Genomic DNA, 69,282 nt, shown 5'->3' with positions numbered 1-69,282 from the left:
ACCGAGATCAAATTGAAAAGACATCGAAAGGAATGGGACTCAAGCCCATTAAATTTAAGACATTATGTGAAGGAAGGCCCTACCTTGTTGACTAAGGTCCCAAGATCTAGGTTCAAAGGGACAACCTAATTGTATGAACCTTGTGTGATCACTATGGGGGTTAAACCCAAGCCCATTCCTACATGTAAACAATGGTATAAAAATGGAAAAATGTAGCAATATGCTTTTAGTGATACATTATGCGTCAGAAATGTTGAGCAATTAAATCACATATGAAGAGTGAAGTGAGGTTGCTTCAAAGAAGACTAGTGGGGCTTAGTTCTTTAAAACTCTCACAGAACAGACAATGTTCATGACCATAACGAACATAACCATGAGAACTAGTACCGTATTATGTTGGTATCTATGTGGAGTATATCATCAATTACACAAATGGTAGAATAGTTCGTGGTTACTAGATGTAACCTTCCATTCATATCTCTCTTGAATTGCATGTCTCCAAAGTGCATCTTGCAATTCTCGTTTGTTTATGAATATATCATGCACCTTTAAAGCGATCACCCCTCTAGAAACTTTAGACACAATAGGAACCACAGGTGCATCATGTACTTCCGGAAGCCACCAAAATGGATCAGTCCTCCTTCATTTTTTGTCTTCGTCATCTGCCTCATAGACACTTGATCGGACATGATCAACTCGTGCACTTGTTTCGATACCAACCTTATCAATTAGTTGTGTTTCAGGTACAAATGTATCACCAGCATCATCATACGGAGCTCGTGCACTTGCTTCGATACCAACCTTATCAATTGGTTATGTTTCAAGTACAAATGTATCTCCAACATCGTCATATACTGCGTTATAAGTACCCCACCCATTATCAACATCGTCGTTATCAACATTATAAGTACCCCACCCATTATCAACATCTGCATATGGCATTTGATCAACAATTGGAATATTACTCGTCTCGCCATTCTCTTCTTTACAACCTCTAAGAATTGGTGCATCTATTATGCGGCGTACCATTTCCACATACAATGGCATCACATTACTCAGATTCATCGAGCAATAGTCTATGAAGCATCGTAGATCATTACGATCTACAATAGATACTTTGATTGGACTGTCTTTTGCTTGCATAGACATTCGTAAATCATATAAGATTAAATTAACACCTACACATGTGTAAATTCTCTCTTTTATTTTAAGTTCTCAAATATTATTTTATTTTTTTGCAAACCGGAGCAACTTTGATTCACCACCAATGTATGTCATGGTATTTGCTACCTTTCTTCATTGGTCATTCCAAGATATCGTACAAATAATAATATCTATGGACATATCTATAAAAATGTAGTTTGAAAATGAGTGAAAATAGGTGAAAGTTCTTTAAATTGAGTGATCGCATTTCCTCATTGCGATCGCATTTGACCAATTGCGAACCATATTTTATTAAATGTGATCTCATTTGATAATTTGCGAGTCGCAATGAAATAACTTCAATCACATTTAATCATTTGCGAATCGCAATGAGATAACTGCGATCGCATTTGATCAATTGCGATTTAAAAATTTCTTATGCGATTGATCGTATTTTTTCAATCGGATCGCATTTTGTGATTTGCGATGCACGAACCCTAAATCGTGTAACTGTTATATACATAAAAAAAATTGAATGAGATAAATCTAACATATGTTTTCTTCAATAAAAAATAACTTACCTTATGTTTGGAGACAAATGTTGCACCGATTTGGAGCAAATGTTGCAAGTGATTTGAAGACAAATGCTTAAGAGTGATTTGGAGAGAGTGATTGAGAGATGAAATAGAATTGATGCTTGCAAATGTTTGTTATATATATATACTAAGGGTATTTTTGAAAAGTATATAATAGAAGAGTCTATTTAGGTAGCATGTGATAGAATGGTCTAAATATTAAATGGGCTTCTCCAACTGTCTATCTTTGTAATTTTCCCGTTATTTAATACTAATTTTTGGTGTTAATGTTCCAACTGTTTGATGGACAAAAGGATATAATCAATAACAACAAAAAAATCATATGCTAGCAGTGTAGAACGAATTATAAAATGTATTTTATGTTTTGCCATGAGATTTATTTTAATTCAATTGTCTCTATAATATTTGTGCAGATCTTAAGACTGTGGTCCTATTCTAGAAGATTCATAATATAGTTTCTAATTTGTTTGTTGTTTTTACATTAAATGTTGTGTGCACAAGTTATGAGTAGTGAAGAGGTCATGCACATTGAAATTGTTAGGGTATGCTTGCAGTCTTTTTTATTATACATTTATAACAACTCTTCTTTATTCGTTGTTAATATGGAAAAAAAAAAGCTTTCTCTTTCTATCAACCGCAAGTGCAACACATAATAATGTTACTCTTACACTTGATGATAGTTGTTATGAAATAAGTGAAAAGCTAATGATGATTAGAGCTATGGTAACCAAGCATTTCAACCCATTTAGATATTCTTAAGGGTACTTCTCCCAAATAAAAACTAAATTCTTGCATATCAATTTTTGGTTTTACAAGATCTTGGCTACAACCAATGTGCTTTAGCTCAATTGCTATATGGCTAATTAAAGCATGTTGTTATTATAAAAGGAAAATATATTCACTTTCCTTTAAAAAAAAAAAAAAAAGGAAGACATTCATATGAATACATGAGATGCACGGAGACTCCAATTATTTTTAATTTAAATATATGAGTATTTTATTATTTTATTTTTTGATGTTTGTAATTTTTGGATTTTTATATATTTTATCAAAAATGTGTTAGAGAATGAATAATAACGTTTCTTTACAAATTTGTATGATTTGAAATTATCTACTTTTTTTTTTTTACGAATTTGGAATTATCTATATTCTTACGCTTTATAGTATATGAGTTAAAAGCTCACTTCCTTCTTTGTGCTCATGTTGGTTCTTCTAAAATGAAGCGTCCATGTATTTTTAAAGTTAACTATACACATAGTTTAAACAATCATATGGATATAAGGCTAACTAATTATTTAAATATGCTTATGTAATTATAATACAGATTTCATAAAAAAAAAATTGTAATGTACTTAGCACAAATAAATTTTTGGCATCTGTTATGATGGAATGCATTATTTCATGTTTAAATTAATACGAATTTTCTATATTTTAAGACAGACAAAATATCACAATTAAAAGACTTGCATGATTTTTTGCATAAAAAATACTTTTAAAAATAATTGATAAAAAAATTGTAGCATATTCTAGTTATATTAATTTTTGTTTGTTTGTTTTATTACAGTGGTTCGATATTTTTAGATTGTGTTTATTTTGTTTTAAATAAAAGATTAACATATTCAAAATAAAATAGAAAAAATAATAATTTCTTATATTTATACATCTAAATTATTAAAAAATCCGCGCATCTTACACGGGTTGAAAGCTAGTAAAATATTGATTACAATAGTTCGGTATAGAGAAATGAAATTAACCAGCAATCACAAGAATATAATATAACATAATATAATATAAACTTTATTAGTTTGTAGTTATGTTAAGAACAATACGTAATTATATAAGTTGAAAGAATTCTAATACATAAAGGAAAAGTTTATTCACCAATGGACTCGTTTAACAAATATATTAAGGATAAAAAATTTATTAATCTCTGTATTTTTATCTAACACACTATTTAGTTTTTATATTTTTATAATATACTATTTAGTCCTTATCTTTTATTCCATTCAACGGTTTAATCCTTCAAATATTTGAATTATTAACAATTTAATCTCTTCATAAAGGACCAAACCGTTGAATATAACAAAAATGATAAGCAATGAACAATGTATTATTAAAATACGAGGAATAAACAATATGTTAAGTAAAAATATAGAGACTTATAAATTATTTATCCATATTGATTATCAGTAACTTGGTATGTAGAAATGAAATAAACTAACAATCACAAGAATATAATAATGTAACCGATTCGACTGTCCAAAGGAGAAGAGAAAGTGATTTATTTCTAAGAGCATCCACAATAGTTGGTTACAAGCATTGTGGTTTTTTGAAAGTGTAGTGACAAAGTGTAATAACATCCCATTAGAAGGGTTGTTACTTTTAAAATTGTATAGGTTAAAAAAAATTAATTAATAATAGGTATCGAAATTATAATTATTCAAGATCAATATCGTAATTTATAAAGCTAAACTCGTAATTTTATAATTAAAAAAGTCAATAGAGAGCAAGAAAGTTACTGTTTGTAACTTAATGAGTAACAAGTCTTTTGTAGTTATAACCACCTAATGGTTAGTTGTTACTCCACATCAACCAAATGAGTAAGAAGAAGAATTATGAGATTATGAAACTACTCAAGTGTGAATGCCTAAGATTTATGTTGTTGTTTTCACACTCTTGAAGGATGGATTTATAAGCTCCTAGAGAGAGAAGCTCTGCCTTCTCTGCCTTCTCTCTAGGATTTACATATCCTTCCGCCTCCCTCTGCTTTCTTCCTTCTTCTTTTTTTTTCTTCTTTACCATATCCTTCCGCCTCCCTCTGCTTTCTTCCTTCTTTTTTTTTTCTTCTTTACCATATCCTTCCGCCTCCCTCTGCTTTCTTCCTTCTTCTTTTCTTCTTTGCCCCAGCTCAACCAGCCAATCTTCTGTTAGCTCTCTTCCTCTTTGCCTCAGTCTAGTTGAGGAGGAAGAAGGAAGCTTGTCTTCCTTCTTCCTCCTCCCACCGTTTTTATTTTTTTGTTTTCGTCTTTGTAGTTGTCCTTCCTTTTGTTTGTGTTGGTTTTGTTAGTTGGATCCTATATCTTATCAGATCTCTAGATCCGTTGTTATTGCATCTGGTGGCTACAATTTTTATTTTTGTAACTTTTTCTGTTTTAGCAAGGGCAGAAACGGTAGATCTTATCCGTAGATCACTGGATCTACGTGGTTGCATAAGAAAGGACTTAGATCCGAAGGTTCAGAATGGTTCAAAGGTTGAAGATTGGTCTACACTTGCTTTACGGCGCATTTGGAGCTATGATAAATATATGTTTCAAGTGTTGTTTATGTTCGATGTGCCTTTGATGGCCTTTTTTGCTTTTAATAGTCATTTTCTTGCCCTAGTGGACTATGTATTAGGCTTAGCCTATATGTATGTGAGGTTTTATGCCTTACTGGTCTCATCTTGTACTTGTGATTTTACTACTTAATGAAATATTAGCATTATTATAAAAAAAAGGATGGATTTATATAAACTTTAAATCTAGTACAAGTCTTAATACAAATTAAACTAGGAAATGCAACCTATATTGACATTCTAGTTCAAATAGGAAGCATAAAAAAAATATATCCATATGGAAGTTGACCTTAGCAGCTCATGCTCATCATCACATCACAACTTGCCGAAGAATTGGTGAGTTGGCAAAACTAGAATTTTATGAGCTTTTTTTTTTATCTCATCCCATATTGGAAGTTTGAGACCTTTTTCTCAAATTTATATTCGCCCTTTGAATTGTCTTAAGAGTGGTTTTGGCACATGTATATTTGTCTCTTTGTGCGTGGTGGATGTGAATGAATTTCCATCATCACCATCAAGTTAAACTTGGATTATGAATCCCTCATTTACTACCAAACAATAAAATCTTCAACATGTGGTTTATCGGTATTTTTCATTTGTCGACCAACAAGTTCTAGTTGCAACACCAATTCTTAATCTCTTCAATATTTATTTCCTCACTTTCATACAACATAGTTTCTCCAAAGTGTTTATATAAACTCAACGAAAAACACAACAAAATAATTATTAAATCCTCATCATCCATCTCAACTTCAATATTCTCTAAATCCATGATAATTCCAAAGAATTCCCCGAGCTGGGGTGTAACAAAATTGTCTTCCTGAAGATGAAGTTCCATGACTTTTCTAGTTAATAACAGTCTATTTGTAAAAAGTCTTTAATGGTGGGTTCTTAACAACTTTCTGAACACTTCCTTTGGTAGACAAAGTAACCTTAGCATGTAATAGTATACACCGACCTTTTTTGTTGTTGTTTTACGTCCCTTAACTCTTCTCCAATCAAACTTGGAAGAATGAAAGAGCAACTATAAGTAACAGTAGCATATCAAATAATGTCAGGTTCCTTCTATTTAGATTAGATTCTTTATTCAAACTTAATTGTTCTTCATCTTTAAATTAATATATTTGCTTATGGTAATTGTGGCTTCTCAAGAGAACTAATGATTGCATCTTTGATGCATTTACTAGTACATCTAAAAATTCTTAATTGGCTAGTTATAAATATCCTAGACTATGGAACAAAGGGTTACACTGAACTTACCTTCACCAAGGTATTGATGATGATTCTCCAATATCACAAAATAGAATGTGATATGGTGAGATAAACGCAATAAAAAAAGACACATGGAACAAGATATCTATCCTTAATAGTCAGAAGTGAACCTTTTCATTCTGACATTCCAAATTAAATAATTCAGAATCAAAACTTCCTAACTACCATATAGTTAACAGTCGACCACTCTACCATTGAGGCACTAAGGAACTACTAGAGATTAGATCTCAATGAGTTCAATTTTTCTTCTCAACCTATGACCAATATGAGTTCGAAGTTTTCATTTGTAACTCCCAAAACTTATTCATAATGTTTTCGTGACATGCTTTATTTCATAAGAAACCTCAAGGTGGCTCTATTTCATTATATTTTTAACATACATGGATAGTGCCATTAGGATTCGCATACGAGGCTTTTTAATGTGCAATATCTTGATTTTGGATGTGGAGGTGATGGGTAGCCTTCACTTAAAGGAAAGCACTTTCAAAGAAGAAATGGATCAATAAGAGGTAAGTGTTGGTCCCGTGTGATTAGTTCCAAGGGGGGGTGTTAGGAACTAATGTAACTTTTCACTTAATTATGCTGACTTAATCAATTCTTTAAGTTACTTAACTTAGTTTAGGTCAGCACGGCCAAGAGATGTAAGACAGCTTTAGTCAGATGCTGACTAGAACTGTTTTACTTGTGAGTTGGGAATTAACACTTGAGGTCAGCTTCCAACTCAGCACCAAGATTACTCAGTGTCAGCTTTTACAATTTATATTCTGAGCAATTTAATCAAGCAACACATGTATAGATATATTGAGAGAGAGTTAGAAATTACTCAGCACGACTTATCCTGGTTCGGCCTCTCCGCCTACGTCCAGTCCCCAGAGTCCCTCCGGGCTTTTTCAATCCAATGCTGAGCTCTTTAAAGGTAGAGCACAAACCGTTTACAAGGCAGTTGAATATGCAAGAGTACCTTCCTCTATTCGTCTACTCAACTCCTACTAAGTGCTATAATCGAACACCTAGATTTTTCTACCGCTGAGTACTTAAAACCGAGTACTCAGCACAACTCTCTCAATTTTACAATTGATACAACCTTGTTCTTTCTAGATGAAGAACACTTTAGATGATTACAAAATCAATCTAGCTTTTACACAGAAATGGAAATTTGGTGTAAGATCTTTTTCTTGTTTGAATGTGCTTTGTATATATATGCTCTTTTTCTCTTTTGTATTTCGGCAATCGGCTTAGGATCCAAGAATGAACTTGTCCTTTTATAGTTGAGGTCTGAAGCTCTAATGATTTGAATCTGGAATTATCCGTTGGATTCAAATGGATCTATTGCGTCATTGTTCTGGTCAGCTTCAGATTTGTAGGCCAATCCTATCGTCTGAGATTAGCAGACGTCAGGCTTGTCTTCTTCCCGCAGGTGCGTCTTCTAGTGCCAGTTCATCTTTTAGCTAACGGACAGTTGACCCATGCATCTCGAAATTGACTCTGTGCGTAATTCCAAGGTTTCTATTATTGGTGCAGACAGTTGTTGGATCTTGTCTTCTAGCAAACGGATCATTCGTGCTGTCCTGACGAACACTCAGCTTGACTGTATTGACGTTGCTTTTGTTCTTTGTTTCTGAGTCATATTCTTACTCAGCTTCTGTGGTCAGCTTCGTCTGCAAGCATTAGTTTAGAGGAAGACTTCTCTTCTTTGATACTGAGTTGCGTTCCACTCAGCTTCTTTGGTCAGTTTCATCTTTAAGTATTTGTTCTGAAGATGACTTTTCTTCTATCGTGCTGAGTTCACTTCAGTCAGCTTGTGATGTGTTCTCATGCTGACTTCGTCCTGTCTTACCTTTTATTTCTGTTTTCATTTATACTTATACTCAACATTGAACAAACATATTAGTACAATTAAATCAAAGCACTTAAATTTAATTGCCCCTTAATCATGGATTAACTTAAATAATTTTGTCAAATCAAAATCATGTGGAAAGGTGTTTCAACAAATCCCCCATTTTGATGTTGGCAAAATATTTAATTAATGGAACTCAGTATTGAGATTCCCCATGATTGAAATTTCTTTTATACTTCTGAAATTACTCCCCCGTAAGGGTTGCATCTATTGACTTAACTTAACTCTAAACCTTCTAAGATTTAGTCGAGTAAAATTAAGACATGCCTATACTGACTTAGTTCAATTCTAGACCTTCCAAGATCTAATTCAGATGAGCCTAGGTCAGCTTTCAGAAGAGTTCAATGCTTGACACGTATGTTTACTCAGTTTGATACATAGTCAGTTTAGGTACTAGAGTTATGAAAGGATGTATCAGAGCTAATGTGTACTGAGTATGTTTCTTTTTAATTTTGTTTGTTTGTTCATTTAAGACAGATCAGCAGAAAGCACAATAAGTAAGTAAGCATCACATAAGATTTATCAGTTTGAATGAAAGATGCATAAATATATAGATGGTCAGCTTAAAACAGGATGGAACACGCCAGATAAAATTACAAGTCAAGAAACAAAACTAGTCAATCTATTTCTTCCTATTGACTTGAGATTGGTGAGCAGGATTAACTTTGCCTTTTCCTTTGGCGGTTCCTTGTTGGTGACCCTGATTTCCTGAACCAGATGCTTCTCCCATTTTCTGCTGAGTTCCAGCAGCTTGCATTTCTTTCTCCCCCGTTTTGCCAGCATCAGATGAAGGGGGAATAAATGTCTCGCGAAGAACAGCACGAGTCAGTTTTGCGGAGTATGCTTGGAGTTGACTCGTACGCTCCCGAAGACCGTCAAAGACAGCCATGCCATCATCCAGAGTGGCAGCAGGGATCCTAATATTAACACTTAGCATGCTCAAGAGATACTCCTGTGATTTCCCGATCCAAGTTATAGATTCTGACAGCTTGGCATAAGATTGATGGTACATTTTGAGGAATGCCGCATCATAGAACTGACGTTGAGCATTGGTATGCCGGACATGTTTGAGTGTGGCTTGAGAGTACTGCAGAATCTCATTTGTCTTTACTTGGTCAGTATCCATTTCTTCTTTACTCAAGTTGAGTAGGCGAACAACTTTACTAATTTGCTCAGTGGAACACTGGGAGGAGGAGGAGATTAATTCACGAGCTCCGGTCAGCTCAGAACTTAGCTGGGTAAAGAGTTAATGAACCTCAGCAGAGGTTGCATAGATCGAGTTCACAGCTGACAAGGTATTAAGTTGACCTTGAATGGAGTTCATATGATTTACCATAGTCAGCTGGAGTTTAGCCAGCTTTAAAATAGATTCTTGCTTGGGTTGTTGAGATTGAAAGGATGTCATGACACTCAGTAAGTCCTTGAGACCCTTGATTTCAGTCAAAAGCAGAGTGACAGAAGAGAGTTGAGTTGGCTCAATATTGACAGACCCAGCAGCATCGGCATTGGATTGATGAATATCTTGAATTAAGACTTGAGCTGAGTCAATGATTCTCCGTCCAGACTCAGTAGCATGCAGGTAAGCATAAGGTTCATCATGTTGTGGGTCAGAGGCCGGAAATGGAATAGGACCGGATGGAGGAAGAGTATTATGCTGTCCAGACTTGGATGTGCCAGCTTGGTCAGCAGCTGGGCTTTTGTTTAGGTCAGCAGCAGGAACTGACTGGTTTTCATTCTGCGTTGAAGAATTTGGAAGAGGTGGATCAGCAGAGATATTGACCTGTGCAGAGTCAGCCTGAAGCTGAGTAGTTTTAGAAGATTGAGGTAATGTAGTGCTGACCTTAGCAGGATTTTCCTTTGCTAACTCATTGTTTTGAGTAGCAGGAACTTCGAGCACTTGCTCGGCAGAACCATGACCTTGTGGAGCTTTGGGGTCGGCTTGTTTCTTAGCTTGAGAAACAGAGGCTTGCTTTTCCTTAAGTTGATCTGGAGTTGGTTCAGAGAAGAATTGAAACTGGAGTTTTATGAGGGCAGTAATCGGTTCTCTTAGTGGAGAATCATCCAGAATGTCAATGACTGGAGACTTTTGAGCCTGGCGTTTGAGTTGCTTGCCTGTACGGTTCTTATGAGTTGGAGGAGAGGGATCAGCAGGAATGGAGTCAAGAGACTCAGAGGAGGAGTTCAGTCCAAGGTCAGCATTGAGACCTTCCACAACCTTGTCCTGCACAAGCAGCTCAGTTTGATTCTCAGTCTGCTCAGCATCAACTGTTTGATTTTGCTCAGCATCAACATCCTTACTTGGCTCAACATCATCTGTCCTTTCGACATCAAACTTGTTGAAACACTTTTCCACATGATTTTGATTTGACAAAATTATTTAAGTAAAATTAAATATATTCTAAACACACTAAGTTTAAATGCTTTGATTTATTACACTAATGTGTTTGTTCAATGTTGAGTTAAATTGTTTATAAGACATAAAGACTAAAAGGCTTAAAGCCCAATACGGAAGTCAAAGCCCAAGTCAAACAGATCAAGACCACTCGGCCCGTGTGTGCAAAACGCTGTCGTTGTGTACAAAACGCAGCTCAGCCAAAGAAGGATCGAGAAGACCTTCGTTGAACAACTTCGAAACGAAGCTGCTGAGTTGTATCGACAAAGAGTACAAGACAGCAGCTGAGCAAGAACAACTTCCAGACAAAGTATTTCTACTTTGGGTAAAGTTCAGAAGATACAGAAAGCTGTCTAGTTGACCTTACCATAAATGGAGAGACATTATGCCGGACTGACTAAAAGCTGCTCAGTACTGACCGAAGACAGAAGATACTTGAATCTGATTGGCCAAGAGCACTGAGCAGGACTGAGTGACAACGACAGGAAGTCGTTTCCCTCCAACGGTTATTTCAAAATTCGAAATGACTAATACCTCAGACGTCTCTATAAATAGGGCCTTTCAGTTGCTTCATCCTATGCAGATCTTCATCAAGCCATTACGCTGACCAAAATTCTACTCGAAGTTCTGTGAGAAAAAGCAAAGCAAATACTTACACCAAATTCTATATCTTTCGTGCAAAAGTCTAGAGTGATTATTCAATCATCTAAGGTGTCTTAGCAATTGTTGTTTAGGACAAATTTTTATCATTTCTAGAGATTACAAAGGAGAGGCTGAGTACTCGGTTATAGTACTCAGCGAGAGATTAGGAGTGAGTAGAGGTATAGAGGAAGGTACTCTTGTTATACTCAGCTTCTAAGTTGTAAAAGGTTTGATGCTCTACCGTTAAAGAGCTCAGTAGAGAATTCGAAAGCTCAGAGCGTGTTCCGGGGACACGACGTAGGCTTAGAGGTCGAACCTGGATAAATCTGCTGAGTAACATCTTTCTAACCTTAAACTCCTTAATATATATATTGCTTGCTTAAACAAAACTGACCAAATAAAGAGGTCACGCTGAGTTGTGTGTATTGAGTATCTGAGTTCAGGAATAGACTCAAGTGTTATCTCCTGACTCAAAGAAATAAGCTGACTTAGTCACCAGTTGACTAAGCTAGTGTCTTAATTTACTCAGCGCGCTGTGTAATCCTTTTTCAAAGAAAAAGAAGACAGCCTTAACGTACTAAAATTTTAAATAGTTCCTATCCCCCCCCCTTGGAACTAACTTGTTACGTTATAAGGGACCAACAAAACTGACCTTCATCATTACCTAGTTCTTCTTCTTGGTCAGCAGGAGTTTTCTCAAGATCAATTTCTTGACTTCTCACAAAGTGTGAGTCTTCAGAGACTAAAAAATCTAGAGGAGGTGCATTAATTGCCTGTAACCCAGAAGGTTGAGTTTCCTCACTTTCTTCTTCAGTCTATGCTGGCCTTTTCTATTTTTCTGCTGACTTAGGTTCCTCCTGACCTTGCTCAGCATCAGCTTTTTTCGCACTGGATATTATTCTTAGCCTTTTCGGAGCAGTGTTCACATCCTTTGCTGACGGGTCAGCTTTCCACTTTTTATCCTGCCGAGTGCGGTCAGTTGGGTTCACCAACACTTTCTTCCCCTTCTTGATCGGCACATCCTGTGCTTCTTCAACCGCGGCCCCCTTTCCTTTCTTAGGTACGATGGGTTGGTCGTAGGCCAAACCGAATAGTATGCCAGCATAAATTTCCGTACCCCAGACGTTAATTTTCTCTACCAAGCCCACTTTGTAGTCTTTGAGAATTTTGGTGATAAGGGATCCCAACCTGAGTGTTCCGGTACTACGTTGAAATGTGCCGATAAGAAAAACGGGCATGTTGAGTGGCTGGTAGGTCAGTATGTGCCAGATAAAGCACTGTTCAAAGTTAGATGCGGAGGATTGGGAGTTGACCTTAGGGAGTATAAAGTTGGTCAGTATGTAATGAGCCATTTTCTGATTCTGACCCATACATGTGCTGGCGATTTCTCCTTTGTGACCAGAAGGTTTACAGAACTCAACAGGGTATTTGATTTTTCCAGAGTCGTTTGTGCACCTGAGTTCGGTTCCTTCATTCTTCAGTTTAAGCAGTTTGGCGAGATAAGGGGGATTGATGAAGATTTTCTTTCCCTTGACCTTGGTGATCATGTAGTCACTGTCATCATTAGCAGCTCTTAAATTGGCGTAGAATTCCCTTACCAATTCTGGATAGGTGGCTTCACGGATAGAAAATAGCTCGGTCCAGCCATTTTTCGAAATCCATTCGCAAAAGGGTTTTTCAGCTTCTACAAATCCCTTAGAGAACCAGTGGGAATGGTCGATCTTGTATCCCCTAACACTGTTGTAAACCGGAGAATAATTTCTTTCCAGTGGTTTCTTGCCATTCTCCTTCTTCTGTTTCTTAGATGGAGTTGCTTAGTCAGCTTGAGGGTCTTTACCGAAGGTGCTGACCTTAGATTGGTCATGCTGACCATGACCTTGAGACTCACTTAAAGTCTCTACGTATTCCTTCTGAGCGGGAGACGGAGGATTTTCATCAGAGCGATTTTGGTCGTAATCGCCACCGGAGATGTTTTGAGAATCAGACATGATTTTCTCAAGGATTTTAGAGAGATTTTGGGATTCAAGAGAGAGAGAGAGAGATTAATGCCAGAATTTGCAAGTGTAAAGAGGTATGAGTGGGAATTCGTCCACTATTTATAGAGGTGTCGAGTTGATCTGATACGTTGAAGTGGCGGTTTGACCTCGAGATAATCAATCGACTATTATTCTGGCATTTATGACACAATCGGCGCATGTATTTTCTAATTATTGCGCTTACGTCATCCTAAGTGGCTATTTAATATGCGTGCTAGCATTAATTGTGCAAGTGGATTTACTCAGTATCTGGAGTTCTAAACGTTTGATATTCTGAGTAGTCAGTTTTACGTAGAAGAATTTCGTTATGCTTAGTAACTCAGCTTATGTTAATCACTCAGTATGTATGTCTACTCAGCATAGGGTGATATACTTCATATTTAGCACAGCATGCAATGGTTACTAATTTAGCACAAATCACTCAGCATGGTAATCACTCAACATTCAATTTAAACATAGAATTTTAGTGAAGAGGATTAGACATACCGATAGCTTCCCTTAGTATGCTAAATTGCTCACGAGCCAGAGGCTTTGTGAAGATATCTGCAAGCTATTCGTCTGTAGGAACGTAGGTCAGCTTGATCTCACCCTTGAGTACATGATCCCTTATGAAGTGACGCCTTATGCTGACATGCTTCATCATGTTGTGTTGGATTGTATTTTTGGATAAGTCAATGGCACTCTTGTTGTCACATTTGACTTCTATTGTTTATGTTTTTACACCATAATCCTCAAGCTGTTGCTTTATCCACAGGACTTGAACCACACAGCTTCCAGCAGCAATGTACTCAGCTTCAGTTGTTGACATGGCCACTGATGATTGCTTCTTGCTGAACCAAGATACTAGACAGCTTCCAAGGAAGTGACACCCTCCTGAAGTACTCTTACACTCTAGCTTATCTCGTCCATAGTCAGCATCAGTGTATCCAATGAGTGTGAAGTTATTTGTATTTGGATACCATAAACCTGTATTAACTGAGCTCTGCAAATATCTAAAAATTCTTTTCACAACTATAAGATGAGATTCCCTGGGGTCAGCTTGATATCTTGTGCAATAACATACCGAGTACTGAATGTTAGGTCTACTAGTAGTAAGATAAAGTAGAGAGCCAATGATACCTCGATATAATTTGCTATCTACTGACTTACCTTTCTCGTCAGCACAAAGGACAGTGTCAGTACCCATTGGGGTAGATATAGGCTTACATTCTTCCATATCAAATTTCTTTAGCATTTCTTTGGCATACTTAGACTGACTAATGAAGATGCTGTTCTTTCCTTGCTTGATTTGAAGTCCAAGGAAGAAGTTGAGTTCTCCCATCATCGACATCTCAAACTCAGTTTGCATCTGTTTACTAAATTCTTTGCACATAGATTCGTCAGTAGCACCAAAGATTATATCATCTACGTAAATTTGTGCCAGCAGGGTATTTTTACCCTTTTTCTTAATGAATAAGGTTGTGTCAGCTTTGCCTCTAACATAGTTCCTGGTCAGCAGGAAACTGGTCAACCTCTCGTACCAAGCACGTGGTGCTTGTTTCAGGCCGTATAGGGCCTTCTTGAGTTTATAAACGTGGTTTGGAAATTTTGGATCTTCAAACCCTGGAGGCTGACTAACATATACCTCTCCGTTTATAAATCCATTAAGAAAAGCACTTTTGACATCCATTTGATATAGTTTGAAGTTCATGAAACTAGCATATGCACACAATATACATATAGCCTCTGACCTATCAACGGGAGCAAAGGTCTCACCATAGTCAATACCCTCTTGCTGACTATAGCCTTGGGCTACAAGTCGGGCTTTGTTTCTGACTACATTGCCTTGCTCATCTAATTTGTTTCTAAAAACCCACTTAGTTCCTATGGTCTTTTGATTCCTAGGTTTTGGTACTAAATCCCATACCTCATTTCTTTTGAATTGATCAAGCTCAGTTAAAATCAAATTGTTTGTTTTTCCCTCGAGTATCCGACACTCAGTGGAATCAAATACAACCTTTCTACCGCTGTCACACAGCTGAGCTACGCTCAATAGGTTATATTTGAGACCCCTGACTAAGGAGACTGACTCAATAGTAGGGTTACCTCCGATAGTACCTGAACCGACTATCTTACCCTTTTTATTATCTCCGAAGCTTACACTTCCATCTCATTTACGCTCAAGTGTGATGAATTGAGCTTCATCACCAGTCACGTACCTCGAGCATGCGCTGTCAATATACCAAAGTTTTGACTTCTCCACGCACCTCAGGCTCACCTGCATTTTGAATCATTCATCTTTAGGTACCCAATTCTTTTTGGGTCCTCGTTGGTTAGCATAGATAGGTGCTACATCATGTTTTAATTTGTGACGACATATATTTATGGTGAGGCCGTTTTTACCACAGAAGTCATAATAAGTTACCCTTTGAGGGTGATGTTGAGTTTGGTCAGCACGATTGTGCTGAGCATGCCAGCATACCTTAGTGGTATGACCTTTCTTTCCACAGAAGTCACATTGGACATTCCGCCAAGTATACCAACACACATATATGGTGTGTCCTCTTTTCCCACAACAGTCACACTGACTGCCCTGCTGAGTGTACTGTCTATGCTAACCAGTACCTTGAAACTCAGCATTGGGATAGAACCCTTTCTTTGCCGATTTACTCAGCTGGTTCTGTATGGTTGTGATGTCCTTTCTAAGCTTCTTTGACTCAGTTTGGACTTCCGAGACAAAACCATGCATGACTTTTAAATTTTCATCTTGCCTGGTGTTGTCTTGGAGAAGATATCGGAGGTCACTCAGTTTGACCTCTTCAATCTCATCACATCGCCTGCTGAGTGCCTTTATTTTCTTGTTACACTTTTTAGTCAGTGTATATAGATCACTCAGGGCGTTAACCATTTCATTTCTAAGCAAGAGCAGAGATGTTACCTCATTGGAGTGTTCCTCTTGGTCAGTATCATCTGAGAGGTCAGCTTGCTCAGATTGGCATTGGTCAGCAGTGTCATCGGCCATGAAGCATATATTTGCTGTCTCATTTGCATCAGCTTCTGATGAGGTTGACTCATCGCTGTCACTCCATGTGGCCACCATTGCCTTTTTGCTTCCCTTATTTTCTTTCTTTAAGTTGGGGCAGCTTGACTTAATGTGCCCAGTCTGATGGCACTCGAAGCATGTGACAGTTTTTGAGCTGTCCTTTTTGTATCTGTTGTCGGTGGACTCATCTCTGTATTTTTCGCTTCTTCTGAATGGCCTCTTGCTGGTCTTGTCACTCTTTCTAAACAGCTTCTTCATCTTTCTCATGAACATGGCCATTTCCTCATCATCTGATGAGTCAGCTTCGGTCGAGTCAGCTTTCATGACAAGAGATTTTTGCTTCTTGTCTTCTGACTTTTCTTTTGCTTCGAAGTTTTTCATAGATATCTCATGAGTCAGCAGAGATCCGATCAGCTCGTCGTATTTGTACATGGTCAAGTCCTGAGCTTCTTCCACAGCTGTCTTCTTAGCTTGCCAGCTTTTGGGGAGACTCCTCAATATTTTCTTCACTTGTTCCTCCTCGGTGAAATTTTTTCCGAGTCTCTTGAGCTCATTTATGATATTTGTGAACCTAGAGTTCATCTCCGAGATGTCTTTGTTTTCATTCATCTCGAACAGCTCATATAATCTCATATACTGGTTTACTTTAGACTCATTGACCTTGCTTATGCCTTCATAGGTCACCTCCAGCTTTTTCCAAATCTCATGTGCTGGCTCGCAACCTGAAATTTTATTGTACTCTGCAGCATCTAGAGCACAATGAAGCATATTGATAGCCGAAGCATTGTTTTGTAGTTTTCTAAGGTCATCCTCTGACCACTCAGTTTCGCTCTTAGCGACTTTCTCGTTATTTACCATTTTGAAAGGCACAAATGGGCCTTGAACAATTGCAAGCCATGCACTCATATTAGTGGTTTGAATAAAGTTTTTCATCCTGTTCTTCCAGAATGTATAATTTGATCCGAAGAACAAGGGAGGACGACTAATTGATAATCCCTCAGGGAGTATCTATGTTGTTTGGTTTCCAGGAAGGAAACGAGTGCTGTTCTCAGCCATTTATCGGGATCAGCTCAAGATAGTTATATCTTTGAGTAGTGAGCTTCTTAGCTCTGATACCACTTGTTGGTCCCGTGTGATTAGTTCCAAGGGGGGGGGGGTTAGGAACTAATGTAATTTTTTCGCTTAATTATGCTGACTTAATCAATTCTTTAAGTTACTTAACTTAGTTTAGGTCAGCACGGCTGAGAGATGTAAGACAGCTTTAGTCAGATGCTGACTAGAACTGTTTTACTTGTGAGTTGGGAATTAACACTTGAGGCCGGCTTCCAACTCAGCACCAAGATTACTCAGTGTCAGCTTTTACAATTTATATTCTGAGCAATTTAATCAAGCAACACATATATAGATATATTGAGAGAGAGTTAGAAATTACTCAGCACGACTTATCCTGGTTCGGCCTCTCCGCCTACGTCTAGTCCCCAGAGTCCCTCCAGGCTTTTTCAATCCAATGTTGAGCTCTTTAAAGGTAGAGCACAAACCGTTTACAAGGCAATTGAATATGCAAGAGTACCTTCCTCTATTCGTCTACTCAACTCCTACTAAGTGCTATAACCGAACACCTAGATTTCTCTACCGCTGAGTACTTAAAACCGAGTACTCAGTACAACTCTCTCAATTTTACAATTGATACAGCCTTGTTCTTTCTAGATGAAGAACACTTTAGATGATTACAAAATCAATCTAGCTTTTACACAGAAATGGAAATTTGGTGTAAGATCTTTTTCTTGTTTGAATGTGCTTTGTATATATATGCTCTTTTTCTCTTTTGTATTTCGGCAATCGGCTTAGGATCCAAGAATGAACTTGTCCTTTTATAGTTAAGGTCTGAAGCTCTAATGATTTGAATCTGGAATTATCCGTTGGATTCAAACGGATCTATTGCGTCATTGTTCTGGTCAGCTTCAGATTTGCAGGCCAATCCTGTCGTCTGAGATTAGTAGGCGTCAGGCTTGTCTTCTTCCCGTAGGTGCGTCTTCTAGTGCCAGTTCGTCTTTTAGCTAACGAACAGTTGACCCATGCATCTCGAAATTGACTCTATGCATAATTCCAAGGTTTCTATTATTGGTGCAGACAGTTGTCGGATCTTGTCTTCTAGCAAACGGATCATCCGTGCTGTTCCGACGAACACTCAGCTTGACTGTATTGACGTTGCTTTTGTTCTTTGTTTCTGAGTCATATTCTTACTCAGCTTCCGTGGTCAGCTTCGTCTGCAAGCATTAGTTTAGAGGAATACTTCTCTTCTTTGATACTGAGTTGCGTTCCACTCAGCTTCTTTGGTCAGCTTCATCTTTAAGTATTTGTTCTGAAGATGACTTTTCTTCTATCGTGCTGAGTTCACTTCACTCAGCTTGTGATGTGTTCTCATACTGACTTCGTCCTGTCTTACCTTTTATTTCTGTTTTCATTTATACTTATACTCAACATTGAACAAACATATTAGTACAATTAAATCAAAGCACTTAAATTTAATTGCCCCTTAATCATGGATTAACTTAAATAATTTTGTCAAATCAAAATCATGTGGAAAGGTGTTTCAACAGTAAGCATATCTTAAAGTCGGGTTACAAATCTTGCCCAGCTCTTGAACTACTTGAACTAGAGGAACGATATGTATTGCTTACTACAAAAGAAAGGCTATTTGATATCCTTTTTCCAGGCCAAGTACTCTAACCCATGAATCGATACCCATGAATCGATTAAGGAAGGACAAAAGACCCCACCACAAAATCACCCCGTTCTCCTCTCGACTTTTATCCATTGCTCTTTCGTTATGGTGGCAAACTTTTATCTCTTCCCCAATAGTGTCTTACTCCATCTATTAAAAGAGAATGACATGCATTTTAAGTCTCCATAGACTAAAATTGGTTCATTTATCAAATTGCTCAAAATCAAACTCTATTATATTTCAATCTTAGAATAATTAATACACCAAACTAAAGGGAAAATTATAAAACTGGATCAGATGGGAGGCCCATTTACATATTTAACCCATTTACTCAACCTACTATATATCTAGACTGATTTTGTGTGACTTTCCCATAATACCCATAACCTTCCCACTTCCCACCACAACGCGAACGACCGCTCCCCCTATCTCCTTTGTTACGCAAAAAGTTGGCTCCTCCATTAATGATTTCAAGACTTTTGATCTTCCTTTCTTCCTTTAAATTGCACAAAATCTGCACCATTTCGCCAAATCACAATGAATTTCTCTTTTTCCTCTCTTCATCTCTTGATTCTGCAACTTCCTAACCCTAGAAAACGAAGCCATGGTTCTTCATCTTCTTGTTCGTTACTTGGTTTCTTTCTTCTTGTTACCATCAAAGAAATGGTTATTCTACGTTATTTCCTTCGTTTTTTCCAGTTTATCATATTGTTATTGTCGCTTTTAAGCGTGAAAGGCGCGAAAAATGTAAGTATATGTTGTTTTTCTGCATTTTTTCATGAATACTCTTCGTGAATCAATGGTTTCGCGAAGATTTGTGAAGAGAAAGAGCCTGAAACGTGACGATCTACTTCGTGAATCGATGATTTCATGAAGATCTGCGAAGAGAACGAGCCTGAAACGTGTGGATCTACTTCGCGAATCGATTAGTTCGCGAAGTCTACGAATAGATCGTCACGTTTCAAACCTCGCAGACTTCACGAAAGCATCGATATACGACGTAGATCGTCACGTTTCAGACCTCGCATACCTCGCGAAAACATCGATTAGCGAAGTAAAATCACCTCTTTCCCTGCATATTTACAATCGCATGCTTCGCTAATCCTCATTTCGCGAAGCCAAAATCGTCTTTTTCGCTGCCTAACACGATTAATTTTTTCTGAAAGTGGTTGAATACGTAACATCCCTTTCTGGAAGACGGCGTCCTCGAATGCAGGGGATATAACTTTCCTTCCTGTATAGGGATGAACTTCCCTCAAGATTGACACATTCACTCCTGAAATGGTTAGTTAGGAGAGATTGTGCCAATAATCCGGTACCAATTTTGAAGCGGATGAGTAATCTTGGTGTGCACATCCCAAAAGGTCTGGACTTCCATTTCTCATCCAAAAAAAAATGGAAGTCCAGACCTTTTGGGATGAGAAATGGAAGTCCAAACCTTTTGGGATGGATGTGTCTCACGGTGCACACCAAGATTACTCATCCGCTTCAAAATTGGTACCAGATTATTGATACAATCTCTAATAACCAACCATTTTAGGAGTGAATGTGCTTTGTTAGGAGTTTATTGTGGCACTCTTGTTGTAAATTTTGATGTTGTTGTGATTTTAATGTTGTTATTGTGGCAATCTTGTTGTAAATTTTGATCATGTTATGATTTTAATGTTAGAATTCGTTGTTGTTTGCCATTTTTTGTTATATACCACTTCGCGAATTAGCTTCAAAACATATCCAGGCTTCGCATATGGGAACTAAATTCATCAAGTAAACCAAACTTTAACTTCACATGCTTTACATATGCTAATGAAATTCATCAAGTAAAACAAACATTAGACTCGCAGGCTTCGCATATAAACCAAACATTAGCTTCGCAGGCTTCGCATAATATGGAATCTGCGAAGTCAGATGGGAGGGGGCGAGACGCGCGTAAATATTGAGGGTATTATGGAAAAGTCACACAAAATCAGTCTAGATATGTAGTTGGTTGAGTAAATGGGTTAAATATGTAAATGAGCCTCCCATTTGACTCATTTTTGTAATTAACCCCAAACTAAAAGCGATAATACCACTTGTTAGAAATTAGATTAGATACTAATTATAATAGCTTGATATATGAAAAGTAAAGTGGATTACTAAACCCAGCCATGAATTCCCACCTCTAGCCCCATGAAAAGACCAAACTACCCTTTACCCAAAATTTGAAAAAACACAAAACCTTTCAAATACCCTACACACTCTTTGATCAAATCTGGACTAATTTATGAACCAAAACATGGAGTGTAACAACAACCGTAAAGGGAAAGCGAAAATAATAAGATTTACCGTTTTTGTTTTTTGATTTAAGCTTAAAAATTGAATCTGTGGGTGATTTTTTAAAAACGCCGGAATCGCAGTCGGGCGTATGAACATCACGCCCGATCTACGGTTCCGGCGTATGAATATCACGCCCGACCTGTGGTTCGGGCGTGAGGCTATCATGCCCGACCTATGGTTCGGGCGTGATGTTCATACGCCCGAGGGGTTTTAATTAATTTAATTAATTTTTTGTAATTTTTAGTTTGTTTAATTTAGTTTAACTAAATTTTTATGTTGTAAATTTTAGTTGTTGTAAATTTTATTTTGTTTAATTTAGTTTAACTAAATCTTTATTTTGTTAATTTTAGTTAAATTTTTATTTTGTTAATTCGGGTATTTACGGGTTAAATTCAATAGCGGACTAATTTTTTTACGGGTTTAATTCAACAGCGGACTAATTTTTTTTACGTAACAGGTATTTACGGATTTAATTCAATAGCGGACTAGCTATTTTTTTGCTCTCCCGACACGCGGGCGTGTGCCTATCACGCCTCACCTTGTGGTCGGGCGTGATAGCCCCACGTCTCACCGTGTGGTCGGGCGTGTAGCGATCACGTCCGACCACACGGTGAGGCGTGGGGCTATCACGCCCGACCACAAGGTGAGGCGTGATAGGCACACGCCCGCGTGTCGGGAGAGCAAAAAAATAGCTTTTTCCTCCCCAAAACCCATGAAAGGGTATTTTCGTCCTTTCACGAGGCTAGAGGTGGGAATTTGGGACTGGGTTTAACAACACCCAAAATAAATTGATTAATACTAACAAGATGGTTCGACTATTTTCCACCCCCCTAAAGGAGAGAAAAAACAATATACTTCTCTGACCAAGCATTACACGATTATACTTCTACTCACGTAAAAAAACCTTATTATACCCAAGATTTATCACAAGATATCTCTAGTTGTGTTTTTTCTGGTAATCTCATATTACAAGGATTTTATATGGGTATGAAAACCTAATACATGTCCCAATTCGAAATAAACTTGAAAATACAACTCTAGGTGCGCGTTTGACATTATTTTCTCAAACCCTAAAAACAATTTTCCTAACTAATAGCAGCTTGTGAAATACAAAACTGTTTTCTTTAAAAACTAAAAAAGTTGTTTCCAAGAGTTACAATTTGCAACTTTAGGGAAAAAATATTTGATATTAATTATTTTTATAGTTTAACTTTCAATATAACCTAATATATATTTTTTATTTCTTAAATTTTTTTTTTATCATGTGTCAAATATTAATATGAAATGGATCTTTAATTATCAGCTTAAACTTTTAGATCACTTAATTTCATGACATGGTATCAACCAAGTAGTTCATTTCATGATATGATATCAACGCCTCATTGACCAAGTGGTCAAGGATTCGATTCTAATAGTTCCATAACATTTTTCTTGTTTTCAAACAACTCTCAAATCAATTTTCAATACCAATTTGAGTTCTTTCACGACAACTCAACTAAGATCACTTTATTAGCTTTTAACTTCATTTTCTTAACTTTCTATCAGTCAAGAAACCAATTGAATTAAAAGTTTAAAATAATAGTTAAAACCTAACAATAGCTTTTATTATTATCTCTAACCTGCCCTCATGTGAATGCCCATTTGGACCATATCAATGAATCAATTGAACTAAATACTTAAGATCCAAAAATAGCTTTTATTATTATCTTTAACATTGTCTTCAAGAATTTAGAGTCATCAATTCATTACAAGTGCATAAATTTCAGATCGAGAAACAACTTTTTGCTTGACAAAATGCGAAAAAATTGATTACTTTCAGATTGAGATCGCACTATATATTCCTACTGAAAATAAAGATATTATTAAATCGAATACATAAAGATAGTTTATAAGATGATCAACTAAAATATAAAAATGCAAATTTCTTTTAAATGAACAATAATAATGTTGGATCCTCGGGAACCCAAGAATTATAATAGAATTCTAACACTAACTTTTGAGATTTTGACAAGAGTTGCTCTTTCAGCATGATAAAAGTCATAACATGTGCTTCAGAAGTTAGATCGTGGACAGATTGAATCACTTAGCCCCATTCATCTTCGTTGCATGTTTAAATTATTAATCAGATATCTTCTTTAGAGCTGCATGGCTAATGTTCTGCAGATGCTCCCCAAACCAAAGGTTGCTATACAACCTTCACTAATTTCTTAAACATTTCAGGTTATATATTTCTTAAATGATCAAGCAGCAACTATTTGTAAAACAAGTGATAATATTAGTACCTAACTGGAGAACGGAAATTTCTAATATCATGAACCCTTTCACACATGATATTAACCCACTGAAAATGCTTACATGAGTTTCCTTTCCTTCCACATGCACATTTATAACTGGCATGTAGAAAGAGAACTTAACTAATGCAATATTTTAATTATTATCTATTCTCGAGCATTAACTGAAGTAGTTGCAATGAAAGTAGTGTACACGTTCCGAAATGAATGGACGAACAACAACAGACATGACATGGGGATCAAAGATCAATTACGTATTAAGTTACATGATGTAGATATAAAAAAAATAAAATTACCTTTACACGTTTAAATTGCTTTTAAGCTACAAACTTACAGGGAGAGGGAGATTTTCTTCTTAGCTGAAAATTCCTGAAAATAAAATAATCACTTGCCATTATGTTATGGAGGAAAGCTAGATATTACACCTATGCCTATGAATAATTCAAAAAGGTAAGCCAGCTTAGCTTCTCTACAGCATATGATAAATCAAAGCAAACATATCAAATTCAGGGGTTTAATTTAATACAATAACGGTCACTCAACTTTGCCTATTGTTTTACTATGTTCACTAAACTGTAATTTGTGTCATAAAAATTACTTAACTTTGAATTTTGTCCCACTAAAGTCACTGATATGAATTTCCAGCCAGAAAACTGACATGACATTATTTTGATCATGGATCAAACCACGTTAGATTCTGAATCACGTCATTTCAGTTCCAATAACATCATGTCAACAACAGATATTCCAAGAGCGGGTTTACAAATAACAACAAATTTGATAGAGATAATGATAAACTCCTCTCAACAGGTTAGTAATTTGTGAAATGAATCAATATAAATGGATAGTAAAATGGATATTCATTGATAGAAGATAGAATGCAATAATACTGAAAACAAGAACAAGAAATGAAGATAATGAATTGAGCTGCACTCAATTCCCTCACTGCTACAAAGCAGAGGCTCTGCCAATGGCAGCCTAACAACTTGTTAATAACAGAATTCTCGATACCCTAGAAGGATCTGTACCTCCTCTATATATCCCCTCTTGACAGCTCAGCCATAACAAACTCCTGCCACCTAATTATTCTTTTTGTCCCATAGTACCCTTGCTCTTCCTAGAATAGACCTTCCAGACTTTGGGCCTCTCATCCCCCTATTGTGGGTCCAATACGTTGGCCCTAGTAACCCGTTCCTTATCAATACCTCCGTCCTCAGAAAGAGTCTTGTCCTCAAGACTGGTGGTAGGGAATTCGGCCTGGATAGTGAACTCGTCTTCCCAGGTAGCACTGTCAATTGGTTTGTCTCGCCATTGAATAAGCCATTGAGAAATGACGTCGCCGTGTTTCTGAACCACCCGTTTGGCCAAGATAGCAGCTGGTAAAAACACGTCTGAATTGTCTAATTCCAGCTCGGGGGGAAGAGCAGATGTAACCGCTTGTTGGTGACCCAGCGCGCGTTTAAGCAGAGAAACATGGAAAACCGGGTGAATGCGGCTAGAAGGCGGTAACTGTAATTTGTATGCGACGCTGCCAATTCGGGCCACCACCTGATACGGGCCATAAAAACGAGGGGCAAGCTTGGGACAAATACGACGGACCACTGATTGTTGACGATGGGGGCGAAGTTTTAGAAAAACCCAATCTCCCACCGCAAACTCAACCAGGCGACGTTTCTGATCGGCGGTAGCTTTCATCTGCTGCTGGGAATGCCACAGGTGGCGTTTTAACTGACGTAAGGCTTCATCCCTATCCTGCAGTTCTCGTACCACCGCTTCCACCTTTATCTCACCCGGTATAAACTGAGTGATATGCGGGGGCTTCCTGCCGTACACAACTTCAAAGGGAGTGGTGCCCGTCGAACTGTGGTGACTTGTATTATACCAATATTCCGCCCATGACAACCAATGGGACCAAGACTTCGGCTGTTCCGCAGCGAAACAACGGAGATAAGATTCCAGACAACGGTTAATTACCTCAGTTTGGCCGTCTGATTCCGGATGATAGGCGGAACTGAAGTGCAGATGAGTGCCCTGAAATTTAAAAATTTCCTGCCAAAATTTACTGATGAAAAGAGGGTCACGATCGCTCACAATGGACTGAGGAATACCATGAAGGCGGACCACTTCCTTGACGAACAGTTCGGCGATAGTACGAGCAGTATACGGGTGTTTAAGGGCGACGAAATGACTGTATTTAGACAGGCGGTCGACCACTACCATAATCGCTTCGAAGCCCCTAGACTTTGGCAGCCCGGTGACAAAGTCCATTGAGATGTCATCCCAAACCAGATCCGGAATAGGCAGCGGTTGCAATAAACCTCCGGGAGACAAAGAAGAGGACTTGTAGCGTTGGCAAGTGTCACAGTTCTGGACAAATTCTTTCACTGATTTAACCATGCCCACCCAATAAATGCTAGCCGCTAGCCGTCTGTAAGTACGATAATAGCCGGAGTGACCCCCTGTCGGAGTACTGTGAAATTCTGTGAGGAGGACCGGGATCCATTTGGAAGTTGGTGGAATTACTAAGCGCCCTTTGTGGTACAAGATATCATTCTTAATGGAATATCCCGGTTTACAGTGAGGGTCCCGTTGAAGGGCAGCCCGAATGGACTGAAGATGGGCATCATTCGCACTGTCAGCCAATAACTGGGTGCCATCAGGCCATAGGGGCGTAGAGAGCAGTGCCATACATTCCAGACCTTCCTGTTGGCGGGACAAAGCATCCGCAGCTCCGTTGCTTTTACCGGGTTTGTAATGGATATCGAACTGATACCCCATCAATTTCGCAAGCCAATTCTGCTGGTCAGCCGTGGTGACACGTTGCTGTAACAAATGGCGAAGGCTTTTGTGATCAGTGAATACCTCGAAATGCTGACCCAAAAGATACGGACGCCAATGCTGAATGGCGAGAACTAGTGCCATCAATTCCTTCTCGTAGGTGGATTTGGCCAAGGTGCGCTCGGACAGAGCCTTACTAAAGTAAGCGATGGGCTGCTTACGTTGCATTAAAACAGCGCCAATTCTCGTGCCGGAAGCATCACATTCAATGGAGAAGGTTTGGGAAAAATCCGGTAAAGCAAGTACAGGGGCGACACTCAACTTGTGCTTCAAGGACGTAAAAGCTAATTGAGTTTGCGGTGTCCAACGGAAATTGTTCTTCTTGGTTAGCTCCGTAAGGGGCCGGGCGAGTTTCCCATAATCACGAATGAATTTCCGATAATAACCGGTTAAACCCAAGAAGCCTCGAACACCTTTCACATTTTGAGGAACTGGCCACTTTTGTACAGCACTGACTTTGTTGGGATCCATGGCAACCCCACTCGCGGATACGATGTGCCCCAAGTATTCCACTTCTATTTTCCCAAACGAACATTTTTTTCGGTTAGCCTTGAAAGAGTGATTGGCCAATGTCTGTAATACCTGTGTAACATGCTCCAGGTGAGACTCCCAAGTAGGGCTGAAAATTAAGATGTCATCAAAAAAAAACCAATACAAATCGCCGCAACCAAGGTCGAAAGATCTCATTCATCACACTTTGGAACGTTGAGGGGGCGTTGGTGAGCCCGAAGGGCATAACCAAAAATTCATAGTGACCATCGTGCGTGCGGAAAGCAGTTTTCTCCTCGTCCCCTTCTCTCATCCGCATCTGATGATACCCTGCCTTTAGGTCGATTTTAGTGAAATATTTAGACCCGTGCAATTCGTCAAGCAATTCTTCAACCATTGGAATCGGATACTTATCAGGGACAGTGACTTTGTTAAGCTCCCGATAATCGATACACAACCGCCACGTAGTGTCCTTCTTTTTGACCAACAAGACGGGGCTGGAGTAAGCACTGAAGCTAGGGCGGATGACACCTTGTTGTAACATTTCTGCAACTTGGCGTTGAATTTCCTCCTTTTGAGTATGAGGATAGCGATATGGGCGAACGCTGACTGGTCCAACGCCTGGTTGAAGATTAATGGCATGGTCATGAGGGCGGTGTGGAGGCAACCCTTGTGGATCACAAAAAACTTCCTCAAATTGTTTAAGTAATGCTGCTAAATCTGCTTCCTGTTGCATTGTTAACCCAGAGGTGGCCACTGCTTCTGTTCTACAAAATCTCCCCTTAGTCCCCTGTAACCAATTGTGTAATGAAGTGGAAAGATGCTCATGGTCCTGCAGACCCTGCAATTCGACTGTACTCCCCTGGTAGGTAAACTGCATCCGTTGTAATTTCCAATCATGAACCACAACGCCCAAAGAACGCAACCAAGTCATGCCCAAAATCATATCCAAACAGCCCAAATCCAACACCAAAGCTTCTACTGTGCAACCCATGGTGCCCAGAGTAAGGTCTAGAGTGGGGCAGCACTGGGTAATCATCAAACGGTGACCATCACCCAATTGAATGCTAATCGGTGTGATAGTAACGCATTGTAAACCCAGAGAGTGAACCAAATGAGTAGAAATGAAATTATGCGATGCCCCTGAATCCACCATGAGGAGCAACGGAATGCCTTGTAGCGCCCCCTGCAATTTGATTGTGGAGGAAGAAAGCACGGATTGATCTGTTAGAACATTCAATTCTATCATTCTGCACTCTCCTTCCGCAACCGTTGGTTCTATCGCATCCACAAACTGTTTGGAATCATCTTCCTCTGCTTCCTCCTCAAGTACTATCAACCGAAGGCTGCCCTCCGTACATCGGTGTTGAGGACTGTACTTTAATCCACACTTGAAACAGAGCCCCCGGCGTCGTCGTTCCTCCATCTCTCTCATACCGATCTGCTTATCAGTTGGTGGGCGGTCGGTGGGTTTTGGAGGAATCGCAAGAATTTTGCGATCTACTGATCGTTCAGGGTATTTGTAATTCGTGGATCCTCCATGGGTTTTTGGATCCCACCCGTACCCGGACCCGCTCCCTCTGTCCTGTTTGTCGCGATGCCCATAATTGGAATTAGGCTGCCATGTAGTGGTGGTCACGTGACTACCACTCCCACGTGTTTCAGTGCGATACGGAATCGTGGATCCCCTGTTTGTCGTCATCACCGCGGGAACTAAATTTGATGACTCTACATCTCTGGCCATACGCATCGCGTCGACTCTGGTGGCCGGCCTCATAATACGAACCCAACCTTTCACTTCCGATCGTAATCCGTTAATGAAAATACCCAGATAGTCTTCCGTGGGGGGAGTGTTCAATTGAGAGGCAATAAGTTCAAAAGCGTCAATATAATCAGAAATAGAACCTGTCTGGTGTAACGCTGCCAACTCCTCTTGTGCGTTATACATAGTGATGGTGCTGAATCTCCCCATCAGTTCGCTTTTGAATTGATCCCAATGAAGGCGTGGGTAGGAATTTTGAAGGATCGAAAACCAATGAATCGCTGGTCCCTCCATGCACATCTGAGCATGTGCTAAGCGACGGTGAGGATGGGTCTCATTGACACTGAAATAGAGTTCGGCTTTAGTAATCCACCCTCGTGGATCGGCACCGGAAAACGCAGGCAACTTCACCTTCTGTAATGAAAAATTTGAGTCAGGAAAATGATTAGGCCGCATGGTGAATCGCATCTCCGGTGACCCATTTAATGGTGGTGGTCCGTGGACGGTACCCTGCGGAAAGAACCTGCCCTGAGAATCACCAACTTGTGTGTGAGCCCTAACAGGACCACTGGGTCCAGTATTTGGGATTTCAGTCTCCTTCTCCACCACTGGCCGTTTGCCCATTTGTTTCACCAAGCCTGTGAGCATAATACGCAACTCCCCCATATCTTGTTGCATCGTGCTCAAAGTCTCGTCTCTCTCAGTATTGCGCTGGTGTTCCGACATGACCGTTTGCTGAATGGATGATACAGAAGATTGAACGGTTTCCATCTGGTTTTCCAAGGTTGCTAAGAGTTCTTCATGAGTCTCTATCTTTGACTGAAGCGCTCCTTCATTCGGCTTCCCCATTGTAGGATCCGGCAGGTCGGACCAATTTGATAGAGATAATGATAAACTCCTCTCAACAGGTTAGTAATTTGTGAAATGAATCAATATAAATGGATAGTAAAATGGATATTCATTGATAGAAGATAGAATGCAATAATACTGAAAACAAGAACAAGAAATGAAGATAATGAATTGAGCTGCACTCAATTCCCTCACTGCTACAAAGCAGAGGCTCTGCCAATGGCAGCCTAACAACTTGTTAATAACAGAATTCTCGATACCCTAGAAGGATCTGTACCTCCTCTATATATCCCCTCTTGACAGCTCAGCCATAACAAACTCCTGCCACCTAATTATTCTTTTTGTCCCATAGTACCCTTGCTCTTCCTAGAATAGACCTTCCAGACTTTGGGCCTCTCATCCCCCTATTGTGGGTCCAATACGTTGGCCCTAGTAACCCGTTCCTTATCAAAATTGAAGTTTGGAGTGTTTCTTCTGATACTAACATGTTATTAATGGAGCTGACATGGCATCTCTTAGACTTTGATGCAACCTCAGTGGTTAAATCATGCCACGTCAATTTCATAAAAAAAATTATAATTGTGACTTTAGTGGGACACAAAATCAAAGGCAAGTTATTTTTATGACACAAATTGAAGTTAACAACTGTAGTAAAACAACACACAAAGTTAAGTGAACATCGTTGCATTTGACCTTGAATCCAGGGATAGCAGAGGAGCTTTTTTTTATCAACTTTGCAAGAAGCAAACTGAGAATTTTTGAGGTATTTTCTCCAAGAGATTGGAACTAAAACCAGTGTTTTTCAACCACAAAAAAAAAAAAAAAAAAAAGAGTAAAAATAATTTAAGCAAAAAGGAAAAAGTATACTGTTATGCTGATTAAATTAAATGTGTATACTATGCATACCTGTCAACCGTCGTATTACAATGAATACTTCGACCCCGTCTTGAAAAAAGAAGGGCATATTCAAATAGATTTCATCAAGCTTTTAAGTTGCTGCATAGTTAGACTGAAGCTTCATCTTCACTTCATCGAGACAAGCCTGCAGATCCCTGAATTCCTCTGTGTTCGAAAAGTTCTCAGCCTAAGATTTCAGAAAGGCAGTATTTAGTTTCATCTTTCAAGTACATGAGAATATAGATGTCTAGAATCAGCATTTTTACATAAAAAAGACCATAGAGAAGAAGAATATGCACTGTAATGTTTCAGCAAAAACCAAATTTTAGCACCTGTATTTGCATAAATTTCTTAGCCCCTGATTTGGCCTTAGGTAGCCCTTGTACTTGTAATTTTCGGATAACCTAGCCCTAACTAACAAATCTGTTAGACATATCTCCACTCTCCGTTAATTAGCTAGACAAAAACTAAGAGAATTATATCTGATGTGGATAATGACGCACCACTGAACAGATATGGTATGGGAGATACTTTTGACAGATTTGTTAGTCATGCACTAGATTATCCAAAAATTACAAGGGTCGAGCTAACTAAGGCCAAATCAAAGTATAGGCGTTTACCAAGGCAAGTACAGAGCTAAAAGAATGTCATTTGCCCTAATGTTTGCAACTGAAACTTGTGATAGATATCCAACATAAATCACTCGATTTAATCTCTATACCTGTTTGACTATGTTTCTTAGATGCATCTCTGCGGCAAAGAGTTCTCTTTTGCTACCAGTGGAGGAAGATATATCCATATACACCTTGCATAGTTCCAACGAGGCATGAGCAAACTTTTTAAATCGATCTTTATCTTTCCATAAATCAGATCCCTACAAAAAAAAAAAAAAAAAAAAAAAAAAAACCCATAATCACATCATTATACTAACAAATTCTAGTGACAGCCATCTAAATCAATTCCAAAACCGGCACCTTAAATTTTGTCAAATTATAGAAGTATTGAAGAATTAGCTTTTGATAACATAGGATAAAATTGCAGTGCAACTTGAACAAACATAGGTATATACCATCATACTGTGGGGAACTGTCAATGCAGAAGCTATACTGTTGCATTAGGAACATGGTAAATCAGACAAAAAATCATTTCCCTGGTGTGGAGGCATTATTTTCATTTTCTATTGATTCATGAACAGTTAATTATGTCCAAAAGAATGGCATAATGGTTTGATGACATAAACAGCCAGCTAAACTCTACTCGAGAAAAAACAGTACAACTTAAGTAACAATGCATAAAAGGATCTTCAGGTTCCGCCACAAATACCTGATATGATCTAACTTGCTTCAAGAGCGCTTCAGAGCACATTGTGAGATCTCCTTTAATCTTGTGCCATCTTGCATATAAACCCCACACATCTGCTCTACTATCACTTTTAATTATCTGTATCACAGAAAAACTGTTCAACTTCATCTGTAAGACAGGATATATAAATCCAACAACATATGTATCAAACTAGGAACCACCGAACTCCTAGGAGGTTAATGTACGAGTATCCGGCACTCTGGACACACACCCTTCATGCCAAAATAAGTGTCCCCTCTTTTTATTTTTAATATAGGGACACTTTGGGGACACGGCTTCTGAGTTAATTAGGTAGAATATAGTTTTTTTTTTAATAACTTTACAAAAAGGAGGGGTTGATATACATATATATTAAAAAAAATCTAAATCTAAACAAAAGAATGTACCCCTTTTTATGTACAGAAAAGAAATTAAAATCTAAAACTTCAAAAAACCCAAAACAAAAAATAAAATAAAATAAAATAAAAAATTAGAAGTTAAAAAAGCCTAACCTAACACATCTGATCTGTGATTGAGAATTGCAAGTCGCAAGATAGAGAAACCAAAAACAGCCTTAACTTGATGATGGTTTTTCATGTGGGTTATAATGACTTGTGAATGTTATTTATGATATATATATTGTCAGAGCTTGATATAAGATATATGATTGGGTCTTAACTATAAGCTTGAGCTTTTAGTTCAATTGGTTGGTCAAGTGGTCCAAGGTTCAATTCCTGGCAGCCCCATTTGTTGATTTAATGGCAGGACATAGTAATATGGGCGTACTTTGTGCGCACTTCAAACCATAAGATACATGATTCGGCCTTAACTATAATAAGCTTGAGCTATTAGTTCAATTGGTTCCATGACATATATATATATATGTCCCAACCATACCCATGTCTCATAACTTTTTAAAAATGCCATTTTATGTGCCCGCACCCGTACTGGAACGAGTACCCGTGTTGGTGCTTCCTAGGTATCAAATAATCAAATACACTTGCCAAATCTGAAATTTGACAAACATTTCCTGTAGCATAAACTGCACCCTGACCTTACTAATCAAACCATGGAAACATAATTTATACTGCTTGTTAGATATTAATATAAAAGCTATTATTGGACCTTAACTATCAACTTAAACTTTTAGTTCAAATTGTCCATTGACATGGTATCAGAGCCGCTTAGACCAAACGATTGAGGGTTCGAATCCTGGCAACCCGATTAATTGGTGAAACTAAAAACATATGGCAAGATGGGTATGTGTTATATATGCTTCAAGTCCAGGGCATTCATGTGAGGAGAGTGTCAGTTTTTAATATAAAAACTATTATTGGGCCTTAACTATTAACTTAAGCCTTTAGTTCAAATGGTTCCACAAGTTGTAGCAAATGCCAACAGGAGAGACTAAGACCCTGTTAAGTGCTTATTGGGTTTAAGATTGTTTGATAACACAACTTAAATATTCCAGTTAAGTCACAAAATCACTTATTCTGGTGTAAAAATATTTAACTTAAAATTTTAAGCTGAACATTATTAACTAATATTTTTAAATTCCGTACTTATTCTTAATATTTATCAAACACTTATATCATTTACTACTTTCAGCATTTATAATATTCAGCACTTAAAATTCAGTACTTATTTTTTCAACACTTAATTTTAAGTTTTATCAAACGCCACCTAAGTCAGGTTCCTATATATCCATTCTGTAACTGAACTTACTGGGAAAATTGTATTCTATGTTTTATTCAATGAAATATATAACATATATATACACATTCAGAGTCCTATATAGGATAGGAGATAAAACCTAAATACTAATTGTAACAGTTATAGAATGACTCCTAATCACAGCTAGTTTATTACAACTGTTACGGAATGACTCCTAATTACAGCTAGTTAATTTCCTATTGGATGATATTCAGTAACACTCCACTCAAGCTGGAGCATAGATATTGATCATGCCCAACTTGGTACAAATGGAATCAACTCGAGTTCCTAGTAAGGCTTTGTAAACATATCTGCTAGTTGACTTCCAGTTCAAATGGAATCAACTCGAGTTCCTAGTAAGGCCATTGTATGTTTGACCATAGCCTTTAGCAACTAATCGAGCTTTCAACCGAGCAACGGTACCATGAGGATGAATCTTAACAGTGAACACCCATCTGCTTCCAATAGCTTTCTTCTGATTTGGAAGAGCAACAAGATCTCATGTATGGTTATGTTCCAGAGCCTTTGTTTCTTCTTTCATAGCTTCTAGCCTTTGTTTCTTCTTTCATAGCTTCAGAAATGGACGAGGGAACAACAATAGAGTCTAAAGAGGCTACAAAAGATTTTGAAGAGGGTGATAAGGCATTATATGGAACAAATGAAGAAACTGGATGAGTGCAAGTACGATTACCTCTCCGGAGACCTATAAGGAGATCAAGACTAGGTTAAGAGGAAGAAGCAGGATCTGGAACCCAAACAGATGAAGAAATCCTGATGTCCGTACTTGAAACAGGTGCCTTAATCGCAGGCTGCACACGACGAGAATAAACCAGACGAACAACAGGCCAAGAAGGAGAAGAAACAACATGTTAACTTATAATATATATCAAAAAGTCATTATTAGTGTTAGTAGAGGAAAAAGACGGGGGAAGATGGTGATTGTAACAGACCATGGAAATATAGAGGAATTCATGAGATACCATGTAGACTAAGATGCTATATTGATATCTTTTACTTAAGGGCATTACACACATATATATACAAGGTTCTCCTTCAATCAAGGAGACATTGTAGGCCCACAACAGCCTACACGAGTCCTATAGCAGCCTAAGCATGCTTACATTTATGACATTCACTTATTATGCAACACTCCCCCTCAAGTTGAAGCATGTACTTTAGTCATGCTCAGCTTGCTATAGATACAAATAACATAATTTTAAAAACAACGACACCCTTTCTTAAACCGAGAGTATCCCAAGAAAATACACTTGAGAGATCTAAGATCAAGTTTTGATATTTGAAGGAGCACAGCTTGAACAACACAAGTACATCCAAAAATTTGAGGGGTTAGAGAAAACAAAGATTGAGAAGGAAACATAATAGACTATGGGATTTGCCCCTTAAGAACAGCTGAGGGCATACGATTGATAAGATAGCAAGCAGTGGAAACAACATCTGCCTAAAAGACCTTAGGAACCAGCATTTGAAACATTATGGCTCGGGTGACTTCTAACAAATATCGATTCTTTCCTTCAGCTACGCCATTTTGTTGAGGAGTAACAACAAAGGATGTCTGATGAATAATGCATACTGTGAGAGAAACGGCTGGAAGGTGCTACATAAATACTCTTTGGCATTGTTACTTCGCAAAATGCAAATATTCTTGTTAAATTGAGTATGAAAGCACTAAAATACAGTAAATAAATTTGAACGATACTTCAAAGGATAAAGCCATGTTACTCGAGAAAAAAGTCACAAAATAACAATCACCAAGTTGGGACACAACAACACACTGACCCCACATATCTTTGTGAACTAAATAAAAAACAAACTCAACACGATTATTTATTTTGGTGCTACCGATCAAATGACCAGTAACACAAGTGTTCTCTCTTCTCTTCATGCTTCTGCCAATCTACCATATGTTACTTTAGCCGATGGGGCTAAAGCTCCTGTAAATGGATATTGAACAGCTCATCCAACTCCTAGAATCTTATTATCATCTGTTTTATGTCCGTCTCAATTTCCTTTTAATATGTTATCTGTTAGCCAACTCACCAAAACCCTTAACTGTTGTGTTGCTACTGAATAGCATTAACCATTTCTTTTCAGTCTCAACACTATCTTTAGGTTGGGGATCGTTAGTCAAATGATCCTGCAAATCAGCACTTTTAACAAACCTCTCAATGGTTTGTTTCCACTGTGGATAATCCTTAATCCCAATTAACTTTCTATCAGTTATTTTGGAATTACCGAACAGAATTTCTGTGGTAATTTTCTTCTCTACACCATGGTTCACTTTAGTCTTATCAGTCATCTTATCAAACTAGCACAATTCAGAAGTTAAACAACCAATAGTACAAATAAATAGCCAACACAGGAAATCAACCCAAACTTTCTCCAAAAGAACACTATATGCCATAGTTGTTAAAGGCGTGGCTCGAGCAAGGCTCAAGGTCTTGCGCCTTAAACCTTGAAATTGAGGTGCTGTTCAAAAGGCTCTCGCCTTGTGCGCCTACTTGCGCCTTGGAGCCTGGGGCCTGATGCGTCTGGCAGTTTTACTTAGGTTTCTTTTACAATTTTTTATTTTTATAGTTTTTTCTAAACTAACTGCTTTATTTTTTTGAAATACTGCTTTATTAACTGCCACTAATCTAACTCAAATAAAGATTAACCTTAACTTTTAATTTAAATAAGAATATGAAAAATCCTAGTCATAATTAAATATATACAGAATAGAGAAAGGTTAGAAGAAGAGTCACGTACAGAAGTCTCCTCCACTCAGTGAAAAACAAATTTCCACAGACACCGTGAAGAAGAATGAACTTCATTGGCTCTTTAGGTTAAGTATATGTCAGTGTCTTTATGAAGCATATGTTAGTTAGGTACTTTAGGTTAAGACGTTAAGTATATGTTAGCACTTTATAGTTAGGTACGTTAGGTTAAGACGTTAAGTATATGTTAGTATCTTTATGAAGTATGAACTTAAGTTGGTGTTTCTGACATTTATGATAGTATTATTTTTTGGGAAAAGTACAAAAATAAACCTTGTGGTTACACCCATTTTTGAACAACACCCATGTGGTTTAAAAGTTTGCAAAGTGGTACCTTGAGGTTCATTCCGTTAGCAAACACATACCAAATTGACTAACGGTGTTAAAAGTCAAAGGGAAAAGAGTTAATTTAGTCCTTATATTTATTTATTTTATAAATTAACCCCCATTTATTATCTAATTATCACAAACAAACCCCAAAATAAAAAATAAAAATCAAATACACCATCTTCTCCATCTCTCTTTAATTTCTTATTTTTGTTTTTCTTTCTCTCTCTAAAATCTATAATAAGTTAAGAATGGCCAGTTTGGAAGCCAGTAGAGGGTGTATTTGATCACATTGGTTCTCCCATAGCTCTTTCCTAATCTGCCATTAATGGCGTTTTGCTCTCCTATACTCTCCAAGAGAGAGAGTCTCTTTGTTTTTGTGATCAGAATCTTTGAAAATCCGTGTTCTCAAAGATTCAATCCACATTTCAAACATAACCAATGCTCTATTCTTTGCGCTTTCTTCTTGTTTACCCAGAATCCGAGTTTTAGCGAGATGGTAATTGTAATTCCAAGAGTCTCTTTCCTGATCTGCCATTAATGGTGTTTCAACACAGCTCTTATTCCAGCACTTGTGGATATTCAAACTCTTCTTTTGTGGATATTCAAACTCTTCTTGATTGGGCTCTTATTCCAGCACTTGTGGATATTCAAACTCTTCCTGTGCATAAACATGGATTCTCTAAAGCTTGCTGATCATAAACTCCACACATACCACAATAACAATAAAAGTCACATTCTCTGTTGGTAATGAAAATAATTGAGCCCAATCAAGATAATCTAGGCGCCAAATTAAAACATTGGTCTGCACCATAATCTAATTGCCCATGTCTTTCCTACTGAATGATCATATCCCAATTTCATTCCTACGAAATGAATTAGCCGGAGAAGAGAAAGAAAGCACCGAGAAGAACCGTGACTAGCGAACTTCCGGCGATGTAATTCGGAGCTAGAGAACTCAAGAAGAGAAGGAACGAATTCGCCATTAAAACGACAATCCAAATGACTAAAACGAAGTAAGAAAAAGCTTGCCAGGTTGATTTCAGTGAAACCGCAATTGATTTCAGTGATTCCATCAGATTAAGCGCCGATTTGCTATCGAGGCCGGAGGTAGGTTCATCGAGAAGTAAAACAGCCGGGTCATGGAGCAGGATTAACCCGATCGAAACTCCACCAGAGAGTCCGCGAGCGATCCGCACATTTGCCAAGTGTGTCAAACTGAGCTCGTCGAGAATTGATTCAACGACGGCGGAAATTTCCGACGAGTTTGGGTGGAGAAGACGAGCTGTAAACATAAACGTCTCTGAAAGAGTAAGCAAAGGAAGAGAAGCGTCATGTTGAGGGACATAAGCGGAAAGCTTACGAAACGAAGAAGGGTTGATCGGAGAAGAGTTGAGTAAAACGGCACCGTTTGAAGGGGAAGTTCTTGCAAAATATAGAAATTTTGAAAGTGTTGATGGTGGTAGCTTTATTTTAGAGAGAGAAATTAAGAGAGAGAGGAGAGAGAAAGAAGAAAAAAAATAAGAAATTCAAGAGAGATGGAGAAGATGGTATATTTGATTTTTATTTTTTTATTTTGGGGTATGTTTGTGATAATTAGATAATAGAGGGGTCAATTTATAAAAATAAATAAATATAAGGACCAAATTAACTCTTTTTCCTTTGACTTTTAACGCCGTTAGTCAATTTGGTATGCGTTTAATAACGGAATGAAGTACATGGTACCACTTTGCAAACTTTTAAACCACATGGGTTTTGTTCGAAAATGGGTGTAACCACAAGGTTTACTTTTGTACTTTTCCCTTATTTTTTTTATGTGGTTTTATTTTGTTTGCGTGGTCATAAGTTTTTTTTTTTTGTCTACACTTAACTAGTAAAAGAGTATATATTTTTATTTTATTTTATCCGCCTCGTGTTTCTAAGGCGCGCACCTCGCCTTGCGCCTAGAGCCTAGGCTCCAGGACCCTTTAGCGCCTTAGTGCGCCTTGCGCCTTAAACAACTATGCTATCTGCCAAACCAAGGTTCTTTACGGAAAAGTTTGAATCTGAGAAAACTAACTGTACAAATGGAACCAACAGGAGAAGACGAAGCCGAAACTGGAAACACGGCCGAATTCTGGTGAGCCACGCGTCGGCGCATGGTCGAAGCGTCAGAGAAGTGGCGACATGGGAAGCCGATCGGAGGCAGACAGAGGGACTGAGGGGGTGGTGAGAATATTAGGGAACTTTGAGTAGAAGGTCTGAGAATCGCAACTCAAAAAAAAAAAAGAATTTAGAAAGCCAATACATACCCATAAATTCTGCTCACATGGTAGAAACAAATTCTGGATCTCAATCTAGAAACCTAAAACAGAGGCCAAAATAAAGCTTTGATTCCATGTAACTGAACTTACTGGGAAAATTCTATTCTATGTCTTATTCAATGAAATATATATAACATGTATATACACATTAAGAGTCTTACATAGGAGAGATAAAACCTAAATACTAATTGTAACAGTTATAGAATGACTCCTAATTACAGCTAATTAGGCTAGTTAATTTTCTATTGAATGATATTCAGTAACACATACTAAGCGAAAAGGGCAACAGCAACACAGCACCGGGAAAATCGAAAATGGAAATGACAGTCAAAATTATGAAAATTTTATTGACAAACCTGCTGAAGTATTTTACCCAGCAACTCCACCAAATGCTCAGTTTCCCGTGACCATCCAACTTGTGTTTCTGAATGTTGTCCAGAAACATCATGAGATCCACCACGTATAATTTGTTTTGTAGAACTATCGTCACTCTTAGCTGAATTGCCACTTGAAGCTCTGCCTTCCATTTCAAGCATGACTCTCTCCAATAATTCAACATCAACTTGTTTACACTTGGTAATTTGCAAAACCATCCGTATAGCTTCCAGAGCCTAGCCATAAACAAAGAAATTAAATTTGTGCAATTAGCGTGCTTGGTCGTGCATTTTGTTCAAACCATGGAAAACAATTAGGACTTGAGTGCACCACAATATAATAACAAGTAAAATATAAGCAAACCACAAATTGAAATATTAATTTCAGTATCCATTATTTACTTGAATTCAAACATCCTGAGATATTAGCTAGGCAATCAATAAATTAAAATTGTTCATTCTTTAATAGTTTTATAAATGGCTTGCTAAATTGCTTCAGCAAGCTTCAGGGTATCAGCACTGCATGATAAACTGAAGCCAAATGCACTCCATAAATTCAGATCTAACAAACCATGATGTCTTAAAGAAAAAATTGTTTGTCAGATCATAGACTCATACAGACACAGATACTGGGAAACGTTATTTCTAAGAAACATAGGGAATGGAAACGTGAGAGAAACATTTTTAAAATTACAAGGATATATTTATAAATATCAAAAGTATAATAATAAAAAAATGGTATGTATACTCTATAGATGATTACAATAATGAGCAAAAAATAGAAATAGTTAGAAATTGTGGAATAGGAAGTATCATCAATTAAGAAGTTCTAGCTAAGGAGGAAGTTTCAATTAGTTATAGTCGGAATTGGAATTGGAAATGGATTGTGTTTGCCGACGGGAACGGTTTGGTTTCCTAAACCAGAAACGTGTTTCGTATTTTCAATATTTACGGAAACGTGTCATACTGGTTTCCAAGAGTTTCCGAAACGGGCACGAAACGCGGAAATGCTACTGAAGATGAGTTTCCATGCAACATAGATGTTGGATATAGGATTCAGCCAAGGTTAAAAAGAAAGGAAAAGAGAGTGATCAACAAGATATGTGCTGCTATTAATGTGAATGCTGAATATCAGCTGAAATTTTCAAACAAACAATTTCTTATTTTACAATGTTCAACTCTTTCTATCTATAGAGTGCCTTGAATGTTAAAAAATTGCTATAAGAGAGTTTCTCTTATTCGTATTAACTCTGGCAGGCCATTTTGCAAAGATAAAACCGAAGAGTACATGCAAGAGTACCTGACGAACATTGCCCACATCCATGGCAACATGACTGTAATTTTCCCACAACTGCCAGCTGTCCCGCCTGGAATGAATTCACATCAATAATTGTAGAAAAAGGACAATTTGAGAACGTCAGATGGCACAAATGATATTCTATCAAGGAAAACGCACTTGAATTTAAGAGCTTCCTTGAACGAAATGAAAGCTTCATTGCTCCTCTTCTTGACCATATGCCTGCATTGTTGATATAGTGTATTGTACTCAAAATTTCCCATAAAAGAAGAAAGCAAATGTATATTAGCATTTACCACCTTGATAATAATATTAAGTAAAAGCGATACATCAAATAAGAAAATTAGGGGCGTTTCGCTTCCAGCATACTATATTTTGACAATGATTTTAAGATCATACCATGACAAAAGAGGTTTGAATCATGCACTCAGTCTTGATTTCCAACTTTCAAAGGATAAAAACAAAGGCAAGAATCGGACAGAGTACGTAACCCAGTTATGGTCACACTGATCTTGAGTCTTATGAGAAAAAAAACAGTAAAACAGTAAACCTGAACCCTTTTGTTGTAGACTTTACGTCTTGTTTTCAATAGTAATTCTAGTGGTCAATTAAAATGCATTTCAATGCTATTTTATATCTTCTTTTTTCATAACTTAGTCTACTATGAAAATTAAAAAGGGGAAGAGTAACCACGTTTTGATTTTTTTTCTTTTTCTACATCTAAGCATTGTTCTTCTGCATGTAGAAAGGGAATATACAAATCAATCAAAACCCAGAGGCTTCATGAAAATGCTTCTAAGACGTTAGGCTTCTGGTTTTTCACTTTGTCCACAATCTCATGAAATTGGTCGAGATAATCTTTTTTAGCTTATAGAATTATTTGATAGTTCAAGATCCCTCTTGCTAACCACTGAGACAAAGTTGTTCTGTTCAAAATGGGAATGGGTTAAAGTTATGGAAGCATTATCTACAATTTGATAATTAATTCATATGCTTTAAGGCCTTTTCAAAAGGAAGTGCTAGTAAGGAGACCTTGGCATGGCAAGAAATAAAACTGCTCAGTAGCTATAGGATTTTGGCAATCATAAATGAGCAGCTAACAGCTTCAAAGAGATCTGGCTAATATGATTTTAGCAATCATACATGAGCAGGTAGCAGCTTCAAGAAGCTCTAGCTAATAACACTGTCAAATTAGGCACATTTAAGATTGATGCCCCTTGTAGCCCAGGCTCAAGGTACAAAGTGACAGCTTGAGCCTAAGCAAAGCTAGGTATTATACCTTCAAATAAGATAGATAATCATCTGTCTTAAAAAATAAAAAAAATAAAAAATAAAAACTCTATAAAGGAAATTTTTACATCTTTATCTGGCCTATAAGCTATTGTACAAAGTTTAAAATTGTTCATAATTCTTATCTGGCAGTATAAAAAGTGATTAAGTAAAACAATTATAACAGTAATGAGCCAATAATTTGGTTAGCAATCAGTTGCTAGTAAAGAGTCTAGAACAGCATGATATCCGTCATGTGCAATCAGTCAATCGCGGTAACGAGTTCCATACCAATAGTTTTTCACAACGTGTTTACTTATTTTGAATGCTGTCCTTGAGAAATTTGACAGGGGAGCAAAGATACAAAAAGGCTTTGGCATGATGATATGTTTTTGGTATACAAAAAAACTGAAATGATCCTTAACAATCAATACTAGCTTTTACAGAGTGTTATTTTATCCACACCTCCAACATTAGAGATCTGGGGCTCTTAAGTAATGGTTGTAGAGAAGTTCTTCCATAATTTTTATCTAATGTTTCTTTCATATTGAAAATCACATCCCTGGTGTATGTTAAGCTTCTTACTCCTGCTATTAAGTTCTTATAGTGGAGTAAAAAGAAAAGACAAGGATATAAACACACACCAAAAAAAAATCAGGAAAGAAAGAAAGATGACATACAAACAAGCTATGTTATTCCAAGCTTCCCCATTGTCAGGATCAAGTTGAACAGCTCGAGTAAACCCATCCAAAGCCTTGTCGACATCCCTAGCCTACCAGCATTTCATTATTAAGTTCCAAAAACAGTGTGAATATAACAGAAATATCAGCTAATACCACTTCTAAAAAGTTACCTTCAAGGCAGCAGCACCAAGAGCAAACCAACCATCTGGATATAATGAATTCAAGGTCATAGCAGACTCCCTGTGTAGCAACCAAAATCATTCTTTGTTCGCCAAATCAATTACCAAGCATAAGGATGATGGATACACTTCATAGTAGAATAAGTAAAAATACCAAAGGATTTTAGATGTCTCATAATCTCCTCTGTTATATGCACTACGGGCAAGAGATCTCTGGCATAAAAAAAATTGAGAACCTTAAATTACGAGTATGCTAGGGCTGTTTGATTGACAGAACTAACAATCACCTTTGCTCGTGCAGATTTATTATTTGAAACTTCAAGGGCTTTCTCAAAGCAGCTATCATTATTTGTAACATCCCCCAACGAGCACCTAAAACGTTAAGTTTTCAACATATCAAAAAGAGATCAACTTGACATGTCAAAATGTTGAGTTTTTCAAACACGAAATATGAAAAATAAGAGAGATGTAGAAAATAGAGAAGATCAATGTACCATAAACTAGGATCATTGGGCATTTCAGATAATCGTGTCTTGATGAGTTCAACAGCTGCTGCTTTTTTCCCCAATAAGCTGTTGGGTTTTTTACATTTAACATCTCACATGAGACTTTTATGAGATGAGAAGAAGATAAAAAATGAAACAGTGCATGTAGAAAATGGCTATTGAAATCCATCTTACCGATTGCAGTATATTAAATTGTCCCACAACTCTAAACCCTCAAAGACTTTAAGTGCCTCCCCTATCAAACCACAGCTCACTAGAAGTTCACCATATTCCCTGAACCACAAAATGGGAAAAGGAGGAAAAGAATCAGCAAAGCAATGTCAAAAAGTACATATTTGATTACAGTAAACAAGTACCTTAAGTTCACAATAGCAGAAGCGTATAAACAAGGATTTTAAAGAAGAAATAGACTTACTTCCGCAAGATTGGAATAGCAGGAACATGTGTTGCATACGAAAAAAATATCCTGTTTGCAACTCCAGGTAATGGATTATTAATGACCTCAACCTGAAATAACAAGAAGAAACATCTGTGAAGAATGTTGTCAAACAATTACCATCCCCTGAAACAAAGAACAAAGGAAGTAGAAGAAGCACACATTTAAAAATACTTTTAACTTACACATAAGTACCTTAGTCAAAATTTGGCCAAAATCTCTCAAAAACGTGTTGGTGTTGCACACTTTAACTGCATTTTTTTTGTTACCCTCATAGTGTCCATCAGAATCCAGCTAAACTATTTTTTAATTTCTTTTTAAATTGTTAGTATATGAGAACATATTAATAATTAATATTATGAAAATTAAAAAAGGCCAAAACCCCTATTAAAAGTATGCATAATATGTCAAATTCTAATCGAAGTTTGACCAAAAGTAGTTTTTTAATGTTAAATTTATGCAAGTTCAAATATTTATGCGGTATATTTATACATGGTTTAATTATTTATATGTTGTATTTATATAACTAGTTTTTTTATATTACTTTTATATAGTTCAAATATTTTTTAAGTGTACTTGAAATTTAGACGCCAACGCGGGATATAGTTCTGAGTTCAGGGACCATGAATAATATTTACACTTAGGAAACTACATTAAAAACTTTGATGGAAAGGTGTTCAGCATTGAACTTAAGTAATTCAAAGGATCATAACATCCTGAAGCTATCCATGAATAATGGCAAAACTGTAATTCTTAACCGTAACAACAATGTATAAGGACTAGATATTGAAAAGACAGATGAAACAAAATACCAATTTTTCCATCATTCCCAACGAGCGTTCTTTTGTACGGCTACGAGTGCACTCCCAACGGACACGCAAGTAGTTGCAAAAAAATTGTATCTAAAAGAACAAAAGATCACATAGCAATTAAAATATTACTGAAAATAGAAGAAATGCTTAATATCGTATGCTAAAAGAACAAAAAAAAGCAGCACTACTCGATAGTTGGAAAACAAACCATTGTATACAATAACCATGACCGGCAATCAAACAAAAGATTCAAATATTGCCATACCCAACGTCCGTAAAAAAAATTTACGACATGCACTTTTTTTTCCTATTTATCAAGTTTTTAAGCAAGTGGCTAAAAGTGGTTGAGAAGTGCTAATAGAACATATTTATTGGCAATAGATAGAGACTATGTTCAATATCATTCAAACTTTGGAGGTCCCGGGAGTCCACAAAGGTAACAAAGAAATACAAACAGAATTAAGAGACAGTCTAACTATAACCAGTAACCTAAAGAACTAAAAAGTTAGCATTAACTCAAAAAGTTCTTCCATCATCAGATCCAAAATCCCTTTTTTAACAGCCTGAAATAGGTATTAGATTTCAAGGAAACTAAATGCTCGAGATGCTTAGACTCTTCACCCTCTCCGCATACAATAGGGTTGAGATCAAATCGCCTCCGCAACTCTTAAAACTGCTTCTAAAGAAGTTTTAGTTCTATTGTTAAAAAAAAAATTGAGCATGTTTCGGAAAGAAAAAGAATTTATACTTAAGAAGGACCAGAGAATATTACAACTTGGAAATCAAGTCATTCAATCTAATCTAGGAAAGCACAAAAGTTTCATTAATCACGTAAACATCTTCTAAGGTTTTGAATTTCATGGTTTTTGGACTTCGGAAGTGCAGCTCGGTATCAACAAAATACTCTTAAAGTAAATCCAGTAAGAGTCCCCAAACTAGAAATGCCATGGCACCACTTTGGCCCATAATACTTATATTACTATATCATTTAATAATTCCTATATCATCTTAATTTCTATGTTATTATATCATTTAATGATCCCAATATCATAGTATTACACTATATTACTATATTATTAATCTACGAATAAAAAAAGGCAGAAAAGCATATCCTGAAAAAAGAATGACTAGATTCAAAACCAGAAGGGTACATATCTAGACATAGTATTATCCTAATATATTTTCTCACCCCTGTCGATCCTTCGTACCAAACCCACTCTGCAGGACACACTCAGTCCTTAAAATACAATCATTTTATGCAAATACTCCACATTATAAATAAAAAAATACAAAGGATTTTATGAGAAAGAAAACATGAATCCATAGGATTTTATCACCCTTTTTAACCACCAAATCAACCCCGTTTTAACTTGAAAAGTTCTCCAGATTAACTAGATATTTCCATTTATCGTTAAAATATCCAGGAGAAACGCCCAGCCAATTAACAATTTTAAAGCACGAGAAAAACAAGGGTTGATGCCATCACAAATGTAACAAAAAGAAAGCCCAGTTAAGACTCTTCACGATCTCCTTTCCTGGAGAATCTCTATTCCAGAATCATATGTGAAATTTTTTTCATCACCTTTTGAAAATTACAGTCTACAGCAACACCGTTACCTTTAGGGAAGGGCCTTTCCAAGTCTTCTCATCTTCTACAGTTGATCTTCCACAGTAATTTCTAAGTCTTTTATACATATTGATCATTTATATCAAAATCTTAAATATTTCCTTTTACACTTCGACTGCCAAAATTATCCACCAAAATACAAATTTCAAGATAATAGTAGACATTGAAAAATTCATGCATGCATCACCAAGAAAAAATGAAATAACATGAAATGAAAATACCAATAGGAGAAGCACGCAGGGCACAAGATAAGTCATCATGATATAAGAAAAGGACATCTTTACCTTTATTAATCTAAAAAACACAGGAAGAAGTGTTTGGATTTTCCAATAAATAAACCCTCATATTAAGTTTCAATGTTGAAGAACATGAGAATCTAAATTTGTCTAAAAATTTAAAATTCAAGAGTCATTTGTAAGTAACAGGAATCTCTGCTGATAATACTATTTTAGGAAGACTCATAAAATAATGGCTTTATACTTACAATAAATAATGGCGATGATTGTGAATCGATTGTTTCTATGAATGGAGCCATATCCCATCCTGGAAAAAGAAATTAATTAGAAGGAAAAGAAAAAGACAAAAGAATAGGTATGCCCACCTACAGTGACCAAATATACATGTCTTAAAGAGCAGTGAAACAAAATTAAATGCCGCAGCACTTAATTAAATCTTAAGCTCGTAGATGAAGGGCTCTTGCCATATGACACCATATCCCCACAGACCCACCTACAGTGTTGCAGCCATATGTGGAGTAGAAAGGAAAATCCCATCAAAATGTCCATTGAATAGAATTTTTAGCTGCAATTCAATTTTTTTTCCTTTTTGAACAGAAGTCTTGATTTATGTTAGCCAAACAAAACAGCTTGCTTGCCAAGTTAGAAAGAAAATGGGATGAAGCCAAACTCATAGTGCTAGATGGTTTAGTTCAAAGATCTGAGATCTGACACAAATGAAAGAAACTTACTTTGCAACTCATCATGTCGACTGCTCTTTTCAATCAAGAGGCACTGTGCCAAAATCACTGCCTGCTGCATTTCTGTTAAAGGGGTGGCACCACCAGGACTATTATTCAGATTCTGATTGCTTTGAGCACCAATTTCATCCTCAAACATCTTAGGTGTTATAAGTATGTCAGAGGATTCTTGTTGTTGCAGCACTGAGGTGCTTTGAATAATAGTAGAATCATGATTCTGGATGCCAGGGGTTACTGATGAGCAGGTAATATTAGCACCACTTTTTGATGAGCTTCTGTTAACAAGAAGCACTCTTTGTGCCTTTGGCTCTGCCTGCACCCAGTAGCGATCCATAAAAATAAGAATGATTATTTCTTACAGAAGTATTCTTAATGGTCATAAATCATTAACCTGATGAACAGTACGGTAGCCGAGTGCCCCAGTGACAGAAAGTTGAATCCCAGCTGATGCTTCGGCTGATTCAAAATGCAGTCTGACACACAAAAATGCTTCAGATAAAATTTTAAAAAGCTAAATAAGACATGCAGTTATGCACGACCATAAGTCTGGGAACCCCATAAGGTATCTTGGACATATGAACACAGAATTCAGGCCATTTGGTGCCTATTAAATGCAATTTGCATATAAAAAAAAAATAAATAAATAAATAAATAAAAAAAAAAAACTGTGTGCTCAACAGCAAAAATTGATCTCATGGGTGACCCTTCTTAATTTCTCTGAAAAGCTTCCTTACAAGTGGCAAATATTTAGAAGTTTAAGAAAAGAGACAAGGAAGAAGAATTCAAAAAGTCATCAGTCATGATAGTCAGAAATAAAAGAAAACTAATAAAGCATGTACGAAGCAAGAAGATAGCATCCACTGACCATATCCAAAGGTGTTCAACAGAAACACAACAACCAAAAGAGGATAATAGGCAATTTGATTAATGGTCGTACTCAAACTGAGCATGCATGGAAATATGATGCAATAAAGTAGAGAATATAACAAAAACTAACAGAAATGAATAATATCAGAGTGGTCTCATTTTTACAGGTCCAAGTCCCTCGCTTCTGCCAAAAAGAAGAGGCAAACAGCCACAACAAATATTAAAAATTCCAGAATCCCTCTATACAGCAACAATAGACTTAAAGACTCTTCTCTATTCCTCTCTAACCATAACACATACCTAACTGCTGTCCTTGCTGCCAGCTCACTAACTTCTGTTATCCTCCATAATTCACTTCACCCCCGTGCCACATACTGCCTTCTGCCTTCTAAAATAAATCTACAGGTTGTAGGCCCAATATCAACAGTCCAAATATGCCAGCATCATTTTCCTTTTTTTTTTATCAGTGTTCAAATTTTAGGCACAAAATGATATTCACAGTTCGAACTAGCCTTGTTAGTCTAGCATCTTCATCATGAGTTATGACTAGCTGAGCAGCCTCAAAGACAGGATATTTCTGTCATAGGAAATGCAGGTTAATTCTCAGAAGCCTCTGAGATAGCAACTAAGGTTCTCAACCAAAATTAAGGAAAAATACAAGTTCTTATCTCAGACAACGCAAGGACTATTTGATAAAATCTGTATATTAAAATGCTGCATAAATAATGATTTAGCTACTTCTATCATGTCATATCTTATCTTCAACATCAATAAGTAGGCACAGCATCATGACATGTAAACAGAAAAACATAGCATCAAGAAATACATTGAAAAAACACTCAGAAAATTGCATGCATTGAAAAAAAATGTACCTGCAGGAATCAACTCGTCCATAGATGTGCTCCATTAATCCTGCCTCTAAATGGGCCATTGAGACAATGCAAGAAGCTTCTTCATCATGCAAGTTTGCACCCCAGTAACTCATTACTTGCTCCAAAGTGCTGAAATGATGAAGAGTTTCACCCACATACACATGAAGCAGATCGAACAAAGAGGATGATAGCTCATCCAAAGTTCTCTGCTGAACAAGTAAGACCCTGGCAAGCCACCATGAAATGCTTCGAATCCCATATGTTTTCGATACGCTTCCTTCAAATAGCAAGTCTTTTATCCTCGTGACCAACAATTTTGCAAGAACTATAAACTAACAATACAGAAATTAGTATTAAACCAATCAAGGGGGAAAGAACACGGTGAGAAGGTTATATGAACATATAAGCTAGCAAAAAGAAAAACAATTTCCTTTAATCAGAAGGACAAGGTAATGAAGTGTTATTTATTTGAAAGTGGTACCTGAAGATTACAGAACTTTCCAAGCAAGTGGCATCCACTGGACATAAGCTGATTCCTGGCCCAATTTTCCCATTCAGCAAATTCTCCACCTTCTAGCACTTTGATTGTCAGAGGAGAACTAGGAGATTCCTCCTTTGGTCTAAATATTGATATTAAATACATTAATGCAAAAGCCATTGATCCCCAAGTCAATAAGATGAAATGAAGAGAAAACACAAATTTGGAAAGCTAAAAAGAAGCACAAACCCGGTGATGTTATTCTGAGTGAAGAAGAAAAAAGCAGCAATTGCAACGCACAACACCAGAATCAACCGGCATGCGGCTTCGTCATCATCAAAGTTCATTATAAACCGCCCCACATGCTCCAGCAACTCGGAGTACACTTCATCAGCAGAACACGACTCGGGCAACGAATGCAACTCGGTAAGGAGTTTGGCTGCATCCGAGGAAAGAGCTTGAAGATAGTTTCCGCTCTCGATTAAATTGAGCAAATCATTGATCATGAAGTGGAGTTTATTGATATTGTTATCGTCATTAGGACGAGAAATATAAGAGGACGGCGGTGGTTGCAAGGGTACAGGAGCAAGAGTACAGCGGAGTAGACGGAGCTCATAACCGCGGAGTATTTGGCGCATCCGTAGCCGTTGTTCGTCCAATGGTTCTGCCATTTCTGAGACTGGTAGAAGAAGAAGAAGGTGGACCTTCTGCAACAGAGTAGGATGTAGGGTTTAAGCTGGGTTTTTAAATAGGTGTAAAAAGAATTTGCCTCCAACTATGCAAAGAAAATTATAAAATTAGTGATTATAAGTTATAATCAGAATGGGATAATTTACATTGGGGTGCCAATGGGAGGTTGTAACTTTGGGGTGCCACATGGGATAATTTACATCCAAAAGTTATAACCCATTAGAGACATTTGTTACTTCAAAAATTTTGAAGGTAAAAAAATATAAAAATAAAAGAATAAGGTTTGATTTATAAATTTAGACACGAAAAAAATCTTCTTTATGCTTTATAGGTGGGTCCTTAGAGAGAGAAAGTTTGTAACCAAACTTAGTAACAAACTACATTTGTTAACAAGCTCTCTAGTGCTTGGTTACAACCAATTGGTAGAAAGTAACAACCAATTTGGTCGCACTAGAGATGCTCGAAGGGAGAAAATAAATTGAGCATAAAATGTCTTAATCATAATAATAAGGGCTAATTACAAATCTAACCCAATTAAGAGGGGTCATTTACATATCTAACACACTTTGCTTCCATCTTACCAAATTAGATCATTTCATCCATTTTGGACAAAATTACCCTTAGTTCTATTGATCGATGGATCTGCTTCTTCTTCTTCCGCTTCTTCTTCTTCTTCTTCTTCTTCTTCTTGTTCTGGTTATTGTTGTTCTTCTTCTTCGGTTCATCTTCTTCGATTTCTGATATCAATCGTTAGCGATTTTTGAAGTATTATGTTCAATTTCCCGTAGAAATTGTATGTTTTTAGCTTATACGCCTGCTTTTCTCGCTGGTCTTGCCTCTTTCTTCATCTGTAATGGTATCGTTTCAATTTTCTATTTTTTCCACAATTTCCCACCATTTTTCTCCATTGTTGTCGCATTTGTGACGAAATTTGTCGCATTTCGTCACACATGCGACAACTGTTGTCGCATTTGTGACGAAATGCGACAAATTTCGTCACAAATGCGACAACAATGGAGAAAAATGTTGGAAAATTGAGAAAATTGAAATGATACCATTATAGATGAAGAAAGAGGCAAGACCAGCGAGAAAAGCAGACGTATAAGCTAAAAACATACAATTTCTATGGGAAATTGAACATAATACTTCAAAAATCGCTAACGATTGATATCAGAAATCGATCTATGGATCAATAGAACTAAGGGTAATTTTGTCCAAAGTGGATGAAATGGTCTAATTTGGTAAAATGGAAGCAAAGTGGGTTAGATATGTAAATGACCCTTCTTAGTTGGGCTAGATTTGTAATTAGCCCTAATAATAATAGAGTACTGAACTAGGCAAGTAGGTCCTGTTTTTTAAAGCTTTTTTTTTAAAAAAAAAAAACAAGTTTTATGAGTTATTTTTAATTAATTTATGGGTAAATTTCAAATAAAACCATTATGGTTTCACTAATTTTCAGATAAATGACTGTGGTTTACTTTATGTCAAAACGAGGATTGAGGTTTTCAATTTTACCAAAATAAGGATTTTCTCTCTCTAAACATTAACTTTCTCTCTCTTTACCAAACATCATCTAAACAATCTCAAAATAAAAAAGTTGAAGAATTAAAGTTGTTTAGAATATTAGTACTTCTTAAAATATGTCATTTTTGAAGTCGTCAATGGTGATTTTAATAGTATCAATCGAAAAAATCCTTATTTTGGTAAAATTGAAAACCTCAATCCTCGTTTTGATAAAAAAAATAAACCACAGTTCTTTATCTCAAAATTAGTGAAACCACAAAGAGTTTTATTTGAAATTTACCCTTAATTTATTACTCTGTCTTTTTGAAAACATTTTGTAGATCTAATTATTACATTTTAACTCCATATATCTCTACCTTTTCTTTATACGACGATTCCTCTCCTATTTCTTTCATGTTCATCCTCCTCTTCCATGTTCATCTCCCTCCCCTCTCTTATTTGTAAATGCATAAAGAGGTTGAAACTTTTTTTAATAAAGACTAGGACGAAGCGAAAAAAAAGCATTCGGACATCCCAACTATGTTGACATCCCCTAGCGCTGCCTCGACCAAACCCTATATATACTAAAATAAATGAAAAATAGTACAAGGAGAGAAACTAAAACGAGCGTGAGTGAGCAACGTTACATAAATCGTCAAAAATAAAAGATCGACAAAAATCAGGTGCAGAGTGCCACCAAATCAAATTTGGAGCTGTGACCTCGAGGCGAGCCAAGGAATCCGTTGCACGGGTACCTTCACAGTAAATTTGTGCAACTGTGACCTCCATCTATGAGCAAAGTTGCAAGCAGTGCAGCCATTCCTGACAGATCAACCATGGGAAAAGAGATGAACGACGTCTTAAGAGCTGTACAACCATGCTCGAGTCCGACTCAATCCATAAACGATGATGTGAGCGGTCGTGGAACCCGATTACCCTTTACTCCCGCGAGGGAGGATGGATTTCCAGCAAATGAGATTCTGTTTTTACATAACACTGTCACTTACCATTTTTAAGGACGATGCTTAGTGTGTCCCTTCCGATGTATGCATTCTTTTATGTTTTATACCTTAACCTCTTATCATGTTTTAGGCTAAGGTATTAGAGTCGCCACCTGAATTTAATGCTCGAGAACATATTTAAAGTTAAATAGCACACGGACTCACAACATGCTATCTCTTCAGAGTTAGGTTCGAGACTTAATCAGTTATAAGAGTCTAATTAATAAACACGTAGACTTGTCTTTTATTAAAATACCAACTATTTCTATTCCAGTTTCAGTTAAATATCGTTTGATCGTTAGAAAGTGATAAATAAATACTGAAATATAAAATTATTATATCAATTCACAAATGACACAAATAGCCCTAATACATCAAGTCTACCTCTAGATTAAATCTATTAAACCTGCAAGAAAATAAATGTTAGCTGCGGGTGCTTGGGACCTGTCTTTCGGATTTCACTACGATGTCAGACTTTATTAGATAGGACTCATTTATTCCTAAGATCTAACACGTAGCATGCAATTATTCTGAAGCCTAATTTAGACGTATAGATAGGTTTTAACAGAAATGACTAAAATACCCTTATCTTGGTATTGATTTTATCGTCATTTGCAAAGATAGCTGAAATGTATTAAATTTACCGGAAAAAAAGAAACCTAAACTACCCGGACATGAAAACAGGATTCTGCTCGAAAAGTTCTCTGACACCGATCTGGGGAGATCCCCAATCGACAATGGGGGATCCCCGATCGAAGAAGACATCTTCGATCAAGGAAGACTTTTCGGGCAGACCTTCTGTTTTAGTGTCAAAACCAAAAAACAAGGGGAGAAATGCAAAATTTAAATAAAAAACGTGCAAACAATAGGAAACAGGCTTTTAAAACCCTTCAGGTGTTACCTCTGAGACGCTTTTCCAGTTTTTGTGTTTAGCAGGCCGACGGACACGTGATTGAGACCTTGAGCAACAACCTGGACCCATGCATCAAGAGATTTTAAGTGATCAAATGTGGTATCCTACGTACTTAGACCGAAACCTCCAAATTGAAGTAGATTTGACCCAAAATGTCAATTCTAGAAGTGTAATAACTTCAAAATTGATGTTAAGTGAAGAACAGTTATGATAAACGTGTTTCTTTGAACTAAAAACCTTGTAAAATGTCATGTTTGGGTGTTTAAACCTCTCAAAATGTCGTGTTTTGGCAAGATTTGTAGAAAAACCTCACAATTTCACTCACTTTCAAGTGGTTTTACTCCTTTTCTTTCTTTCTTTTTGACTTTGCTCTCAAAAATGGATTTCTGAAGTTCTGTCCTCTTTCCACGGCAGTTTCTGCCTTTCTTATAGTGGAAATAGGGAAAAGAATCGCCATAAAACGGATTAAAAACTGCCCGAAACCGTCAATGATCGCCGATCAAAGACCCCCATCCTCGATCGAGGAACAAGTCTTCGATCAAAGGTCATTTTTTACTTCGAGTATTTTTTTATTTTAGAAATGATAAATTAAAATAGAATTTGATAGAATAAAGTAAAACGAACTAAAATGGCTCAGAAAACAGGGCCCGGGTCCTTAGCTCGTATCTTACACAACGCGTCGTATGGAGCCCACCTACACCAACTGTTAGCTAGAGTGTAACATAAACTCATCACTAGGGCCATGAAAGGTTTGTAATCACATGTGCTATTGCTTTTCCCATGCCAATTCGATAGCGAAGATAATCGATCTTATCTCTAGGATATACGCGAAGCTGTTCAGTATTGGAAACATGAAACGCCCTCTCGCAAAGCCTCTCCCAGTATGAAATATGCCCCCTACAACTGCAGAACTAGGCATATATATTGTCGATATTCACTTTTAATCCATCCCGTGCTTGGCAGAACCCAACAAACTTGCTTATAATCCAGAGCAGGCGGCGACCGTTCAACTGCAGGAAATCTCGTCTCCTGAATATGTAAACAGAGCTTAAAAATCGAATTTCGGATTGAAGGGAGTTCATCGTCAAACACAGCTTTATTTCGAACATGCCAAATTAACCACGGACAGGTAACTATAACTAGTGACCATTTAGCTGAAACCGATCTCCGCACCCAATAGCCTTGAAGTCCCGCGAAGAAGACAGGAAATTAGGCGGGTGGAGACACACTCATTCCGAACCAATTACAAATAAATGACCATAATGTAGCAGCAAATAGGCAGGTTATAAAAAAATGTTCAATAGACTTTGTGTTACCTTTACAGAAAACGCATGGAGAATCCGCATTTCGGATCACGTCGTGGGTTACAATTTTGCCATGCAACAGCTTCCAGCAGCACACTGACCTACTCGGAGGAATGTAGTTACACCAGATAAGTTTCGCCCATGAATTCTAAACTGATGGCACCGAGGGATGATTGTAGAATTGTTTCACTGTGAAAATACCATTCTCTGAAGGCTTCCACATGCACAGGTCCGTATCTTCCAGCCCACGATGAATCCGTAATATGTTTATGCAGATATTCACGGGTAAAAGATCAATTTTAGTCCAAAGATTGCCAATGAGGAAATTATCAACACATGAGTACATGGCAGACTGTTGCTTAGGCGTGAGTTGTAGCTGGTCCGCCATCGGGGGCAAAATCCATTCATTAGTCTAAAAATTAAGTGTCGAAGTGTTGATAATCCACCACTGAATTTGACCCTTTATAATCTGATAACATGCCTTACACGAGACCTAAACCGAAGAATTCATAAGATAATTCTGTGGTTGTCCCAAAGTGGAGAGAAAGTGTGATTTTAGAAGCTTAACCACAAAGGAGTCGCCCTGCAGTAAATCCCAGCATATTTTCCCCAACAAAGAAGTGTTGCAGACTCTGAAATTTTTAATCCCCAACCCTCCATTCTCCACACTTTTACCACAGGCGGACTATGAGACAGTGACAAGTTTCTTCGATTCACGACTGTCATTCTAAAGGAAGTTAGGGACATCCCTATTGAGCTTATTCAGTAGAGATATAGGTCACCGATAAATCATGAAGGAGTGAATCAAGGCCCCTGTTAATGCAGACTTTATGAGCATTAGCCTAACTGTAAACGACATGGAACTGCCTTTCCAAGAGCTGAACTTACCTAAAAAACGGTCAGTCAGGGGTAGCAGATGACGGCTCTTCGGGGCACCTTGGAACAAAGGAACACTAAGGAACACCAAGCTTTTGGAATCTTTTCAGGAGTTTCAATAATATTTAAACCATCTACCTAACACTACAACAAATGGGCACTTGTGCCACAGTTAAAATCGTGGCACAAGTTTAAAATTTCTGTGGCTACACTACATAGCCACAGAAATTCTTCTGTGGCACAAGTGATCGTGGCTAACTAGTTGCCACGGAAAAATAATGGTCGTGGCATAAATAAGTTCTTATGCCACGGGAACGTCCATGGCTAATCACATCATTTTGCCACGGGTAAACTCGTGGCAAGAATAAAATGCATGTGGCAAGTAATAGCAACCCGTGACAATCAATCCAACATAGCCACGAGCAAAACCGTGGCAAAAGTAAAATAATTATGGCTAGAAATCTTGTTTAGCCACGAGCATAATCGTGGCAAAATAGAACCCGTAGCTAGAAATTTTGTTTAGCCACAAGCATAACTATGGTAAAAATAGATTCATTGTGACTATAAAGATTTCCTAGCCACGAGCATCATCGTGGCAAACATAATCAGTGATAATTTAGTTTTAATTTATTATTATTATTATTATTATTATATGATCTTTTTGAATAGATGAAGCTCATTAAAATCAATATGAAAGTGAACAAAGACTCAAATTTCAACCAATCTTCTCAAAAATAATATTTATTAATTAAACATGAATCTTTCTAGCTATCATCCATCCAATAAAAATTCCAACAGGAAAAGAAATCTATCAAAAGTATCCAATATAAAAAATTTTCCCATCAGTACCATACAAATAATAATAGAAGAAATCATAAGAAAAAATGAGATTCGCAGCAAGCTTCCAAAGATTGGAGTTACCCCACTCGTAGTTGAAGAAACCAAATGGTTTAATTCACCAACTGTTACAAAATCAACAATCAAAGTTAAGACAACATTTATATACATTAATATTACGAACGCAATTCAATAACTTTTTGCAGATGCCACCAAATCACTTACAGGCTAACTAGTTAAATTTATTCAGCCGTGCTAGGTACTTAAAGCTGATGAACTACACAAACCTAAGACAACACATGCTTAACATATAAAGTAACATTAATCTAAAATGACAGCCAAAGTGTTAAATCTTATCATAAGAATACTGAACTCCAGCAAAACAGAAAAGGGGTACTATAAGAACCTTCATGCATATACACAGACCTTCATACACCTGTATGGAACAATAACAGAGAGGGCTAAGCAATAAAATTCAGGAGTAAATTTGTGTAGGTCAAAGCAAAATGGAGGGCAAGAATTTGAAAATACGAAAAAGAGCTAAAATTTCATAACCTAAAAGAAAGCCTTGCTTTCCTCTGTCTCTTTAGGGATCTCATTATCTTTTTTATCTATTACTAATTCCATATGAAGGTGTTTTCTACAAGGAAAGGAAAATTGTGTGAGAGAGAAATTACACGGTTAAGTGTTCTATTTTCTGTATCAGCAACGTTAAATTATGCCAAAAAGGAATTGAAACATCAAGGTGGTTGTAACTTGTCAAAGGTAAATATGATACAGTAATGACTTCACACTCTTTTTGGTTGTAACTCTTAATGATTTCTAGCTTGGCAACTTCATTTCCAGGACATGAATGAACTCCATTACCAAAGGGCATGAATGTATTTGGCTTTGGTCCAACCTCAAATCTTGAAGGATTGAATTGATGTGGATTACTGAAGAAATCTGGATTGTGATGAATGTTTCTGAACAAAGGAAATACCTTCCATCCTTTTGGAATCAAGTATCCTATATCAATCAACCATTTTTAATTTATTCATATATATATATATCTATTTTTATTAGGCATATTCTATATTAATTTAGTATGGATAAGTATCCTATATCAATCAACCTTTATATTCCACATCTTCTACAGCTTCTCTATAGGTGAAAGATATAATACTCGCCATTCTTAAACTTTCCATTATTATCTGCAATTTAGTATGGATAAGTATATATCAAAAATATGCTCATACTTAACTGTCTATGCAGTAACAACTTCTCTATTTAATTATATATAACCTCCAAATGTATTATTGCTAATGTTTTTAAGAACGTAAAAAATGATAAAATTTTGTTTGTTATATATATATATGAAAAAGAAACATGTCCAAGTGGCACACTTTGATTGGATGGGTGTATTGGACGAGAGTATAGCAGAATTTCTCATATATGAGTTGGTTTTATAATTTTTTTTCCCTATAGTCATGCCAAGTTTCCCTATGTGGATGTAATTAACAATAATAAACTACTTAAATGACAGTGCAGTATATACTTCACAATCACTAACCTTTTGAATAATATAAGCCAAGTGAATGGGCATTTTAATAAGAGAGGGCCTGTATTACTTACCGGCAGTAGCCATGTAAAGGAGAAGCGAGGTCCTCTGAATTAGAGAAACTATAGTGTATTAGAATCTGTGGGCTTTAAGGTGACTGTTTCATACTACCATGTGAAAACCAACTGTGTCAGTATCCGACATGTAACCAACACTTTAAGAGGAACAGAAAACCTAAGTGGATGATTATTATCAGCCATGCTTGGTACTTAAAGCTGATAAACTACACAAACCTAAGACAACACATGCTTAACATATAAAGTAACATACTACTTTCTATTCAGCACATACTACAATTGGCTGAAATTTGAAAGCACCTACCGCCTTTACTCTGGCAGAGAAAAATCTCCGATATTTGAAAGCAGCTTATCAAATCTGACCTCGAGTTGCTCAGTCCAACTTGTAGTGGTTTCATTGGCTGAAATTATAATATCATTAGCTTCTTAGATTGCAAAAAGTTTAGTGCATAAAATTGCTCCTTATTAGGAATTGCCAAAATCAAAATTGTAACGTTAGATAACAATGATTCACACCAATCACTAAGTTAGAATATCCAATGGAAATCTAAATTAATAGAAACATAACGAATTGCAAAAAGATATTCAATGAGCATTATAATAACCACATGCTTAAGCAAAACAACCAAATCATGCAATTTTAATGAAACACAGCAAGAGTAGATAATACTCATCTCATCTATTGTAATCTAGAGAGAGAAAACCAGTCTCTGAATTATACCCATAGCCCCAGGAAAAAACTAATGATGCCAATTGAATTATTCTAGATACATGTATGGTGTTCCTATCCTAACTATTCAGTCAGAAGCGAGATTAGAATGGGACGACATCTGTTTTAGTTTGGAGCTTAGATGGTATTTTGGCATAGGAGGTTAGGCCATATGCACATAGTGAAGTTTCTCCCTTTTTCAAGCTAACTGGAATGCCCATATGTGATATTTTTCATACAAAACAATCCAAAAACTCATTTTGCTCTAAAATGATTCAATCAACATAAACTTTTATATTATGATATTGATTTTTAGGACCATTTAAAAAGAAACCTCTAATTGGTGATTTGATTATCCTCAATTGAGTCTATTTAGAAGATTTAAACTGAAAATGGCACAGAACTTCTTGAGGCAACTATCAAGTTTGTTTTAGAACAGTACATTATTTTCCATCAATGAACTTGTGTGGATATTCCTAACAAAATGGCATATTATAAATAGTACTTGCCATGTAACCTCAATTATTTGGTTCAGATTCTCTCCCACCATTTGAAATTCTCTGAACCACATACAATGTTTAAAATCCTTACAACTGTTACCAAACCAAGCATTTCCTTCCCAAGATCAAAGTAGAGTGAAATTGTACAAACAGAATATAGGACCAAGACAAAAAAATCCCTAAACCCATTAAAAATCAAAGCAAACCCATTTAAAATTAAAACAAACAAAGTCAAGATTAAGAAGTTCATGAAGTAAAATTAGGCGCTTAATGTCAGAGAGAGCTCCAAATGCAAATGTTGTCATCCAAATCTCGATCCATCAAAAAGAGTAAGATAGATAAATATTTCAATTGAGCAATGAGGGCTGGTGACTGAAAGATGGACAGAGAAGGAAGGAGGGGCTTTACCGTTGGTTCCATGCTTGGCGGTGGCCATGTCTATGCATCTATTAAAGCATCAAAAAATTTCATTGAAATTAAAAAGTAAAAGATACCTGAGCTTCGGTGATGAACGGAGCAGCACCACGGAATTAGAAGAGGAGACAAAGCAGAGGAGAAGAAAAGATTAAGTTGGAGATTCTTCCTTCCATTACTGTGGCTAGGTCTAAAAAGTTAGAAGATAGGATAAAGAGAAATCTGGAGGATATCAACGATGAAGTCGATGGATGCCTATGGTGGTGAACGGTAGAAGCCGTTGTAGGGGAGGAGGTGGGTTACCCTTCGTGATGGTGTGAATGTCCAGATTAGATGAAGCAATGGAGAACCACAATCTAGCACAAAGTGAAAATTTGGGAGGAACCCTAACCCTTGAAAAATTGGGGGAAAAAATAGGGGGAATGGAAGAGCGGTAGAAGGAGGAGTACTGAAAATGAGTAAATAATGAGCGGATAATTTTAATGAATTGAAAAAAAAACATATTTTAGTCAATAATTGTTGAGATGTATATTTCCACTCATTAAATGTATTAAGAATGTATTTTTAATGAGCGTATTTTTAACCCACATTAAATTTTAGTCATTAAAACCTCTTTTTCCTATAGTGGATATAAACTTACATTCAAGGATCTCTCAGGAGCGGTAGAAGTTGTGGAGCCTCCACGAAGAGCATTCTGAAGACCAGCTTGCATCAATATTGCCATTTTCGTAGCTGGAGTTGAGAGAAACAACGAGACACTCGTCTATCGGAGTTGAGAAAAACAACGAGATACTCGTCTATCGGAGTTGAGATTAGGAAATGAGAAGGACAAAGATGATGAAGTTTTGGAAGAGAGGGGTAGAAGAGAAGGCGGCAAGAAGAGGAAGAGGAGGGGTGGGCCAGAGAATGATATGAACTGGGCTGATTAGGGTTAACTTAAGGGATAGTTTTTAAATGGGCTGGTTTGATAAAAGCTTAGCCCAAAAGTGAAAAATAATATCTCAAAGTAAAATAGAGTATTTTATAGATACACTTAAATAAAGTGTTGCTACTATAGTATTGTTAAAAACCATTTTTTTTGTAGTGTGAGTATCCAGATCGTAATGGGTAGATTGTGGGAGTGAAAAGGGTTTGTTGAAATTTGGAAAGACTCTACTGAGATGAGATGGGAGTGAACGTGACCTAGAGGAAAACAATTTTTTTTATCTTTTAGATGGAATATATTTTTATTAATTTAATTTCTTTTAGTTTTTCTTAATAAAGCGGCAAATCTAAAAAAAGGAACAAAAAGATGGAGGGAAATAATATTAAGGCGGGTACATGAAAAAAAGTGAAAATTTTGCTACATAATAAATTATTGTTTGCCACCAAATAAATTACCCGTGGCATTAGTAAGTTTATGCCACGCTTAAACTTTTCCCGTGGTATAAACAAGTTCAGCCACACAAAAGAAAATACTGTGGCAAGATTCGTGGCACAAGTATATGTTTGCTACGGAATAACTTAACTGTGGCATAAATACATCAAGTGATCAAAAGTTTATGATGGAATCCATTTTTCCCGTGGCTAACTAAAAATATGCCACGGATTTTACATTCTCGTGGCACAAGTGCTCATTTGTTGTAGTGTAAATAGAAATAATGGAAAATTCAGTTCCTAATCTCTTTATGAAAACACAAGGACAAATTTAAGGCCCTATTTTCCTTGGACTGTGGGTAGGTGCCCCTTATACACATGTCTATGGAAGAGGCTGATCATAACCTGAAATCTACAACGACCAACTTCATTTCAAATTTGAATATAATAAATTTCAGATTAACTCCTAAGTTCTTCATGAAATTTGTGATTCTCTTACTCAATTTTTCAACACATCTTGAATCACATTTGTTGTGAGGATTTAGCGAAACATAAATAAACGAAAAACGAAAATACGGATTTACGTGGTTCACCAACGTTATATTGGCTAGTCCACGAGAAGAAGGAGAATATCTTTTATTAAGGAGGTGGAAATCAGATTACACATTAGGGTTTACATAAGAGAGTATTTATAGTACTCAAACTATCCTAAACCAACTTGGACCCCATGGCATCATTTCCAAGTATAGAACCAAAAGCCAATACTAATCCAAATAGGAAACAAGATTGCTTCATGTCGTAGTGTGTAATACAAGTTTCAAGGCATTACGACAAATCTCCATCTTGACTTTAATCCTCATGGCAAACATAACAGATGCACCCATGATAGTGCCAGACGAACAGACTTCTCCCTTTTCCTTAGAGTTTCCCACAAGGCAACTAATGATCTCTGATGTTTAGCAAGTCCAAACAATGTTGAAACTTGCTCTGTGGAACAGGCTTGGTAAACATGTCAGCAGTGCCTACCTTCTTCACCTTGACTCTCTTCTCACTTCTCAGAAAATAATACCTTACATTTATATGCTTCGTCCTCTCATGATGAACCTGATCCTTGGATAAGCAAATTGCACTCAAGCTGTCACAATACACTATAGCCTAATCATGATATAGACCAAGACCATTAACTAGTCCTTTAAGCCAAATCCCCTCCTTAGCAGCTTCAGTTAGTGCCATATACTCTGCTTCCGTAGTAGACAAAGTCACTGTAGGCTGCAAAGTAGCTTTCCAACTGACAACTAAACCACCAAGAGTGAAAACATTATTGAAACACCTTTCCAACATGATTTTGATTTGACAAAATTATTTATGTTAATCCATGATTAAGACAATTAAATTTAAGTGCTTTGATTTAATTGTACTAATGCGGTTGTTCAATATTGAGTATAAAAACATTTATAAGAACATGAATCAAATTAAGACAGAACGTAGTCAGCATGATAACATAGCACGGGCTGAGTAAAGAATGACTCAGTACGAAAGAAGGAAAGTCTTCTTGAGGACCAAAAGATTACAGAACAAAGCTGACCGCAGAAGCTGAGTGAAAAGCTACTCAGCATAAAAGAAGAAAAGTCTTCTTCAGAACTATATCTTGAAGAACGAAGCTGACCGTGGAAACTGAGTGAAAGGCAACTCAGTATCGGAATTGGCAACGATCAAAGACAACGACTATCAAAGTCATGCTGAATGATTTTAAGACAGCACCAATGATCCGTTTGCTAAAAGACAAGATCCGACAACCGTCTGTACCAATAATAGAAACCTTGGAATTACGCAAAGAGTCAATTTCGAGATGCATGGGTCAACTGTTCGTTATCTAAAAGACGAAAACTGTACAAGAAGACAAACCTGCGAGAAGAAGACAAGCCTGGCGCCTGCGAAATTCAGACGACATGATTGGCCTGCAAATCTGAAGCTGACCAGAAGATGTCGCGAGAAAGGACCGTTTGAATTCAACGGATAAATCCTAATTCAAATGATTGTGTCTTTAGATTTCAACTATAAAAGGACAAGTACACTTCTTGGATCCTTTGCCGAAACACAAGTGAAAAAGAGCATACATACAAAGCACATCAAAACAAGAAAAGATCTTACACCAAATTTCTATCTCTGTGTAAAAGCTAGATTGATTTTGTAATCATCTAAAGTGTTCTTTGTCTGAAAAAGAACAAGTTTTGTATCAATTGTAAATTTGAGAGAATTGTGCTGAGTACTCGGTTTTAAGTACTCAACGGTAGAGAAATCTAGGTGTTCGGTTATAGCACTTAGTAGGAGTTGAGTAGACGAATAGAGGACAGTACTCTTGCATATTCAACTGCCTTGTAAACGGTTTGTGCTCTACCTTTAAAGAGCTCAGTATTGGATTTAAAAAGCCTAGAGGGATTTTGGGGACTGGACGTAGGCAGAGAGGCCGAACCAGGATAAGTCGTGCTGAGTAACTTCTAACTCTCTCTTAATATATATCTGTATGTGTTGCTTGTCATATTTACTCAGTATATAAATTGTTTAAGCTGACACTGAGTAAATCAGAGTGCTGAGTTGGAAGCTGACCACAAAAGCGTCATTTCCCAACTTGCAAGTAAAACAGCTCTAGTCAGTATCTGACTAAAACTGTTTTACGCCTCACTCGGCCGTACTGACTAAAGCTGAGTTGTAAAACTCAAAGAATTATATTAAGTCAGCATAATTAAAACGAAAAATTCAGATTAGTTCCTAACCCCCCTTGGAACTAATCACACGGGACCAACAAACATAACCAGTCATAAATCTTCTACTGTCAACATCTCCATCATAGTTAGAGTCTGAAAAACCTGTCACCAAACACTCTGTATCACCTCCATAAATGAGACCAACATCATATGTACCTTTTAGGTACCAAAAAATCCTCTTCACAGCTTGCCAATGCTCCTTGCCAAGTTCATCTATAAACCTACTAACAACACTAATAGAATGTGCAAGATCAGGTTTAGTGCAGACCATTGCATACATCAAGCTTCCTACTACACTAGCATAGGGAACTCGAGACATGTACTCATTCTCTTCAGCAGACTTAGGTGCAAAAGCAATAGACAGATGTGCACTTGCAGCACTATGAGTATCTATGGGCTTTCCGGTGGACATGCCAAATCTTGACAAAATCTTCTGAATATAGCCCTTATGTGACAGGAAGGGCTTCCTTTTGCTTCTATACTTATAAATCACTATTCCCATAATTTTCTGAGCTGCACCCAAATCCTTTATCCCAAACTCAGCACTGTGAAGACCCTTCAACTTATGAATGTCGTGCTTTTTCCTTGCACCTATCAATATGTCATCTACTTACAACACCAGATAAATAAAAGACTCAGCTTCCAGCTTATTGTAATAGACACAACAATCATATGGGGTTCCTAGTGTAGCTCAACTTCATCATGTAGCTGTCAAACCTCTTATACCACTACCTAGGAGACTGCTTAAATCCATACAAAGACTTCTTCAACTTGCAAACATAATTCTCCTTTCCAGGAACCTAGAATCTATTTGGTTGGGTCATGTATATCTCTTCCTCCAAATCTCCATGTAGAAAAGCTATCTTTACATCAAGTTGCTCAAGCTCTAAATCCTGATATGTAACTATAGTTAGCAAAACTCTAATGGAAGTGTGTCTGACTATTGGTGAGAATATCTCATTATAATCCACCCCTTCTCTCTGATTGAAACCTCCAGCAACAACTCTAGCCTTATACTTGACTCCCTTTTACAGGTGATATCCCTTCTTTCATCTTAAGAACCCACTTGCAAGTAATCCCTAGAGGTGGTATGACTAGATCCCATATCAGATTCTTATAAAGAGACTCCATCTCATCTCCCATAACAGCAAGTCATTTCTCAGAGTCGGTGCCTAAAACAACTTATTTGTAAGTTGATGGTTCATGAGTATCCACCTCTTCAGCAACTTGTAATGCATAACCCACCATGTCGTTAAACCCATACCTCTTAGGTGGCCCAACTCCAACCCTCCTTGGTCGATCTTGAGCTAAGCTACGATGTGTAGCTTCAAATGGTTGAGTATTTGATGGTGTAGATTCTGGTGGCTCAATTTCTGCTTCTAGCTCTTGATTCTTTTCATGTTTCTTCAAACCACTCTCTGTATGAGCTGAAGCTCCACCTGTTTATCAATGCTACCAATTTATGTTGCAATTGTAGGCTTCACAATGGGTCTAGGCACATATTTTTCATCAAAAACTACATTTCTACTCAGAATAACCCTTTTCTCTGATGGAGACTAGATCCTAAAGCCTTTAACTCCGTCTCCATAGCCCACGAACAATCTCTTCTTGTCTTTTGGCTCTAGCTTACCCTTATTAACATGATAATAAACTGTGCACCCAAAAGCTTTCAAATTTGAGTAATCAACAACCTTTCCTGACCACATCTCTGTAGGTGTCTTGTATTGTATGCTTGTGTGTGGTATGCGGTTAATTATATAACATATTGTGGTGCTTCAGCCTAAAATCTTCTATCTAATCTAGCTTTAGAGAGCATGCACCTCACTTTCTCCAGTAATGTCTGGTTCATTCGTTCAGCTACACCATTCTGTTGTGGTGTATTGCTGACTGTGTGATGTTGAGCAATCCCTTCATCCTTATAGAACTGATCAAACTCAGATGAGCAGTATGCTAGACCATTATCAGTTTGCAGCCTTTTTATCTTCTTTCTTATTTGGTTTTCCACCAATGCATTCTAATGCTTGAAATTCTTGAAAGCTTCACCTTTATGGTTCATCATGATGACCCAAGTCATCCTTGAATAATCATCAATCATAGACACAAAATACATATGACCTTCCAAAGGCTCAACTTGAGATGGACCCCAATAATCTAAGTGAATGTAATCCAGTGTGCCTTTTGTTCCATAAATAGCCTTGGGAAACTTGTTGCGATGTAGTTTCCCAAAAACACAATGTTCGAAAACTCCAGACTCTTGACCTTATCACCACCAAGAAGATCACCCTTTGGTAGAATCTGCATCTCACTTTCATCCATATGACCAAGTCTCATATGCCATAGCTTTGTCATATCTTCCTGGTGAACCTCTAACGATGCAACATCAGCTGAACCTGTAATAATGGAGCCTTGCAGGAAATACAAAGTACCATGCTTGACATCTTTCAGAATCACATTAGAACCTTTACAGACATGCAAAACTCCATCTTTTCCTGACCAATTGAGACCCCCCACTGTCTAGCAGACTCAAAGATATCAGATTCTTCGTCGTCAACAGAACATGCCTAACTTCGTTCAATGTGCAGAACTTACCATCATGTGGCCTTAACTTGATTTAGCTTATTCCAACTACCTTGCAGACATGACTATTAGCCATTGAAATGCTACCTCCATCTACCTACTTATAAGTCAAAATCGCTCTTTCCTTGGACAAATATGATAAGATGCTCCCAAATCAAGAACTCACACATCAGAGTGATGAATGTGTCCATTAGCAACTAGAGCAATATCGTTTTGAGAGCTGGTGTCACCATCTGCTATAGCAGCAGAACCTGGTTGTTTTTCTGATTTCTTCTTCTTCTTTGGACAATCAGTTTTCCAATATGTTTTCTCCTTACAATAGTTACAAGTGTCATCTGGCTTGGGACCTTTTGAGAATAGCTTTTTTGACTTCTTTTTTCCACTGTTACCCTTTCCCTTACTGCCGCTGGCTAACAATCCATAGGCTTGATTATTTGTACCTATATTGGTTGCCTTATGGTGCAACTCCCTGCTATGAAGAGACAGCCTAACTTCTTCCAGGGTCACAGTATCTTTACCAACAATAAATGATTGAACAAAATTCTCATATGAAAGCGGTAGAGATACCAACAAAATCAAAGCAGCATCTTCATCTTCAATTTTTACATCAATATTAATAATAATGTGTTCAATTGCTCTAAATGATCCATGAGTTGCGTACCTTCCTGCATTCGCAGAACAAACAGACGTTGTTTCAGAAGAAGCTTATTTGTTAGGAATTTCGTCATGTATAAGCTCTCTAACATCACTAACAGACCAGCCGCGGTCTTTTTTTCTAAGACCTCAGTGATGACATCGTCTGCGAGGCACAACATAATTGTCGAATGTGCCTTTTCTTCTAGAATCACCATCTCATCAGTGACTTCTCCCGTTGCCTTTTTCAATAGTGTCCAAAGACCTTATTGTTTCAACAAAGCCCGCATCTTGATCTGCCATAGACTGAAACTATTTCTCCCATTAAACTTTTCAATCTTCACGTTCATAGCAGACATCTTTCTCTCTAGAAAATAAAACACCAATCGAAAAACGAAAAGCTCTGATACCAGTTTGTTGTGCGGATTTAACGAAAGATAAATAAACGAGAAACGAAAACACAGATTTACATGGTTCGTCAACATTATGTTAGCTAGTCCACGGGCAGAAGGAGGATAACTTTTATTAAGGAGGCGGAAATCAGATTACACATCAGGGTTTATACAGATTCAAGGCATTACGCCAACATCAATAGGAGATAAAATGAGAAAGTTATAACAAAAATATCGGATCTAGTGAGATTATTGTAAATCCTCCAAATTTTAAAAGAATATTGAGTTGAATATTTCGCATGCATTAGATTTTTTTTCACACTAAAATTAAAGATCTAATTCAAAACCGAATTCTAACTCTTTTCAAACAAGACATCTTTGATTAGGAAGAATTAAAGAAGAGAAATCAAGAGGGGAATAAAAAAAACCTAATTGTAATAACTAGTTATGATATTTTGCGGTTTAGAAAAATTATTGTCTATATAAAAAGAGGCTTAACCTTTTATATTATTTTCCTACTATGATTTTTGTTTAAGAAGGAGAGAAATTTCAACAATTAAGTCGAGACAACGCGATAAAGGAATTCAATAAAAATATCTATAACGGTTACAGAGTTTCTTCTTCTCTTTACGTTATTTTGTTTCTTATTAATTTTTTCTTACGTATTTATGTGTGTTTTGATGTTATGAATAACTAAATAATTTTCATTTTGTAGGATATTTATGTAGTGTAATTAAATTAGTTTAACAAAAGTAATAGAAAGTCTTTTATTTCAATTTTCTTCAGAAAAGGAAAGCTTAGAAGCCCAAGTTAATGGACTGTAGACTGACTAAGAAACTTTATGCAAATCCAATTTAGTTGGAAAGAAAAAAAAGAAAAGAAATGGGCTTTTTACCTGAAAATCATTTAAAAATACAACTATATCATATTTTTAAAATTAATTTTAAATATATTATTTTTTCTTATATATTACCAATAAAGTATAATTTTATATTCTAATTTAAAAATTCTGAATTCTAATTTCTAAATCTTAAACCTAAAGAATATATTCTAAACTCATAATTTATAGATCTTAGTCCTTAAAATGTATTAAAAATAATAATTTAGTTAGCTTGACATAATTCAGATTATCATTTGACATAGTTGTAAATAATTGGTAAAAAGTGAATTTGTGTGTTAATTTCCCAAAAGAAAGGGCTTTTTACATGCAAATCATAAGGTCCAGTCCAACAAAACCAAATAAAACCCGACCTAAACCCAACATATAAGGTCCAGTCCATGACTCCAGGGTAAGTAGGAATCACAATTATCGGGCAAGTCTCGTGTTAATTATCGAGTTAAACTCAAATATTTCATCTCTAATCAAACTAAAAAAAATTTGTGTTATCATCGAGTTAGTATCGATTCAGTTTCGTATTTTCTAGTCACATATAATTTTACTATGTATCTATATTAATGGTAACATTTAAAATTATAGAACAATATAATAATACTTATAAATATCTTTTATGTCATTTTTGGATCATCACGTTATCCCTAACTATCCAAAAATATCATGTTGGGTTCATGTAATGTGTTTTTAAATTAGATGTATACTCTCTATTATGGAGGAATGACATGTAAAATTACGAGAAGTTGAAGGTCATATTGTGATTTATTACCTTTATTAATAAGTTGACATGTAAAAAGATGAGAGATATAGTAATCGGTATAAATATGTGTTATTTCGTGTCATTTTCGAGTAGTATGTCAACTCTAATTCAACCTAAAAATTTACGTGACAATTTCGTGTCAATAAAAAATGATCAACTACCTATTAAACTAAACTCAAACACTATACTTACATGTCGATTTCGTGTGGTC

General features: G+C 36.9%; 1 protein-coding gene and 1 long non-coding RNA gene across 6 annotated transcripts; both read right to left on the bottom strand.

The window, feature by feature from the left end:
* Positions 1 to 23,782: 23,782 nt before the first annotated feature.
* LOC136203289 (uncharacterized) lies at positions 23,783 to 50,095 on the bottom strand. Of its 3 annotated transcripts, XM_065994412.1 has the most exons (21): positions 49,582 to 50,095; positions 49,336 to 49,474; positions 48,855 to 49,186; positions 47,507 to 47,588; positions 47,107 to 47,428; positions 46,624 to 46,682; positions 44,513 to 44,602; positions 43,680 to 43,771; positions 43,439 to 43,537; positions 43,253 to 43,330; positions 43,046 to 43,130; positions 42,913 to 42,971; positions 42,750 to 42,819; positions 42,577 to 42,668; positions 40,787 to 40,849; positions 40,631 to 40,697; positions 39,313 to 39,567; positions 31,822 to 31,938; positions 31,220 to 31,372; positions 30,508 to 30,685; positions 23,783 to 24,032 (listed from the first exon to the last, which is right to left on the bottom strand). In XM_065994412.1, exons 1-20 carry the CDS (start codon positions 50,001 to 50,003, stop codon positions 30,590 to 30,592), a joined length of 2,772 nt encoding a protein of 923 aa, XP_065850484.1. In that variant the 5' UTR covers positions 50,004 to 50,095; the 3' UTR covers positions 23,783 to 24,032; positions 30,508 to 30,589. The 3 variants fall into 3 exon arrangements, with proteins under 3 accessions (XP_065850484.1, XP_065850497.1, XP_065850492.1); XM_065994420.1 differs by lacking the exons at positions 23,783 to 24,032; positions 30,508 to 30,685; positions 31,220 to 31,372; positions 31,822 to 31,938 and adding exons at positions 33,528 to 34,165; positions 34,244 to 34,361; XM_065994425.1 differs by lacking the exons at positions 23,783 to 24,032; positions 30,508 to 30,685; positions 31,220 to 31,372 and having other exon boundaries at positions 31,836 to 31,954.
* A 6,232-nt stretch (positions 50,096 to 56,327) lies between these two features.
* On the bottom strand, positions 56,328 to 60,524 carry LOC136203277 (uncharacterized). Of its 3 annotated transcripts, none has more exons than XR_010674774.1 (4): positions 60,337 to 60,524; positions 59,777 to 60,144; positions 58,071 to 58,474; positions 56,328 to 56,581 (listed from the first exon to the last, which is right to left on the bottom strand). It is a non-coding gene; the product is annotated as an uncharacterized lncRNA (long non-coding RNA). The 3 variants fall into 3 exon arrangements; XR_010674773.1 differs by having other exon boundaries at positions 58,378 to 58,474; positions 60,337 to 60,517; XR_010674771.1 differs by having other exon boundaries at positions 56,328 to 58,474; positions 60,337 to 60,518.
* Between the last annotated feature and the right edge of the window lie 8,758 nt (positions 60,525 to 69,282).

Source organism: Euphorbia lathyris, chromosome 1, assembly GCF_963576675.1.
Source record: "Euphorbia lathyris chromosome 1, ddEupLath1.1, whole genome shotgun sequence".
Lineage (NCBI taxonomy): Eukaryota > Viridiplantae > Streptophyta > Magnoliopsida > Malpighiales > Euphorbiaceae > Euphorbia > Euphorbia lathyris.
The sequence above is the reverse complement of the archived record's forward strand: the minus strand, read 5'-3'. Positions and strand labels throughout refer to the sequence as shown.

Excerpts from the sequence above, each read along its gene's own strand:
- LOC136203289 (XM_065994412.1), bottom strand. The coding sequence starts at position 50,003 with ATGGCAGAACCATTGGACGAACAACGGCTACGGATGCGCCAAATACTC. Across the intron at positions 49,475-49,581 it reads ACTCAGAATAACATCACCGG|ACCAAAGGAGGAATCTCCTA; the intron begins GTTTGTGCTTCT and ends ATCAATATTTAG. Across the intron at positions 42,820-42,912 it reads GAGACATCTAAAATCCTTTG|GGAGTCTGCTATGACCTTGA; the intron begins GTATTTTTACTT and ends GTTGCTACACAG.